Here is a 72,089-nt window from a genome sequence, read left to right as displayed (position 1 = left end):
CAACATATGAACGTTACCTCTGACATTACAGCGGTTTTATTAGAGACACGGCTAACGTTTTGCATTTTGCATAATTTTAAAAAGTTTCAATTTATTCAGTATTGAACGGCAGAAATTAGGTTTTCTTTTCGGAAGTATGTAAAATGAAAAAAAAAAAAAAAAAAAACAGCCGCCGACTGCGCTGTAAACAACAGTAGACTTGTGCATAACAAGCAAGCGAATATTACAGAAAACAGATTTTTAGATGGGAAACTGTTCTTGAAGTACAGAGAGAGAGAAAGAGAGAGAGAGGCCTGTGCATGACGTGCGATTTTATCGTGGTGGAAGCAAAACAGTGAGGGAATTCATGATGATGTTTATGTGAAGCGCAGTTTGGATCTTCTTTTGCTGCTGGTTCAGTCAATATTGTTTGGAGAGAGATAAAACTAACAGCTTTAGAATCGGCGCAAAAACGGCGTGAAAACAAAGCGCAGACCTGCCGACAGATCAGAGTCAGCGAGCTGTCGGCTTTCAGCCCCGACCGTGTCCGTGCTGTCGGGTGAGAAAGGCGACATCTCACTGATTCTGATCCGCGGGTCCGCGCTGTGTGTTTACGTCTTTGTGCAGAAGCCGTGTACCTGCTCTCATTTACTGTCTTAGCTGTTTGGTGGTTGTTGAAATTTTGTGAGGTTTCACCAGAGATTCTGGCATTTCGGGTAAAATAAATGTATATTAAAAAATCGATTCAGGATTTTGATGAATCGATTTCACGTTGTCCAAGCCAGAATCGATTTTAATCAATAAATCGATTATAAAAACCCACCCCTAACTAACAGGTTGCTGAGTAGACATCTGTGTAGTGGTTTGTTTGAAATCTAACACTTTTTCCTTCAGTTTCCTTGTCAAGAATTAACTTCCTGTTCAACTGAAATGCCTTCCTGTTTAACTGAAATGCCTTCCTGTTCAACTGAAACGCCTTCCTGTTCAACTGAAACACCTTCCTGTTTAACTGAAATGCCTTCCTGTTCAACTGAAATGCCTTCCTGTTCAACTGAAACGCCTTCCTGTTCAACTGAAACACCTTCCTGTTCAACTGAAATGCCTTCCTGTTCAACTGAAATGACTTGGTTTTTCAGTAGTGTGTGTGAGAGCGTTTCAGTTGTGTGTGTGAGAGCGTTTCAGTTGTGTGTGTGAGAGCTAAAATTTCAGTAGTGTGTGTGAGAGCGTTTCAGTAGTGTGTGTGAGAGCGTTTCAGTAGTGTGTGTGAGAGCTAAAATTTCAGTAGTGTGTGTGAGAGCGTTTCAGTAGTGTGTGTGAGAGCGTTTCAGTAGTGTGTGTGAGAGCTAAAATTTCAGTAGTGTGTGTGAGAGCGTTTCAGTAGTGTGTGTGAGAGCGTTTCAGTTGTGTGTGTGAGAGCGTTTCAGTTGTGTGTGTGAGAGCTAAAATTTCAGTAGTGTGTGTGAGAGCGTTTCAGTAGTGTGTGTGAGAGCGTTTCAGTTGTGTGTGTGAGAGCGTTTCAGTAGTGTGTGTGAGAGCGTTTCAGTAGTGTGTGTGAGAGCGTTTCAGTTGTGTGTGTGAGAGCGTTTCAGTTGTGTGTGTGAGAGCGTTTCAGTAGTGTGTGTGAGAGCTAAAATTTCAGTAGTGTGTGTGAGAGCGTTTCAGTTGTGTGTGTGAGAGCGTTTCAGTAGTGTGTGTGAGAGCGTTTCAGTTGTGTGTGTGAGAGCGTTTCAGTTGTGTGTGTGAGAGCTAAAATTTCAGTAGTGTGTGTGAGAGCGTTTCAGTAGTGTGTGTGAGAGCGTTTCAGTAGTGTGTGTGAGAGCTAAAATTTCAGTAGTGTGTGTGAGAGCGTTTCAGTAGTGTGTGTGAGAGCGTTTCAGTAGTGTGTGTGAGTGTTTCAGTAGTGTGTGTGAGAGCGTTTCAGTAGTGTGTGTGAGAGCGTTTCAGTTGTGTGTGTGAGAGCTAAAATTTCAGTAGTGTGTGTGAGAGCGTTTCAGTAGTGTGTGTGAGAGCGTTTCAGTTGTGTGTGTGAGAGCTAAAATTTCAGTAGTGTGTGTGAGAGCGTTTCAGTAATAATGTCCCTTACGGCACCTCATAAGATCAAGCCGGATCCCCGCAAGATTCAGGTTATTGCTGAGTGGCCGACCCCTGCGTCGCACAAGGATTTGCAAAAGTTCCTTGGCTTTGCTAATTTTTATCGGCGGTTCATCAAGAACTACAGTCGTGTCGTGCTCCCTCTCACTAGCCTTACCTCCGTGGTGCGGGCTTTTGTGTGGTCGCTCGTGGCTGAACGTTCGTTTTCTGCATTGAAGGAACTGTTCTGCTCCGCGCCTGTCCTCGTTCACCCTGATGTCTACCGACAGTTTGTCGTGGAGGTTGACGGGGGCGGTGTTGTCTCAGCGCTCGCCCGAAGATGGGCGACTTCATCCATGCACATTTTTTCGCGTAAGTGTAGCCCTGCGGAGCGAAATTATGATGTTGGTAATTGTGAGTTGTTGGCGATTAAGTTGTCTCTGGAGGAGTGGCGCCACTGGTTGGAGGGGGCTGAACATCTGTTTTTGGTTTTGACAGACTATAAGAACCTCTCCTATATTCGATGCGCTAAGCGACTTAATCCCAGGCAGGCCAGGTGGCAGTTTTCCTCTGGCTCTGTTGCCACTGATGCTACCAACATTTTGCCTGGTTCCTGCGTGTTGGGGGCTGTCAGGTGGGAGATTGAGTCCCAGATTCGTCGTGCCCAACGTTGTGACCCTGACCCGGGTTTGGGCCCGCCCGGCAGGTTGTATGTTCCATCCTCTGTGCGTGTGCACGTCTTGCACTGGCTCCACACAGCCCGTTTTGCCTGTCACCCTGGCATTCAGCATATGGTTTCTCTTTTGCGGCGCTCCTTTTGGTGGCCCTCTCTACAGACTGATGCCCGTGATTATGTGCTCGCTTGTGAGACCTGTGCGCGCAATAAGAGCGCCTCTCCAGGCCTCTCCCAGGCGGTTGCATCCCCTGCCCGTCCCGGGGCGGCCCTGGTCGCACATTGCCGTGGATTTTGTTACCGGTCTGCCGTGCTCCGCCTCTCACTCGGTTGTTTTGACCATTGTGGATAGGTTCTCCAAGGCTGCACATTTTGTGCCCTTGCCTAAGCTCCCCTCAGCCCTGGAGACCGCCCGTTTGCTTGTTGATCATGTTTTTCGGTTGCACGGGATCCCCCAGGACATTGTATTGGATCGGGGGCCCCAGTTTGTTTCCTGTGTGTGGAAGGCGTTTTGTTCTGCTCTGGGGGTGGGGGCAAGCCTTTCTTCTGGCTATCATCCTCAATCTAATGGTCAGACTGAAAGGGCTAACCAACAGCTGGAAGCTTCCCTTCGCTGTGCCATTTCGTCTGATCCTGCTTCTTGGAGTTCCCACCTCTCCTGGATTGAATACGCCTACAACTCGCTCACCTCGGCAGCCACTGGATTTTCGCCTTTTGAGATTTGCCTTGAATATCAACCGCCGCTGTTTCCCTCTCAAGAGGGGGAGATTGCCATTCCTGCGGTGCGGGATCACTTGCAGCGCAGTAGGAGGATTTGGCGTGAGGCCAGGGCGGCGCTTCTCCAAACCACAACACGGACTTGCTGCACCGCGGATCGGAGGAGGAAACTGGCACCCCAATATGGCGTAGGACAGCGGGTGTGGTTATCCTCTGCAAACATTCCGCTCAAGTCCATGTCCAGGAAATTGGCCCCTTGCTTTTTGGGTCCCTTCGCCGTTCAGCGCATCATCAATCCTGTGTCAGTGCGGCTGCAGCTGCCTGCGTCGATGAAGGTTCATCCCACGTTTCACATCTCCCAGCTTAAACCGGTGTCCAGTAGCCCGCTGTGCCCACCTGCCGGACCCTCTCCGTCCGCCAGGGTGGTGAATAAGCATGATGCTCCTGCTTATTCGGTTCGCCAACTGTTGGACGTGCGTCGTCGGGGTTGCGGCTACCAGTTCTTGGTTGACTGGGAGGGGTACGGCCCGGAGGAACGGGCCTGGATCCCTGGCTCTCTTGTTTTGGACCCTGGTCTTATAGCAGACTTTTATAGGAGGCATCCTGACAAGCCTGGAAGGCCGCCGGGAGGCGTCCCTTGGGGGGGGGGGGGGGGGGGGGGGGGGGGTACTGTTAGGAGTTGGGTTCTGGTTATGTGGTGTTTTTGTCTGTATGTGTTTTTTGGTGCCTCCCTTTTTGTATAAGTAGGCGGGGCAGTGAGTCACTGAACCTGGCACACCTGTTACTCATCAGATGCTTTCTTCAGAAGTGTTCTTTAGGAGCTACCTGACAGAAGACTTGTGTCAGAGTATTGGCGTTTTTGGAGAGTCTGAAATTCTGCTCCTGCCTGCTAGAGCCCTTGGATTATTTCTGGTGACTGTAAGGACTTTTGTTTCCTCCCTAGGATTTTGCCTCGACTGGTTTGTTTTCCGTCTGGAGGTTTTGGCATTAAACAGTACCAAGTAAGCTCTCCTACTCTCTGTAAAGTTTACTTTAAGCTTTTCTTGGTTATCGGGCAAGACCCTCCTAATTCTCGTCCCTCTCCTTTTTTTAGATTGAGTGCACTACCTGTGTGTGTTTCCATCACTTGCACGTCCTTGCTCCGCATCCCCATTCATACACTGTTGTATATACTTTGTCCTTGTAAATACCTCCCCCTCACTGTAAATAAACTGTCTTCACCGCAACTCTGCCTCCATGCGTTCTGCTCCCTGGGTCCATCTGCATTTGCCATAACACTGTGATTTACTGGTCCATTTCCAGCTGGTGCACTGATGTTTGTCTCTGTACCATTAAACTGGAGAACAAAGCTGACATTGTTGTTGACTTTATTCCACTGCAGAGTGATGCTGGTTTCATTTTGTCCTGATGATATGAGGTCAAGATATCAAACTTTCCAAAACGGACTTTGCATTTTGCAAAATGAGATTTACCCACAACTTCTCCCCATATTTCAACCTCATGGAATAATAGGGTAATAACACTTAATCAAAAATCAATTTTCAAGAGCGGCTGGTTTAAACAAAAAGATTATATTCATAACAGATTTGTTGGATGATAACGATGTTATTCTAAGTTACACAGACATTTCAGAAAAATATTGTCTAAACTGTTCTCAAAGAGAATATAACAGATTTTGTAAACTGGTCCCACTGCCTCTGCTTCATTTGATTAAAAACTTTATGATATACAATAATTTCTCATCAGTGCTCCCAATTTTATTGCTAGGGCAATCTCAGCTGTTTGATAAAAATGCAATAATACATTTATTAGTAGTTTCTTCAAAGACAAAGTATTTCATAGTTACAACAGAATGGTTACATTGCATGGTTCCAATTTAGTTATTTCATATACACTGGATAAAGCATACTAAAAATTTATGAAATAGCCTATTCTACCTAAAGTAAAAAAAAAAAACCACACTTTAAAGTAATAAACAAAATTAATACTGTGGCAGAATTTCTAAAAAAGATATTTGGCTTTGAGGTGGATCAGTGTTCTTTTTGTACTGATGAAAATGAAACCCTTTTTTTCCCTATGCCCTATCACATAATGCATTTGGTGTGACTTAAAAAATTGGATTGGATTCAGTATATGAGAGTAGAAATTGGATCTATTACTTGTAGTAAAACAGATGGATGGAAAGTTGTTAGAGCACAATTCATCCGACCATCGTCCTGAGTCACTGAAATCTGCAGCAACACACTGCTCATTTCCAGAGTCTGGTTGCCCAGTGGACCAGTATTGAAACAGAGAGTCACTCCCATCAGACCACACCTTTTGCCAATACAGACCGATCCACACAAAAACTCCATTTGCTGTGACTGTGATCTTTTGATTTTCTGTCTGATTTTTTTGTCCGTGGCCCAGTGGTTGAGGACTGCTGCTCAAGAATACATTTACGACTGATGGATACAGCTTTTTTTTTTCAAGCTGACCACTCTGTTGCAGTTACATGTTATCTAGAAACACATGTATGTAGGTAGGATTAAAGGAAGACTTTTGACCTGTAATGATTTTTTAAATAGAAAAACAAGCACCAACCTGTGAACACCAGGATGATCAGTCTATAATCCATAAGTCCAAACTATGAAAAAAGTCATAATGTTAAACTGTTTAATGTAAAATAAATATATCTTTGCTACTATAAATATAACATATGTGTGGATGTGCAGATGTGGAAACAGATCCTTAGAAAACATTCCAGTTAAATATGTTAGATATATAAATTGTTCTTACCAATTCTTAGAAAAAAAATACTCCAAGTGCCCCTTAGGATTCATTGAGCATGACAATGTCAGAGTTTATTAGTGCTTAACTTCTGCTGTGACTGTTTAAAGATCATCCTTGTGGGTGTAGCTAAGACTAAAGGAAGTAAAACAGATTCTTCTGTGACAAATCATTTGACAAAACTATCAGGAAGTAAAATCTAAACTTAACTTGGATCTGATAGCAGCAACATGTCTCAACAAAGTTTACATGTGAGCAACAAAAGGCTGAAAATTTAGGTGATACCAAAAAAAAAGCAGAAGGAACATTTTGCAACGAAGCAGGATAATTGGCAACAGGTCAGAAACATGACTGGGTATAAAAAGAGCATATTAGAAATGTAGCGAAGGAAAGATGGACAGTCACTAATAGTTCACCATGCCATCCACAAATGCAGGTTAAAGCTTTATCATTCTGGGGGGAAAAAAGCCATATGTGAACATGATGCACAAACGCTGCTATCTTCTTTGAGCCTTATTTAAAATTGAGGCAAAGTGGAAAACTGCTCTGTGGTCAGACAAATAAAAATTTAAAAACATAGACTCCACATTCTCTGGACTAAAGAGGAGAGAGTCCATTCAGCTGTTTCAGCTTTTTATCTGTGCTCAGTTCAAAAGCTGAAACAGCTGATTATATGGCAGATTCAGGGCAGATTAGCTGCTTGTTGACATTCTCAGTAAACCTTGTTAACTGAGCTACTGTGGCTGTATATCAAAGACTATATTATAAGACAGCTCTATAAGAAAAAATATTCAGGACAAGTACAACAACCTGGTTGTACAGCAGAAACTACAGAATATAGAAGAGATTAGGAAAAGTCTGATGCCACAGCAGGCTATATTCACAAAAGCAACATAAAAAAGCTGGAGTGAAAGAAAGTTTTTTTGCTTGGCCCTAAAAAACTTAGGAACATGGTGTTTAACCAGATGCTTACTCTAAATTGCATTACCTTGGCCTCCAGTAACACTGTGAGGAATGTTGGGGTCAATTCAGTGTGCATATTAAACAAATACGTAGGACTGCATCTTTGTATTTGCACAATATCTCAAAAAATTAGAAACGTGTTGTATCATTCTGGTACTGAAAAATGAATTCATTAGTTATTTATTAGTTCTAGACTGGACTAACTACCCATTATTATCCAGTTGTTCTCAAAACTCCCTGAAATATCTTTGGGTGACCGCAAAATGCTGCAGTGAGTACTGTCAAGTCATGTCTCTGTGATTTTTCATGGGCATTCTGGCAATATTTTTCTTCAGGATAAATATTTTTTTAATATACAACGTGCAGAATGGTGACGTGCAGTAACTTCAGTGGAAGGAACTGCAAGGAACTGCTTAAAAAGGATTACAGCTTATGTGGGAAAAAAGCTTATTCTCTTAGTATTGCATTGACCATTTTTTAAACCGAGGGCAGTTTTATAGTCAATCCTGATTACCTAAACTCAAGATCTTGGCTCAAAAATAATCTGTAATCTATAATTGATTGGTAATAATTAAATGTCAACCTGCCAACATTTCACCTCGTCACCTGCTCCTTTTAATGTTTTGAGTGCTGTTCTTTAAGGAAATAAAGCATTTGCTGGGGTTTTCCCCAGTTGCATAACTCCTCACTCCTCATAACATTTCTTTTACTTTGCCAGCTAGACATATTTACTAATTAAAACAACACAATTTGCTCAGTCACAATATTCATATCGGTTTGACGTACGTATTTTTGTATTTATAGTTTGTGTGAGTGTTTCAGTAGTGTGTGTGAGAGCGTTTCAGTAGTGTGTGTGAGAGCGTTTCAGTTGTGTGTGTGAGAGCGTTTCAGTTGTGTGTGTGAGAGCTAAAATTTCAGTAGTGTGTGTGAGAGCGTTTCAGTTGTATGTGTGAGAGCTAGTTACAACAGAATGGTTACATTGCATGGTTCCAATTTAGTTATTTCATATACACTGGATAAAGCATACTAAAAATTTATGAAATAGCCTATTCTACCTAAAGTAAAAAAAAAAAACCACACTTTAAAGTAATAAACAAAATTAATACTGTGGCAGAATTTCTAAAAAAGATATTTGGCTTTGAGGTGGATCAGTGTTCTTTTTGTACTGATGAAAATGAAACCCTTTTTTTCCCTATGCCCTATCACATAATGCATTTGGTGTGACTTAAAAAATTGGATTGGATTCAGTATATGAGAGTAGAAATTGGATCTATTACTTGTAGTAAAACAGATGGATGGAAAGTTGTTAGAGCACAATTCATCCGACCATCGTCCTGAGTCACTGAAATCTGCAGCAACACACTGCTCATTTCCAGAGTCTGGTTGCCCAGTGGACCAGTATTGAAACAGAGAGTCACTCCCATCAGACCACACCTTTTGCCAATACAGACCGATCCACACAAAAACTCCATTTGCTGTGACTGTGATCTTTTGATTTTCTGTCTGATTTTTTTGTCCGTGGCCCAGTGGTTGAGGACTGCTGCTCAAGAATACATTTACGACTGATGGATACAGCTTTTTTTTTTCAAGCTGACCACTCTGTTGCAGTTACATGTTATCTAGAAACACATGTATGTAGGTAGGATTAAAGGAAGACTTTTGACCTGTAATGATTTTTTAAATAGAAAAAAAAGCACCAACCTGTGAACACCAGGATGATCAGTCTATAATCCATAAGTCCAAACTATGAAAAAAGTCATAATGTTAAACTGTTTAATGTAAAATAAATATATCTTTGCTACTATAAATATAACATATGTGTGGATGTGCAGATGTGGAAACAGATCCTTAGAAAACATTCCAGTTAAATATGTTAGATATATAAATTGTTCTTACCAATTCTTAGAAAAAAAATACTCCAAGTGCCCCTTAGGATTCATTGAGCATGACAATGTCAGAGTTTATTAGTGCTTAACTTCTGCTGTGACTGTTTAAAGATCATCCTTGTGGGTGTAAGCTAAGACTAAAGGAAGTAAAACAGATTCTTCTGTGACAAATCATTTGACAAAACTATCAGGAAGTAAAATCTAAACTTAACTTGGATCTGATAGCAGCAACATGTCTCAACAAAGTTTACATGTGAGCAACTAAAAGCTGAAAATTTAGGTGATACAAAAAAAAAAGCAGAAGGAACATTTTGCAACGAAGCAGGATAATTGGCAACAGGTCAGAAACATGACTGGGTATAAAAAGAGCATATTAGAAATGTAGAGAAGCAAAGATGGACAGTCACTAATAGTTCACCATGCCATCCACAAATGCAGGTTAAAGCTTTATCATTCTGGGGGAAAAAAAGCCATATGTGAACATGATGCACAAACGCTGCTATCTTCTTTGAGCCTTATTTAAAATTGAGGCAAAGTGGAAAACTGCTCTGTGGTCAGACAAATAAAAATTTAAAAACATAGACTCCACATTCTCTGGACTAAAGAGGAGAGAGTCCATTCAGCTGTTTCAGCTTTTTATCTGTGCTCAGTTCAAAAGCTGAAACAGCTGATTATATGGCAGATTCAGGGCAGATTAGCTGCTTGTTGACATTCTCAGTAAACCTTGTTAACTGAGCTACTGTGGCTGTATATCAAAGACTATATTATAAGACAGCTCTATAAGAAAAAATATTCAGGACAAGTACAACAACCTGGTTGTACAGCAGAAACTACAGAATATAGAAGAGATTAGGAAAAGTCTGATGCCACAGCAGGCTATATTCACAAAAGCAACATAAAAAAGCTGGAGTGAAAGAAAGTTTTTTTGCTTGGCCCTAAAAAACTTAGGAACATGGTGTTTAACCAGATGCTTACTCTAAATTGCATTACCTTGGCCTCCAGTAACACTGTGAGGAATGTTGGGGTCATTTTTGACCAAGATACGTAGGACTGCATCTTTGTATTTGCACAATATCTCAAAAAATTAGAAACGTGTTGTATCATTCTGGTACTGAAAAATGAATTCATTAGTTATTTATTAGTTCTAGACTGGACTAACCCATTATTATCCAGTTGTTCTCAAAACTCCCTGAAATATCTTTGGGTGACCGCAAAATGCTGCAGTGAGTACTGTCAAGTCATGTCTCTGTGATTTTTCATGGGCATTCTGGCAATATTTTTCTTCAGGATAAATATTTTTTTTAATATACAACGTGCAGAATGGTGACGTGCAGTAACTTCAGTGGAAGGAACTGCAAGGAACTGCTTAAAAAAGGATTACAGCTTATATGGGAAAAAAGCTTATTCTCTTAGTATTGCATTGACCATTTTTTAAACCGAGGGCAGTTTTATAGTCAATCCTGATTACCTAAACTCAAGATCTTGGCTCAAAAATAATCTGTAATCTATAATTGATTGGTAATAATTAAATGTCAACCTGCCAACATTTCACCTCGTCACCTGCTCCTTTTAATGTTTTGAGTGCTGTTCTTTAAGGAAATAAAGCATTTGCTGGGGTTTTCCCCAGTTGCATAACTCCTCACTCCTCATAACATTTCTTTTACTTTGCCAGCTAGACATATTTACTAATTAAAACAACACAATTTGCTCAGTCACAATATTCATATCGGTTTGACGTACATATTTTTGTATTTATAGTTTATAAACTGATGCGACGCGATAAACGTGTCTAACGTTGTGTGTTACTAGGAACAAACCCTCATGTTATATATTTTCTCTTTTGGACACCATATTGATCAAAGCAACTGCATAAATAAAAGAAATTATGTATTTTATATGGAAAATTACAAACACATAATATATACTGAAATATCTTAAATAAACCGACTTACCGACTGGCATGTTTGTACTTGTTTTGTTAACACAGCTGCAGCTTAAGTGAACATACCTGGCAACTATCTGGGCAAACAACATTCTTTAGCATAAAAAGTAGCTGTCCTGACAAATTATGGTTATCTTAGTGTATTCATACCTTGACAGTTTTTTTTTTTAATCAGATGTTAACATTATGCTTACTGGTACAGTGCAGGGTTTGAAGATGAGCCAGGAGGCATTCAGGCCAAACAGGGAATTCATTTCCTTATGATGCATGCAAAATTAACCTGGTAAAGGGGCATATGCTTCATCTATTTAGCAGCAAAGAATGCAATGAAGATGTTCAAACTGCCAAGTAGTAAGTACACGTGCACCTGCCATAAAAATAAGGAATAATAATAATAACACTGAGAAAAAGTCATTAACTTTGCATATACAGTAACTCCATAGTACTTCTCTATTCTTACTCCTACTATGGGAGCAGCACTGGTGTAATTAAATGTATTTCCAGCAAGAGGTGCTCTAAGTCAAATGTATATATTAGCCCATTTATTCACAGTATAAGCATCATACAAAACAATTTAGAAACATACTGCAGTACCAATATCACGATAGTTTTCACAGCAATTTCCACACTTTTCAAGTATCTGTAGAGCAGTTAAACATCGAATATGCCACCACACCCACAAGCTTAGTAAGTCAGTAATCCAGGAAGTATTGTGCATGAGAAAAATACCACATGCGACGATGACTGTGGATGACTATTAGGTTGGTCATTAAGTTATCCACAAACACACACACACACACACACACACACACACACCTCATTCCCCTTTCTTATCAAGGGGCCATTGCGCCTGTGCGCCCGGAGACTGGAAGAGACGGCTGGGAGATGCTGCCTTCAGTGTTTCGGGAAATTTGTACACCTATTTATCCAGAGGGAGCAGAAGTACAGAAATTCTGAACTTAAGTAGAAGTACAGGTACTTGTGTTAAAAAAATACTCAGGTTCCGAAATGAACTCAAAGTAAGAAAGTAAAGGTAGCTCCTTTAAGAAAATTCCTGCCATCTTTTTTATGCAAAGTTAACTGAACCTTCTGATACATTAATGTAATAATAAAATAATAGATTGAAAATACTAACTTTATCTTAGTCTGAATTTTAATTCCAATGAATGCACTCAGCTTGAACTGGGTAGTAGAACAGAAAAGGAAGAATGATTAAAAATATATCTCTATTTTACGTTGCCTACATTGTAAATGGTGACCTTTGCCTCTAAACATAATCATGTCTCACAATTATTTCTATTGAGTGCTCCAGTAGATTTTCTTAGTGTACAGGCTGTGAGCAGATGACCTGTGATACTACTGCTGCTGAGGTTCACAGTTCTTTGTGGATTTACACACCTACATTTAACAGATATTTAATGACTTGTCCTGGCTGATTTCCATCATCTTCATTCTCTTGTATTGTCAGTAAAATATCGTGGTTTTTTTTGTTTTTTGTTTTTTAACCTATACCCACCTCTTTAACGGGATCATTTAAATTGTTAGTGGGTTGTATGTTGTGTTAACATTTTTCTGAAATTACTCGGCACTTTGCTGGTAAAAAAAAAGTACGAGGTTCGCTTGAGCACCTGAACGCAGCACGGGAGCATCAGCGCTGTGTAGAAAAGGAAAAGAGGAGGAGGTGGAAGCAGATCGAGAAGAGGCATGAAGACTATCCCCGGGATCTAAGCTGACAGGATAGGCAGAGCATCTTGTCTGCCCTCGCTCCTTAGGGGCCGACTGGAAGCGGAGGGAGGCCAGAATGGAGGAGAAGAAGCAGTTCCTTTGTGGGGTGGTGGAAGGTAAGAGCGCTCGACTTCCAGATCGACCTGTCAGATCATGTGATTTTTTTTTCCTCGGGGGGCTGCTTTTAAACAGACCACCATTTGACCTATATCCACAACCGAACATTTTTCTTTACCTACTCGAGACGTGTGTGAGGGGCGTGTGTGTGAAAACGGGCCTTGGTGGGATGAAAAGGGTTTTTAAAAAGATCTAGTGGTAATCAGTCAGGCTTGAAGTGGGGATGAAAAAGCAAGCAATGAAAAACGTTCAATACAGTCTTCATTGTGTTTCCTTAGGTTGGAGCCTAAGGAAACACAATGAAAAAGAAGAAGAAGAAGAAGATGATGATGATATATATATATGTATATATATGTATATATATATATATAATGATGGTAGTGTTGACAGGACAATGAAAGAAATCACCAAAGAAGAGAAGAACTGGAATGACACAAGCTACGAGGATACTGCAAAAGGACATATTGGGAATGGTGACACACCTCGTACTTTTTTTTACCAGCAAAGTCCCATCATTATATTCCATAACCACCACACTCACACAGAGCCAGCAAATTATGACATGGTATGAAATGAGTAGAACCAGAGCCAGAAAGAAGAACAGCTGTGAAAGGTGAAGTCCACAGTGGTTCCAGTCACATTAAGGATAAGAGTGCAGTCCTCACAAACGGCAAAGTGACTGCCCAGAAGAAACTCCCAGTCTGTTGGTAGACAAGCAGACGTTCAACATTATAGGGTCATTGGTACATGACAACAAATATTTCAAAAACCTAGTTAGCAGCTTGCTTTGAAGATACTACTTGACTACATGCATTATCTGCACGGTAATGCTCCTCTAGTACATGTGCAGACAACGCAGATACCATTTCTAAATGATACCAAGTATCATTTCTACAGCATTGTGTGAAGAGGAAACGTTCGTGTTCAACATAGAAGCCAATGACAAACAATGTGTACTGACAGACATTTATGTGATTATTTTTAATCATCAGGGTGTAATTACTGAAAAGAAATGGACAACCTATAATAAAAAGTTGTCTCAAGTGTTTCTTTTTAATTATTCCCTGCAAAACGGCATTAATTTATTTTGTTTTTTCTGTGTCACTTTTCATGCAGTAGCTTTGATATCACGCTTCAACAGTTTATTTTGTCTTTTATAGTATCACCACTCACCAGTCACTTTATTAGCTACGTCTTGCTAGTACTGGGTTGAACTGAATTAATTGTTCATGGCATGGATTCAACAAAGTGCTGGAAACAATCCCCAGAGATTTTGGTCCATATTGACATGACAGAATCGTACGGTGGCTGTGGATTTGTTGGCAGATTGAGATCTGATGGCTGTGGAGGCTGTTTGAGTACAATGAACTCATTGTTGTTTCCAAGAAGCCAGTTAGAGATGATTTGAGCTTTTTGACATGGCGTGTTATCCTGCTGGAAGCAGTCATCAGCAGATGGGTACACTGTGGTCATAAAGGGATGGACATGGTCATCAACAACTCTCAGACAATCTGTGATATTTAAATGATGCTCAATTGGTAAGAGGTGGCCCAAAATGTGCCAGAAAAATATCCTCCACTCCATTACACCCCACAAGTAGCTTGAACTGTGGATCCATGTGCTCATGTTTTCTATACCAAATTCTGACTCTACCAGATGAATATAACAGACTCATCAGACCAGGAAACATTTTTCCAATTTTCTTTGGAATTTGGTGACCCTGTGGAAACTGTAGACTCAGTTTCCTGTTTCAGTTGTCAGGTGTAGCACCTGGTGTGGTCTTCTGCTGCTGTAGCATATCTGCTTGAATGTTTGCTGTGTGTTCAGAGATGCGCTTCTGCACACCTTGGCTGTAATGAGTGATTTGAGTTAACTCCAAAAATATACAGTTCACAGGAATATAAAACAGGGAGCTGAACTGCTTTCATGTTTTTGCTTAGGGAATTTTTTTAAATGGTCACTGATTAAAATTTAAAATTGTTGCAGATTCATTTTATGTGAGTTGATTCATTGTTTGTGTACTTTTTGGTCTGTCCACCGTCTCAGCTTTATAACTCTATGAATTTCTACCAAAGTGGTGCTGCACACACATTACTTATTCCTGTACATGCTCATCCCTGTGGTGGCATCCAGCAGAGGTAGTAATTGGGTTTGGCTTGGTGGGCAGCTTTACACAGGACACATATGCAGACATGCCATACCCATGCACACCAATATAAAACCAATTCCCCAAAGGTATTTAGCAGGAGAAAGCAGTCAAAATTGTAAGTGTATCTGATTTAATTTTTACTCTGACCCATTTACTGTACACAGACACTCGCACATACACACACATTGCAGACTTATTCAAAACACAAAGGAGGAAGAGGGACACTGGAGATGCTCCCATTTCTAAGAATAGAAGCTGTGATGGAGAGTGTAGTTGGAAATGAATTATGGCTGTGCCAAACGCAGCAGGCATGTGACCACATAAGCATGGGAAGAAACATTTTGTGTAGCTGTACTTTACAGAAATGCAGCTGCTAACAGTGTCCAGTAATTCTCTGATTTGTGAATAAACGCTGCATTAATTAGGAGTTAAATGCCATACATATATGTGTATCAAACAATATTGTTAACCAACAAGCACATTGTTTTAAATTGCAATTGCATGCGCTGAAAGGTTATAGTCAAAGACCTTTTCCTTTTGTGTATAAATGTGAGACTGCAGTGTAAATTTCATGTTTACTGTTGAATCATGTGATAGCAAGTGAGGAAGTCATTGACGATCTCATTTGAGTGTGCATTAACACAATCATCTTTTCATCCAAGTGATTCAGTTATCTGCGTGCACTCAGTTCTGTATTTTTCCTCATCAGGTTTTTATGGGAGGCCTTGGTCTATGGATCAGAGGAAAGTACTCTTCCAGTGGTAAGTCTCCCAACACTTCATCAAGATATTCGTGCTTTTTCTGCATCCCTGCTTTCCCTCTTTTGTATGCACAGTCTGTGAGCACAGGTGAGCATGCATATGTCTTCTAACCCTGGTCAGACGGGATGTTTCTGTGTCGCTGATCTTCTTTTCCCCAAAACAGTGTGGGCTCAGGAGCTGCTGACTTGATGCCTTTAGGCTGAAACCAGATCCAAACCTCTATTTCAGTGCCAAGCACAGCTTCAGAGAGAAATTGCTGAGGCAGAATGATTCCATAGCAAAGGACAGCTTCATCCTCAGTGCTCAGCTATGGGTGACAGGAGGGGAAAGGAGAGGCAGACACTACATCTTGTTATAGTGAAAGGATTAAGAAAGAGGTTCAAAACATCTTCTTTTACCATCTTTGATGTTAAAACTTATTTTGCGAAGTTTTTACTCTGGTGCAATGCATTTCCAACGCTGCAGTGGGAAATTTATCAAAGGTCAAGTTATTAAAATGATAATATCATATAATTAAAGTGCCCCATTATTCAAGGGATACCTTTTATGCTCCTCTTTATTTCCTGTCATACACATCAGTGTATGTCTAGTAATCCACAGAAGCACAGAAGCCCCACCTACCTTTTATTCAAACCTTTTCTTTGAAAGAGGCAGCCAATCAGAAGAAGGTTTGCTGAGAGAGGGGACGGATATTATTACAAGATGAGCTAAATGGAAAATGGATGAGCTGATGGGTTGCACCAAGGCCCAGCATAAGTTAAATAAAGGTTAAATTTAGTCTAAGAATTAGAAATTCAAGCTTGAAATGAGCAGGTTAGCTCCCCTTTAAGTGTCTGCACATAAACTATTATCTGCTGAGCATGAAGCTCTGCAATGAAGAAGCTTTCAAGGACCATCACACTCTTCAGGTGGTTGGAGTGATACAGTGCAGTCCCAGCATGACAACAACTTAAAAACGGAAGACAAATGCTGTTTAAGCCAGATAAAATCAACGTTCTGGGTAATCAAATGTTCTTAAGAGTAAGGCTGCTATCAGAGGCAGGAATCTAATTTAAAGGCAACACTGTTGGGGTTCAAATCTTGACTAAACGAAGGCAAAAATAGCTCCTTATTGAGTGGGCCACAGCACTTTTCATTAACAGTTTGATCAGCTCACAAAGAGAGACAAGCTCTTTCAGCATGAATCACCTCCCAGTGATTTTCATGACAGCAGAGGCAGAATACTAATAGACTATTTTTCAGCACACATTCAAAGCGGCATTTTCTTGTCCATTCAGGAAGTAGCCATCAGGAACACAACAATAAAGCAACAACAGCGAGTTAAATACAAACGACTGCACTAATTAACAATGAGGCAATCCCTTTTTATGTATGTTCACATTTGCCCACCTCATAAGACTGATTAAATCTTGATGTTAAGTACAAGCGGAGCAGCATAAATCCCTGTTGGGAGCTGTGACACAGTTGTGTTGCTCAGCAGCCAATAGTCACAGCCGTCTGCATCCCCAGAGAGGGTAGGTCCCCCTGCTTCTCTTCTTTCCACTGCCATTGAATGATATATGCGCATGATATATTTCCAGTTTTTTTAAGGCTCGTTGTTTGTGCTTGTTATTGTGATTTAGAAGGTTTTGGATTGTGAAAAAGAAAGAAAAGACATGATCAGCAGTTTTGTAAGTTGCTCAAATCTATCTATAAACTTGCACTGCATTGGGAGGATGCAGAAAACTGGGTAACGAGGCAGTGGATGCTTTATAAAGAGAATTAATTTATTTTCCAAAACTTCTGCGTAGCTGCAGCTGAGTGTGTGGGCTCCAGGTTTATTTATAGACAAGCTTTTTTAGACTCCAGTGTGGGGTGCAGGCAAAAATCATACGCTGAATGTTGCGTAAGATTGGCCGTGGATGCGTGTACAGTATGTAATTGTGTGTGTGTGACTGTGTGTTTGAGGGAGGTAGGATGCAGCTTTGTGGAGGCGACTTACCATCTGTGCAGGAAGTGAAGCAGAGAGAGAGAGAGATCGAGAGCACAGCAAACCTACAAAATGACAAGAAAGACAAGAGCCGGTCCATGTACAGAGACAAAGCAGTGTTCATGTTTGTATATTTGTGCGTGTATGAATGATGTTGGTATTGTTTCCCTCTTAGTACTATGCTCTATTTATAATTCAGGAGGTCATTTCCTGTAACTGAGACAGCCTTGGAGACTCTCGATCGATATTGTGGATCTATTTTCTTGCAGCCAGATCCACTTTTTTTGTTTGTTTTTTTCCCCTCCTGTCTTCGCTCTTAGCGCCAATTCTGTCTCTATCACTCTGTCTCGCTCCATGGGTTGGATGTTGAATGATATGTACGCTTACACAGAGCAAGTCCAGCACGATATGTTGAAGTGAAGAAATAATGCAGAAATACACCAAAGCAGCTGATTTTGCAGAGTGTGATTTCCTAATGACGTCATCCATTCTTTTCTGCTGGCAGACACACCTGCCTACGGTAATCTGCACAATTTGTGAAGATAGCTACAAATTCCACATTGGTCTGTTCTTGCCTCATTGTTTTGTCATTGTCCCCCTGCTTCCTTTTCTTTTTTCTACACGATACCGTCACTTCTTTCTTTGTCCTCTAGCATGTCTTTGCTGGGGCCTTGATTCAGATTATTTCACTATTATTAGTTTGGGCCATTGATATATTCTGAACCATTTATCCGGTAACTTGTCATAAACTTTAGGATGTTTTTGTTTGAGGTTGTCTTTTCTGTGCCCAGTGCAAACATTCAAGTCACAAATTACTAGATTGCTGCTACTTTTCTTGAATTGTTTAAATTGTATGCAATACCTAAAATCATGCACAGAAACCCAAGTCCTGCCTCACCCCTGAAACTTCTGCCTGAGCTCAACCTCTAGCTTCAAAATATATAAGATGAGTCAAGTGACTAACAGTTAAATATACAAAATATTTATGGTGGTTTAATCCATATTCAGCCATTTAGAAGTATGGATTCATGAACTGCACCAGAAAGCAGTGACTCTAATTCATACCTAAGTGTGAGCTACTCCCAAATACAAATGTGGTATATGGGAGAGTAACTGTAACTTAACTCTAAGGAGTATTATTATTAAAAAAACAACCAAAAAAACCAACCAAAAATTCAACTACTGCAGCCCACCAGGCTGCATGATGCTGCACTGGTTAGAATTGGCAACTCACAGCAAGAAGGTTCCTGATATGAGTCCCAATTCTGGCCTTTTTGGAATTTACTCTACTTGTCACTCGAGCCATCTTTTAATTTGTTAAGCTTTTTTTCACTCCATGGCTTCCTGAAACTAAAAGCTATTCAACCAATTGAATAACTACACTGAAAAAAATATGTTGTTGGATTTACTTAATTCAATGGTGGACATTTGTTGCACACAGATGTTTTGCTTTGGCAGCAACTTAAACAATTGAATTAAATTAACACAATTTATTCATGTTCAATAAACTTGTGCAATTTGTGTTGATAAAATGTGACTTAAACATGTTTTGATGAAGTAATTTGAGCTCTTGGAATATTTTAATCCTTCACAATTTTCTCATGTTATCCCAACACGATTCAATAACTTTTACCCAATACTACTTGGTCACTTAAATACTACATGTTATCTTCAAATTACATTTTGCTATTATATTCTAGTATCAAATACACAATTTTCAAATGGAGGCCTTATAACAGATTGTATTGTTCTCTTCCAAGATGGTTGCTGGCATCCACCAGTAACCTTTCAAAACAACATGTCTAATTTCACTGCAGTAGGTAAAGAATTAAACTGACATTACTCCTCTACTGAATCTATATAAATCAACAGTTAAATAATGTCAGTTCTTCCGTGTTCTCTGGAATCAATCACAGCAAAGAAATTGGACTGTTTCTTTTGAAAAATGTTGGGAAAGAACAATACAAAACATTCTATTTAAGGCCTCTAACGTCAAGATTCAGTTAAACAACAATTATGACTAAACAATTTGAGGTAATGTTAGTTTCCATTAACATTAAATTAGGTTACTGAATTGGCAAACACCTTCCTATTAACACTACCCATTTTACCCCAATAACTAAAGAAATTAGCACTTGCAGGTCAAAACCTTTATTCAAGAGACGCAAAAATAACATTGATACAGTGACTGTCAAAAATTACAGCACTGATCATACTGTGACATCTTGGTTCAAAACAGCACACTTAGAAATATTCAACGTTCTTTACTTCAACTGAATGAAACTGAAAATACCATTTCACACGACCCATATGGGATATTTAGACTGTATAACTGTTCACGCTACATCTCTTCACTAGTAAAAGAAAGAAAAAATACAAAGAGAAATTTAAAAATGCTGCCAAACAGACAAACAGAACTTGTACAGAGCAAAAGGAAAAACAAACAACAACAAAAAACGGCTCGTCCTCATGGCAGTTGCAGAGTATATAAAAATGAACCCTGCGATCCGTTCCTGGAATTGAGCTTCAAAAATGCAGCAGAACAAGTGTGAGATTTAAATGTCCTCTCACCTAGAGCTGGTCACCTCACATGCATAACAGTGAGCTTCGTTGCAGGAGCAGTTTTGTCTTAGTTGTGAGCTTTTCTTGAGAGCTGAGTTGCATCCAACTCCATTACCACCCATTGAATCACCTCAAAAGTGTAGCAGAGTTGTGATGGGTAACTCATGTTGAAGGAATAAAAAAGGTCCAAACAGCATGGCTACTGCAAAGGTCACGTTATCCAGATCTTGAAGAACAACATCAGAAAAGTCATTGCCTGCCGCATCCTCTGGAGACAGATGTTCATTGTGGTTTTCTCAATCTGTGCAGTGGCCTCAGTCAAGTCCTGGTTAAACACAAAACATTTCTTTAAGATTCCTTTTTAAACTCATCTCTTTTTAATCTACCAGTTCTAATGTTAGAGTAATTTAAACCAATGCAAGCAACATAGTAAATAGCTATAGCCAAAGAGTGGCCTGCCATGCTGCCATTCATGGTCTAACAGAGTTTCTAAGAGAGGGTGAAAAACATAATAATTTCAAATGCTTTACATTAGTTTTTGTTAGAAAGACACCGGCCCATCAGAAATCCAGGCTATGTCACTCAGAAGATGTTAGAATTTAGACTTTCAGCCCCACAATTTGGTTAGCTGTTGGTCAGTTGGTCACTTTTTCAAACAAAAGCTAATATAAATATTGGTGGGATTTTCCTTTGTTCATTAGAATGACAAATTTAAAGTTTTTTCACACTGATGTGACCCCTAATACAGGGGTGGGGATGGGGCCTCAAGGGCCGGCGGCCGAGTTCACTACCAGGCCTCATGTGAACTTCAAATTATTAAAGAGGACTACTGGTCCTAACCAGTCCAATGAGGATCAAGTGGATAACTAAATGCATTTTTAAATGTTGCAAAGCCACAATCTACTCATAAAACACTCACCATGAACTCCTGCACCAAGATGTTGCAATTGTCTTTCACACAGATGCGGAGCACTTTGATGAGGGACTCCGAGCATTAATGTCATCCTTGACTATTATAACAAAGAAAACAGAGATTTGTGAACTTTTCAGTAGCACAGAAGAAAATGATCCCAGACAAAAACTCTTGACTTTTTAAACCAGTCAACATGCAACACCAGCATCTACAAAGCAATATCAAAAGTTCCTGTTTGACATCAACTTTATGGATATATAGTTTCCAGAACATTTATTTTTAAAAAAAGATAATTTTTTCTCAGTGGGCCAGTAAATGCATGACGAAAATTATGGCATCCTTTTAGTGGAATCATTACTCACAGGTAATAGTTGACTGTTTCAATGGATGTAGCATAAAAATCTTTTACTGACCTAATGCAATACATATACACTTTGTAGTTAAAGAATTTTAAAGTTCTTACTGTCATTATGGCAGCTACATCCTTTAGCTTTGTGCCCTGTTCCCCTGATCACTTTGCAAACACTTTCAGCAGACTGTCAGAGAAAAACTCAGCTCCGTCAGAAACCTTGACTGTAAAGGCATGGTTGGGATGCACTGGAATGCTGCATTTTATCTGAAATGACATAAAATTATTTTGAAATAACAGCAGGCACTGTGCTTGGTTAATCAGTAATGTTTTGTTGAATAAAAACTGTGTTTCCAGATCTTATGGGATTAAAAAAAATCCAAAGATGTTTGTTTCTGATTTGCAACCCAACAACCCACAAGTTACAACCTCATTTCAGTTCAAGTGTGCATTAATGCGAGTCCAGTAATCACCTTTCTGGCAATACATACAGGTATAAGTTAAACCTATGGCAGATTTTGGATCTCTCAGTTGTATTAATAGGGTGAGTATGCATGCACCTAATAATTATAAAAAACCTATTATAATTAAGTTACAGAAACGAAAATAGAATATACTTTCTTACCATAACACCTTGAACCCACAATCCATCAGCTGACTCCTGGTGAAATGCAGAATAGAGGTCATCTCTCAATGTGCAGCAAAAAAAACAAAAACAAAAGGACAGCAGGTGAGGGCAGGAAGGGTAGGGATGTAAGCTAGCATAATGCCGCTGATGATATTAGCTAAAGCTGTTCAATGTCCAAAATCTCACTAACACCACGGTGCAGTAAATACACAATGTAACTGAAGAGTCAGTTGACAAATCTATTCACACAGAAAACCAAATTATGTTATGAGTGCCTCGTAATTAGGTTTAATGTGATATTACGGCTCTTGTGCCAAAGACAAATTCAAATGAAAAAGCGCCAATTCTTTGACAACAGATAAAACAGCAAATAAGCTAACGGCTCTTTTTTAGCATGTTACATGGCGACACTCTAGACGTTTAACTACATTTGGCTGAAATATGGTAAAAATGAATTCAAAAAATCAAGACATACCAAAAACGTAGAGTTGGCTGCTCGACTTGACTGAGATGGATGCCTTTTTTAAACCACGATCCAAAGCCCGCGAGATGAAATCACGCGTGGTTTCACGAGATTTAACGTTGCTGTCTTATTGACTTACTTCACCTGAACATGATATGAACAATTTAATACACCCTTTCTGCATATCATGTAGTTTTTACACTATATAGTTACATTTAACTTTAAAACATGAGGCAATTGTGTTAAATGCATGCAAGATGCTTACATAAATCCAAGAGATGGCCAGTCCCTTTTTTTCAGTGTATGCAGGTTTCCTTTGAGTATTCCAGTTTCCTCCTGTAGTCCAGACACATGCATGTTAGATTAACTGATTATTCTACACTGACCATAAAGTGCTTTGAGTCTATATAAGTGTGTGGTTAAAAATGTGACTTGAGTGGGAAAACACTACATAAATGCAAGTACATTACATTACCATCCTGTGGTGAGTCACAGCAGCTGTGATTTTTCAGCAGCTTTTTTGTTTCCTGGCTCTGAACTTGGTAAAAAGAGCTTTTGTCCATTTAGCACCCTTGGCCTGGAACAAACTGCAGAAGGAATAGAAAATGACTGAATTCATTTCATTAAGTGCTTTTAAATCTAAACTACGAATCCTTGAGGCCAAGTCCATAACATGCAACTGTTTCAATTAGATTGATTGTCATTTTAACTGACTTTTTTATTTTTATTTGAATTTTATTTTTTATTTTATTTGTATTCTTTCACTTATTGTTGCATGTGTGTTGTTGCTGCCTGTGTTTGAGTAATTTCTGTAACTGTGAGACATCTGCTGCTGCCTATCTTGGCCAGGTCTCCCTTGAAAAAGAGGTTTTTAATCTCAATGGGATCTTCCTGGTTAAATAAAGGTTAATAAATAAAAACTCTGAGTGTGAGCATTGTGACAACATGTGACCCATCTGGTCATGTCTTTCTCCATCAGGATGCAGCACTGGGGGTTGAACACCTACCTGTACGGTCCGAAAGATGACCTGAAACATAGACTGTTGTGGAGAGAAGTCTATTCTCCTGAAGAGGAGGGTAAGGACCTCTAACCATAGCAAATTTTCACTCATGTGGGCATCCATGGTTTCCTGAAAGCTGTAAAACCAATTTAATCTATTTAAAGGGGAACCACAAGCGCACAATCAGACTATTGATTCATTGTACACTAGTATAGCAGAACGTCTCTGACACATTCTGAAATTTCCCTTTTGGCATTAAATGTATGTTTCATTGTGATCATAAAGCGTCTACAGTTTTTATGATGTCCATTATATTTTTTATTGCACCTTTTACTGCGAGAGTCAAGCTGATTTCCACAAAGATACATAAAAAGAGGGGAAGGGAAATGTCAGTACACATTATAACGCAGCTCAGGATTTAGTATGTAATCTTGTCATATAAAAAAAGTGAAAACAAAATATTCAGACATCTTCAATCAGTGTTTAAAAACATTTTTGGCCTGTTTTAAAATTCATGTTTAGTATTTTTCCACTTTTCTCATCCTCTCAGGTCAGCTGCGTACTCTCATTGTAGAGGCCCAGTCAAGAGGCCTCAGGTTTGTTTATGCGCTGTCTCCTGGTCAGGACATAGTCTTCTCTTCTTCCTGTGACTTGACTCTACTTAAACGCAAGCTAAGACAGGTAGGCTACACAAGGTCATCTACTACAGAAGTTTCATTGATTTCTGTATTCTTTAAACTCAACCTCATCACTCTGTCCAGGTATCAGACCTGGGTTGCCAGGCATTTGCCATTCTGTTCGATGACATTGATCACTCCATGTGTCAAGCCGACAGCGAGGCCTTCACTTCATTTGCCCACGCTCAGGTCACAGTAACTAATGAGATTTATCGGTTCCTGGGGGAACCGCCTGTCTTCCTGTTCTGCCCTACAGGTAGGCTTGTAGATTGAGGACTTGTTACAGGACTGAAAATTATACAAAAAAATGTAACATGAGCACTTTTTATATTTGCCTCTTCATTAAATATCACTGCTTTTCTCCCTCTCTGTGTAGAGTACTGTGGTTCTCTCTGTTCTCCCAGTGTATCCAAGTCTCCCTACCTGCAAACTGTGGGAGAGGACCTGCTGCCTAACATAACAGTAATATGGACAGGTAAGATGTATATTTGTTATATATTTTTTTATTGTGACCCTGTGAACTACAATTTTAGTGCTGATTTCATATTATTTTATATTTATAGTACTTGAAGCACTGTCTGTGTTCAGCCATGACAAGTTTTACTCAATCTGTGCCACTTGCATATTGCAGATATAATCTTCATTGCTCAGAACAGTGACTTTTGTTTCACTAGTGAGACCTGCAGCAGGTCTATAGGCCTTAGGTCGTGTTGGCAATGGCACTTGTCCAATTTAAAAGAATAGAATTCGCTGGTTAGCTAACTTATATGGTGCTCTGACATTGTTTTATATGGACAGTATATGCATGTGGTGTACCTGTTTTTTTTCTGTGCGTTTCCTTAATTGCTTATCTGTTATTGGACTTGATTCTGCTGAAAACTGTCACAATTTACTACTACAAAATCCTTCTAAACAGGCGGTGCTGAAAATATGGGGCAGGAAGTCCGTACTGTAGTTCAAAAATGAAAATCAAAAGACCAAATAGGGCACAAAGAAACCAAACTCAGATGAAAGGCTCAAAACATAAGTGATTAGAAACACAAGGGAGTTGCAGCAAGAGCCTGATAGATTGACACTAGAGAGGGAAGGCCTGTAACCTGCAGGTGAAGTCAAGCATTTAGGAAGGTGGGAGAAGAAAAACGGGAAAGAAAAAAATGCAAAAGCTCACATGAGAAACTAACCTTCAAAGTGAAGGAGGGAGTAAATCGAAAGAGAGACAGAATGAACTCAGACCTCACCAAAAAAGAGGGGCTGAAGCAGAAGGAACAGAAGGAACACAGAGAAAAACCTTCAAAAACACAAAAGCACCGAAAAGTTTAAGATTCATAATAGAATCTGTAGCTCATTACAAAGCCCATAACGTTAACTGGAACAGACACAAGTTTGTATTCCAATGGTTTAATGTGATTTGGAGCAGAGCCAGCAGCCCTTCTAGTTTGAATGAGAAACAACCAGTCCCTCCAGGAGGACCAGAACAGGGACATTGCTCTGCATGCCAAATATGCATCAAAGCTTGTAGAAATATTTTAGGTGCGTGTCATTAAAACGTACTGTAAGCACCTTGTAACTCCAGGATTTCACAGTAACATTGTTATCTGACTGTAGGTTTATTTATTTAGCTGTCCTAATGTAAACCTCTTAAGTGGAAAATGGTTAACAGATTTTTGAGCACTGGGCTTTCTCTTTCCACAGGCAGTAAGGTCATTTCCAGGAAACTCTCACTGGAATCCCTGGCTGAAGTGGAGTCAGTCCTCCAACGCCCCCCACTTATCTGGGACAATCTGCACGCAAATGACTATGACTCCAGACGCCTGTTTTTGGGGCCCTTTAAGGGTCGAGAGCCTCAGCTTAAGAACCATCTCAGGGGCCTGCTGCTTAACCCCAACTGTGAGTTTGAAGCCAACTACATCCCGCTCCACACGCTGGGAAGCTGGCACAGAGCTGGGAAAGAGGATACGAAAGGTGAGGGATCCAACTGAGGGAAGGCAGATGGAGTGAGGGAGTATGATGAGACAGGAGATGTCCTGAGTTAATAAACTAATATTGTCTCTGCCAGACCACATCCATGTACAGTTAGTCCCATCGCTTCAGGAGAAATGTTTAATAAGCCCGTGTTGCTTGGCAACTAGCATCATTTTGACCACCAGACAGCCATTGTGTCTGATATTACCTACCAAATAAGCAAAGTTAAAGCTCCATCTGTTGTTCTAAAGTCACTTGTTAAGCTTTCAGCCTACACAGTTTCACCAGCCTCAATCTGCCTTTATTGTAAAAGCTGTTAAAACATTGTGACTTTAAGTCATTTCATTAGTCTTTCTCACACGGTGTATAATAAGTTATGTGTTCGAAGTGTAATGTAAGAATTCCTGTCACGCATCTGCAAAAGTGGGGCTCAGCATCACATGAATTTGATATGTTGTTCATATTCATTGCATCTCATTTACCATGAGAGTAAAATGCAGAGAAACAGAGAAGCAGTGTAGCGTGTGATGTTCTGAAGACTGGGTGGGGGAGAGGTGATGATTGAGGAATAATTGCACGGTGTGATGGAGGAGGAAATGAGGAGAGAGCCCGGTCCCTCTGCGGAGGAAAAACTGAGCGGTAGGCTGGAGGACAAAAGAGGCTTTCAGAAGAAGAGATGAGAAAAATTTTAATTGTTACGGCAGGTTTTGTTGTGCATACCTGTAATAATTTCCTTATAGTGTCGTGTAAGCTAATAACCATTATGAAGGAAATTGCCTTCCCGGGTTTCCTCCGTGGCGTGAGCGATAAGCAGAGTTCTGTCCTTTCCTTCTAAGATTCCTAATTATTTAAAGTAACACTCAGGTATGCCATTCAGCTGGGTTAGTTACGACGTCGGGAGCAGCTTGGGAGAACAAGGAAACACAGACTGCTTCAGGTTGTCTTCCCAAATCGACTCAAAGGTTTATTTGATACACAGCAGTTTATATAGATGAAAAAAGGTTCGTGTGTCAGCTTTCCCAGTTCAAACCGGTACAGACCAAATAAGGAAACGTCTTCCTGCCTTGTGAGCCAAGAAGTATCCTGTGTGTAGTTTATCAGTTCAGCTATAATTTATGATCATCCCAGCAAAATACACTCCTAGACATAAAATACAGAGTTCTTTCATTAGTGAATTCTGAAACAAACCACCTAGCCTTTAACGAGCCTTTTCCAGGAGATAAAGAAAAAGGGAGGATGGGAGTAAGGAAGTTGTCTCATCTCTGTGGTGTTTTCGACCTTGGGGTACCAGCTTGTGAGTCCTACACATTAATTCTTGGGTCACAGAGAAAGAGAAAAACAACTAGTAGTTGGGCCTTATTGAGTAACAGTTTTCCTGTATAAAACAATATCCTGTAAATGCTACTATGGTATCAAAATACCTAACACATTACAGAACGAGTATGCAAGGTGTGGCTGTTTTTGGTTGTCAATGCATTGCTGTGTGTCTGCCAGATGAGGAGTGTGAGTACTGTCCTGATAGAGCTCTGTCTGCTGCACTGAAAGACTGGATGGAAGAACTCAACCAACCTTTACAAGCTGGTAAAATCTATCTATCTATCTATCTATCTATCTATCTATCTATCTATCTATCTATCTATCTATCTATCTATCTATCTATCTATCTATCTATCTATCTATCTATCTATCTATCTATCTATCTATCTATCTATCTATCTATCTATCTATCTATCTATCTATGTTTAAACACTGATGAATTATTGCAGTTTATATTCAGTGTAGTGTTGTTACTCAAACACACAACCTGTGTGTGTTTTTTATTTTCATGATAATTGTAGGCCGGCAGAACACAAGGACAGACCAGCGTGCCTCTGTCCCAACATCTCACTGTAAAACTCCTGACAGATCTGACTGTCCTTCCACCTTCAGAGGAACCTCTACTGTGGCCAAACTCCCAGTCTTCCCCCTGAATTCCAGCTCCCCTCCGTCCTCACCCACTAAAGTCAATGGGGAGAGGGAAGGACGAGAGTGGGAAAAAAGGAAATCATACCAGTCTTGCCAACCGATCCAGCAACCTCCAGGAACTAAGCCTGGAGCACCTGCGGCTGGAGGTCGGGGACAGAAAGCCCAGGTTCATGGGCTCTGCGGTGGGAAAGGTCTGCTAAGTGAGTCGCAGGTGCGGCTGCTGGTTGGCCTTCATTATCTCCCTCACGAGCACGGCCCATCAGCCCAGAAGCTACTGCAGGATCTGACCTGGCTGAAAACAAACTGCCAGCTGGTCAGTACTAACAGCAAGAAGGCAGCACCTCAAAAGGTCGGTGAGGATTATGAGGGGAGTTTTTGTTGAGGTACTTGGATTGGTCGTGTACGTTACACGTGAGAAAGAACAACATAATGTTTTTTTTTACTATGTCCTCAGGTTGATGAATGGCGTGGGCGGGCCTCCAGGTTTCTTTCTCTGTGTGAAGACATAGCGCAGCTCCACTGCAGTGTCGTGGGTGGGAACAACAGGGCTGTGCTCTATGACCTTTACCCTTATGTGTGGGACTTGAGGAACACAGCTCTGGTGGCAAAGGCATTTATATGCTGGCTTGGTAAGGACAGAAGCAATATACTGCTATACTATCACTGGACTCTGCACTGGTTTGATCTTCCCTGCTGTACGAGAATGTGCCATGAGAATGAGGCCATTTAAGTACATTGAACTCATATTATCACATTCAAGAAACACCAAAACGGTGCGTTGTCCTGCTGGAAGCAGCTGTCAGAAGACGTATCACTGTGGCCATAAATGGATGGACATGGTTAGTAACAATACTCAGGCAGGCTGTGCCATTTAAATAGGAAAAACTTCCCCACACTCTTACACTAAGGCTACCAGATAATGCAGGATCCTTCCTTTCATTTTGTTTACACCAAATTCTGACTGTAACATTGGAATATTGTAGGAGAAATCAACTCATCAGACCAGGCAATAGCTTAACAATCTTTTATTTGTCCAAGTTTGAACTGTAGCTGCACTTTCCTGTTCTAAGCAGACAGGAGTGCTTCAAGGTATGGCACGTAAATCACTTAAAATCACTTAAACTTAAATTTGTGAGCTGATCAGATATTTCTGTTAATGAACTGAGACAAGCTTAGCTGAAGGAAGTGGACAGGGAGTTATCTATATATAGACAGATAAATAGATAACTATAGATAGATATACATGTAGAACGGCAGAATGTTCACTCCTGTTTCTTGCTTTAAGGTATTAAAGGAGGAAGTTATTTGTCGCTCACATTCAAACAAGTTTCCACTGAAATTCTGTGCTGTTACAGCTATCCCACAGCAATTGTGCCACATGTGAGGTACAGTTGTTACACAATGTGTTTCACTTGAACTTGAGAAAGTACAGACGTGCCCACTTAACTGCTTGCAAAGTGCTTTGTCTGGATGTGATAATTAGGTTAAGTTAATTAAAGAATACTAGATAAATAAATATTACAGTGCTACCCTACAGTAGCAGAACAGAGCATAACAGCATAGTAGAAGTATACCACTTGGTCCTAGTATACTAGAAGCACGCTGCAGTATATAGTTTACCATGCTATTGAACTGATGTTATATTGAGAAACTGTGTAGTATTATAGTGCTATAGTGTAAGAGCTCAACATAATATTCTGCTGTAGAATACAATAATAGTATACTATAGTATTGTATAATATTGCATGTAACAGATTACTATTGTTTTGTGTATCCAATAATAATTTATCTACTGTCCGGTTGTATGATTACTATTTTAGTCGTATGCCCTATAGTCTCTGCTCTATTATTTATAGCATTATATAATGTAGCACATACTATATACTGTACTGTATTCAGTACTTATGTTAAGAGAGGACACTGGTGGAATCAGCGGTTTTGTAGATTATTGCCAGTCATTGTCTGTGGCTCATTTTTCTCTTACGCTCTAACGTGCCCATTTACTCACTCAGATGGACGAGTGTTGAGTGACAGCTCTGCCCTCGGCTCCTGGAGGAACTGCTTCCAATGTGAGTAAGCCTGATCTCTGATGGTCTTTAAACTTTTTGTATCTGCGCCTGAAATAAATTACTACAAAACTCAGTCATTACTTCTCAGCTCGAGCTCAGTGGAGCCCAGCTGATAGGGAGGACTGAATTTTTTATGACAAGTTTATTTCAGCGAGCGTCTCTTGTGGTGCTGTAATGCTGTAAAGCTCTACAGTTTTTTGCTCGACATAAAATTTTCAAGCTGCGCGATCATTCTCCATGTGCACTGGTAACTTTTCTGGTATTTCACTGGCCCTGAACATGTGATGTAGCCTGTCACATATGATTGTTTTTTTCTGTGTTAGGGTGTGGGAAGACCACGGGAGCGGACCAATTGGGAGTAGAGTCTGAGCCATGGGCGTTCAAAGGGGGCGTGTCAGGGGAGGTGCAGGTAGTGTGTTATATTTCAGATGCCATTCGTGATGTATCTCTTCTTAAATTCTTGACAATATTTTACTCTGCTCTATCAAGTCAAGCCCCCTAAAACTGCCTAATGTGTGTGCATGTTTTTTTCCCCATGTTGTGTGCAGATGCTTCTCCCAGTAGGGAGCAGCAGTGAACTTTTTACTCATCCTCCTCCTCTCTTCCCTACCACTCGCCTCTACAACATCAGGCCCTACCACAGCAAAGACAAGGTAGTCTCACCCACACACAGAAACTCTTGACATAGCACAACTGGCAAAGAGGTTAAACAAAAGGGGAATTGGAAAGTCATGTGTTAGCTTTTACAGTTGCATTAAACAATCAGGGAGCAAACCAGTAGATCATGTAGGTGGAACTTTCAGGTGGAAATTTAAATTGTTAAAAGTCGTAGATTTTTAGTTCAACATTTAAACATTGGTGTGGGAAGACACATGGTTTAATGGTTGTGTACTTAGGTGGAGCTGTATCGAATGGTCCGCCAACTTCACCTGAGGACACAGGGTGGGCCAGAGTCTAGTGCTGCTCATCCAGATGTCATAGGAGACAGGTGTGTCTGCGTGTGAGAGAGAAAAGAAACTCAATCAGGAAATGTGCAACGATTTGTCAAATACTGTATCAAATCAATAACACTTGATTTCACTCTCTTAGATGTCTTGGACCATGCCTAGCTTTGTGCCCCGAGTACAGCTTCATCTTGGAGGATGAGCTGGGCATTTGCGGCTGTGTGTTAGGCATCTTGGATGTTCGCTCCTTTGCCAAGCGGTGCCAGGCCAGCTGGATACCCGCCATGAGGGACAAATACCCACCAAAAATGAACGGCACACATCCAAACACCCAGGTGAATACGTGGGTTTTACCCTCTCACAAGAAGTCAGTTAAACCTCTCTTTTTGGCTGACACCCTATGCTGAAACATAAATGCTCACAGAGTACACAAAGCTATAAACATACCCGACAGACCAGTTTTACATTACGCACATTAACTTAAGACTTATGAGTACCTGCTGTCACACCATCTGGATTCCTCTGTGCAGGGCAATAAGTCGCTGGGAGTTAGGTGGAACACATAGGTAGACAAAGACAATAACACACACACACACACACACACACACACACACACACACACACACACAGACCGGATTTAATGATTTAATTTAGTATGTGTCTAAGGGCCACCTGCAGTATTCCTTCTGTCTTTAGTGGGCCTGTTTTCTGTATCAGCGGGTTAGTGTGTAAACTTGCGAACGGTGCATTCAGATTTACCAGCTGCTGTCATGTGAATGTGACTAATTGTTAATAAAAAGAGAAATGCAGAAATATGGCAAATATGGGGAAGGTAAGGATTTAAGTGCTTTAAAATACAGAATGGTTATTGAGAACTGAAGTACAGTAGCGCACACGGCTGATGTTGTTTTTGCCCATCATCACTATTCAGTGATCTCTGGCAAAGAGCCAAGCATAAATGGTGGTGAACAGCAGACAGAGTCAAACTCTGACATGTGTGGAGGATTCATTTAGCCGCTCTGTGCATCACAGAGCAAACTGACAGCTATGCTGTGGATCATTCACACGTCAGCAGGCAGCCACAGGTGCAGACAAATTTAAAGTTTACCAGCTGAAAGCTTTCGTCACATGCAAACTGGCTAGGGAACAAGAATGTTCGATCTAGGAATCCATCGGTTAGTCCGCTCAGTTGGGAGGGCTGGCACCTTAAGAGGCTTCCAGTGTAGCCAGTAGATATCCACGCCAGCGCCTCCAGTTCCATCTACTGGTCAGTGTTTACAAATGCAGCAAAATGAAAACAAAGAAAAAACGATTGTCAAAATCTTGGATTGAGCTTGCATTTTTCTCTCCACAGGGACTGTTTACTAACATTCAGCCATAGTATGCTCAAATTTGATTGGTCAGGAATACAAGTGGGTTACAAATGGGTTAAAGAATCTACCAAAAATGGCCTCCCTCATCGACCGATGCTACATATTCATAAGCATTTATCTGTTTATAGAGAACATTTAATTATTTTCCCCCTGTTTTGTGTCACATAGTTACATATTACTGGTATGTTATACAAATAGCTGCTTATTACATTACCTCACTTGAAATCTAGTTGCTGTTAGCTAACTCAGTTCCAAGAAAAATGCTTATCAGCTTCTGAGACAGGAAGTACATTAGACTCATCCCAGAAGTCTTTGCATATAAATATAAAAGCTGCTGATCAAGGAGTGTCTGCTGGGGCCACCAGGCAGTACTTGTACACTTAAAATCTAGTGTCAGCAAATCCTAATTTGTAATGATAATTAGTGTTTTACTGTGTGTTTGTCTTCATTTTAAGGTTTTAAGGTTGCTGGGTAACTGGAAACGAGTCTGGTACCAAACGTGCCTAATTGGTAACATCTAGTGGCAGCTGGAGGAAGAACAATCTTCTGCAACATGTGAAAGTGCATCTGTGCCTCTGCTCTCCTTTGTGCAGGACCTGATTCAGCTGATGGAGGAGGATCAGGGCGAGTACCCAGACTCGCTGCTCTACCACTTTCCCTCGCAGTTGCGACTGGACGCCCTGCCCGAGCTGGTGGACATCAGCATCAGCCGCACCCTGCTCACCGCCCTCCTCACTGCGCTAAAGGCCAATGGTAAGCTCCACGTGTGTGTTTGCGAGTGTGTCTTTTGTTAAATAAAATTCTGCTGCATATATTAGCATGAATCCGTATGCGCTTATACCCTCAAGGATAAGTAAAAGGATTAGAGGATGAGAAAAGAGCAGAAAAGACATGTGGAGGGTGGAAGAATACTCCAATAATGCAAGAAGGGTTTAAGGGAAAAGCTACCTGTAGTTGTTTTCACACCATTAAATATGAGTTATTAGTTGTAATTGCTGATTATGTTGCTTCTTTAGACTGTGTAAAGGGATTTTGTTATGTAAGTCTGTTATTTATATGTTGCTTGTATATTTGTATGATTTATTCTTGGAGAAAAACTGATCTGTCAATGACTGCCTCTTTGCTTTGCCATTTTTGCACGGTGTGTGTGTGTCTAGGTTCTCAGGGTGTGTTCTGTGAGGTGCAGCCAACAGACCGTCAGAGGCTGGAGTTCTTGACTAAACTGGGCTTCCTGGAGATCCTCAGGGGAGAAGCCAGAAGCAGGGAGGGGGTGGTGCTGGGACGGCTGCTGTGAACATAGAACACACAAAACACTCACATGATCTCACACACACAGGCACACAAACACACCACGACAAACAACAAAGACATTTGCACTGATGTGGTAGATACACAAAGGCACTTATGCACAGAGAGGTGTTAGAAATGCAGTGTGCACGGCACAGACATAAACAACTGTGCTTTGCCAAGAAGTGAGGTCCATATTTTTCTCCATCAAGAGAAGAAACCTTATTTTGAGTGACAATTCTGGATTCCTTTGAGTCTGTGTGGCAGTAATGGGGATCAACCCAGAGCTTTTGGAGGGATTTACAAAATATAAAATAAGCTTAGAGTTTAAACCTTCAGCAGGGCTGTGCTAATCTCTCTCAGATTCCGTCCACGACTGAGGATTAGAAGATTTCTCAAAGAAAGTGAGCAACAGAAGAGTTTGAGATTGTAGCGGAGTGCTCGATCCAAGCAGCTCTGTGGGCCGTAGGTCTTTTCATCATACATGTATGCATCTTTTTTTAAAGCTGGAATAATCAGTGTTATTGAGTTTTTTAGTACTTTTTCTTATTTGCTTATTTTTGCGGAGTTTTAAGCTGACAACACTACTAGTTTGATTTATTTGCACCGCTTTCATCAGGTTAATTTTCTGAAATTGCAGCCATGCATTGTTGACAAAAAAAGAAACCTCTTTGTACTCTACCTGCTCTCTGTCCAAAGACTAACGCGTCCAATTATTTCTTAAATATAGCCATAGTAATGTTTTGGGAGTCTTGGGCTTAGGAGTGCTGATTTCATTGCCAGACTCTTCTACACATGTAATTAGCTACAGAGGATCCTATTTAAGCTTCTATAGCTTGCCCAGAGTTGCTGTGCATACAAAACACTTTGCACACTACCTCCACCCTAGCTCCTCCTTTCAGCTTGTGTCTGGCATAATTAGTACCATATCTGTGGTCTTGGTGATGCTTTTCCTGCCTTAAATTTTCCATGCGTACACCCGAAAAAGGCAAGAAAGTCCCAGAAACAAGCCATGCTGCCCAACAGAAGTTACTGCAGATGGAAATAACTGTGTTCTTTTGTACAAAGTGGTCCCGACTGAGGTGATATTTAATGTAATGACCGAGCTTGGTGCTGGTAGGCAGATTTTGTCAGCTTTGGACTGAGCTAGACGTGCCTGTCTCCCTGCTTCCAGCGTGCTAAACTAGCCGTAGCTTCATATTAACCACTCACGGAGCGTGTTGTCAATCTTCAAACTACTTCTAAGTCAAGATGAAATAATCCTTTACAAAACTTGCCCAGGGAAAAGCTTCTGTGGCTAACCTAGCGTCCTCCTCTCTTCGCTTTGTTTATAAATGGTCGTTTTCTTTTTCCTGTTTAAATTTAGGATGTTTTCCAGTGCCTGTCCTGCTGGTTTAAAAAGTATGCTAACATCAAATCAGAACTAGGCTGGCATCACTGTTTACACTCGCTTAGATTAGATGAATGTTTACGTGCATGAAGAACAAAAAACTGTGTGGCTGTTCAGAGAATAGGGACACAAACAAATACCATTGTACTGGCATGCTTGAACATACATGATTTTTTGTGGACAGCCATTGTAGCTGTTATGACGTAGGAACAAAACAAGAAAATGCAAACGCATGCGTGCTAAAATTCATGAGAAACACAGTAACACACACTCAGACACATACACAATCTAAAGTTTACACATATTTGAGTTAGATATAACTGATACCGCTCCCTCATTTGACAAAATTTATACAGCTGTCAGATCTTACAGACATTGTCAGTGTGTAAAAACCGCTACACACTGGCCTAGGTGGTGGTACGCGTGTGTATTTTGTATGAGATGTATGCATGTGTGAGTGAGTGCCAAAAAAAATACAAACCAAGACAACTTTGTGGTTCTGCCTCTATTCTAAACAGCAGTGAACACAGGTCTGTCTCATCATTACATAGATGTTGTTTCTACAACTTTCCATGACTATTAGTAAATAAAATACAATTATTGCTTTTCCCGGACTGTTACTGCAACTGGCCAATCATGTTGTTGTGATGTCATAGCTTAAAGACGTATGAAAAGGCAGTTAGGAAGTCAGACAAAAGCGCAGAGAGCCAGAAAAAGGAGAAAGATAAAGGGCACGTTATGGTGCTTCACTGTGTTAACCACAGGACTTTCACCCAGGACTCTGGGGTTTATGTTGCACATGAAACCAAAAGCCATTGATAAATCATCATCGTTTGACTAAGCGGCCCACCCTCTTCATTTTTTAAAGTTAAGTTAGAATTATGCAATTAAACAGTTTGAGAAAATGTTGGAGTTTTCAAAACATTAACCAGATGTTGGAAAGCCTTTCAAGAAGCCCTGAAGGTGTCACTTCATGACACCACAAGATTGTGATTGGTCAGCAGTGGTGGGCCTGAAGCATCGTCATGTATAATGTTCCAAGTACAGTTGGTGATTTCCAGCTTTGCGATTAACACACACACACACACACACACTTGCGCCCGTGTGCACATACAAACACAAACACACACACTCATTCTAAACAAGCACAATGACACTCACAATCAAATCTTCAACTTAAAGTATGTAGAACTATGAATGTTCTTTTTTTGTAATGCAGCTTAAGAAGACGCAACTACTGTTTGTGCAGGTATTTATATTTCTACTTTTTTTAACTATTATGCTCGATCAATCACAGACTGAAAGGCACTTTTGTAAGTTTCTTCTTCTTACCAGCTTCATCAGCATTGTCTGTTAAGTACTTCATGTAGCCCCAGATCTGATAATTGTGTAGAAGAGTAAAAAAAAGGCAGCAAAATATGCATGATGTAGAGGAAATCTTTAGAGAAGATGTCACATTGTTTGTTGCAGAACGCTGTTGTTTCACCTTTATGGAAATTCAGTGTTATTATTATTTTTTTCTAATTTAAAAGTGCGTGTGTGAATGTAGGCGTGCGTGTTTAGGGTGATGATGGGAAATATATGTACGTGAACAATCTACACAGGCAACATGGAGCACTGTGACAAAAGAAAGCGTAGTGAACTACAATGTTTTTGATTTGGGAGAATTTTTAACAAGTGTCATAAGAATAATAGTAATAATAATAATGATAAAAGTAATAATAATAAAAGCAGTTGCCTTTAAATTCCAGGCCTACGCAGCTGACCACAGTTAAATTCAGCGTCTCATTATCCAGTTTCCTGCCTGCATTGAGCAACATGTATGGTCTGTGTTTACAGTGAGTTCCAGTGGAGTGCTGTTGTATGTCTATGCAGGGTAATGAACGAGTTGGAAAAAAAAAACCTACCAAAAAAAACAAAAAACAAACTAGAATTCAGTCTGTGTTTTTATTGACAATAACAGTAAAACTGTCATTTAAAAAAAAAACCCAAAAAAACATGATTTTATTGACTTGTTGATTTTCATGCTTATTAAAAGAGGTTTTCTTTCCCTTTAAAGTGCCTGTTTCTGTCGGCTTTGTGTGTCATTTGAGGAAAATAATACAGGGGGCTAATCAGAGTGGAATATTTGACATATTTAATAGAAATGGTCAGGTTTGAACACATACATTTATGTAAAGACAACTGATCAATTCACTACTGTGCCTTAATTGCCACACTGTGGGCAAAATATAGAATGAACTCCTCCTTAAAGTGTTCAGTAAAGTGTTCACCATCTTTAACAAGCCTATGCTGACATGAGAATGTTTACCTAAAACTTTTATGGTCTACTCCATCCAGCTAACAACATGACAGTCCAGATACAGTGCTGCGTACACAGGTGCATGTCTATCCTCACGCTACACATCTGCGCTCTCCCTTTCTTCGGTGTTTCCAGCTTCCCATTGGCTTCGCAACTGCAGGTTGCGTTCAGGAGCTCTCACTTGACCAGTCGGGATGCGGTACGCTGCTAAACTGCCGGTCAACAGCAACATCAGTGTGGCCACCAGAGTAGCTGCCCAGCTGCATGCTGGCAGACCAACCTTGGCAGAAAAAAAGAGAGAGGATCTTTAATAATGAATAAGACTGAAGTGAGACAAAATTTCATGTCCACTGCTTTTGGAAATTCTCCTTCTATATATATGCAAGCTTTTAGGACACTGAATCCATAATGTTTTTAGATTGTAACTACTTATTTGAAAGTTATAGTTATTTTAGTTACATTTGGTGGCTCCTGTAAACACATTTAAGGCTAAAGAAAGTGATTTAAATTTCACAATCGAGTTCCAATCAATTTGAAAGTTATATCCTACTTTGGAAGAATTGGAAGTTCTACAGAGTATAACACATAAGAAGCCAAGCTTGCAAGCGTGGGATCAAAAATGTGAAAAGGGTTGTGAAAGGCCTCTGTGTGTACTCACAGTTCCCATCAAATTGCTCAAAGCAATGTCAGCATATGCAGAGAAGAAGGCTGCGGACGGGAGAAAAATAAAAGATTAGGTCAAATATATCCTCCACATGTTCACTCCCTATCACTCTCCAGGTTTCTGTCTCACATACTGCTCTGTGGTATTTAGTCGCACTTTCTCCTGACAGTAGACACAGTACCAGCTCCACGTAAGGCCAATTTACCTAATGTGAGCAGATTAGGTCCCTTTTCAGAGGGGTCAGTACCGCTTTTTGCCTGAGCTGCAATTTTATTCTGTATTTATGTGTTAAAGGTTTGAAAAGGAAACACATTCTGAATAGAAAGATAATCTGTCTATTCAGAGTGCCTTTCCAGCTTATAACTGACACAATTAGAAATAATTGTTCAGTGTAATTACAGCTATTCAGCATGAAGGAGAGGAAAAAAGGAGAGGAGCAGTAATAAGTAGAGGGATAATGTAGAAAAGGGGGAAATAAACTGAATTAATGACAGGAAAGTGGAAGTAGTGTATGTACATAAATGGAGTGACTGCGGGTTAAATAAGCTGTTTATTTCATACGTATGTGGTCATTAATGGAGACATGCCATATTCTTCTTAAGGAGGGATGATTCAACATCAGAATGATCAACAAAAGAATTCATTTAGTGATGATTCACTGAGAAGAGCTGTGATGGAGTAAGTGACATTTTGATGAGTCAAAGGATATCAGCACATTGAGCAAATTACATAAATGCACAAAAAAGAGGCCTTTCATTCAAACGGGTGACTATCTCTTGTTTGTTTGACCTCAATTTCCTCTCAAAGTAAGTTGGTTGCTGTGAGTATTTCTTTATTACTATCAGGTTTTCGACACATGAAAACTTTTTACCCACATTATCAAGATTAATTTAAAAAAAATAAATACATTTGACTGCTTTAACCCAGGGGTGGGCAACTCCATGCCTCAAGGGCCGGTGTCCTGCAGGTTTTAGATATCACCCTGGGTGAACACACCTGAATCAAATGATTATTTCATTACCAGGCCTCTGGAGAACATCAAGACATGTTGAGGAGGTCATTTAGCCATTTAAATCAGCTGTGTTGGGTCAAGGATACATCTAAAACCTACAGGACACCGGCCCTTGAGGCCTGGAGTTGTCCACATCTGGTTTAAAGGGTTAAAGCTAAGTGACAGCCTGCTTTAATGCTTCAGCACCATGGACAGAGGCAATGGGAATCTTACATTTGGACCAGTAATAAAACCTTTGATGCCCTCCAGTGGCATATTTAAGTACTGAGACTCACAATTACACAAGCAAAAATATTGTTTTGCTGTTTTATTAATTCTGTAAGACAAATACAAGGAAGGCCACTTCATTTCAAGAACATATTATTTTAAAAATGGGAAACAATATTGTTGTATTGCTGTTGAAAGCCATTTTAAGCTGTTCTCTTATCTAAAAGGCGTCACCACAGCAGGTAACTCCACATATTCCATTTGTCAGATTTCCCACCACATTCCTGATACCCAAGGTACTTGTTTGGTAGGGCGCTTTTTCTAAGGCGAAAGCTATTGTGCATATTAGAGTATACACAATGGCAAGAGAAGAGCATCCCCCAGAATAAATTTGTACTTAAATGCCATCTTACATCATTTGTTATGTAACTACAGCGTCATTTAACTGCCATTAGATACTTGAGACAACAGATAATAACTGTGCCTGTGTGTGTCTGTGTGTCTGTGTTACCACTGGCGATAGCAAAGAGGTGTGTCCACAAGCTGAAGATGAAGAATCCTCCAACAGCCATGCAGCCCAGAGCTCCATTAAACCCTGACAGACCTGAGTACAGAGATTCATGACGCACTGCCATGGACAAACCTGCCACACACAAGAGCCAATGAATGAGTCACACTTGTTCACAAATATGGTAATAACACAAGTGGAAATACACAAATAACAATTAATTACTGTATCCATCACTGACAAGCTGAAGTACTAAATAACTGTCCATGTGGTGGTGCTACATGCACACTATTGTGTGGCTGCTCTCAGTGCAACGTGTAATTTGCGTGTAACCTAATAAGGACATTTTAATGTTTCCTGGCTGCTACTTCAAATCAACACACAGGAAGAGACAAAAACTGGTCCAGAGTAGAATAGAATAGAATCGGCCTTTATTGTCATTGTACATGTATAATGAAATTGTGGGTGCTCCACAGCAATAAAATATAAATAGTGGATAGCAAGAATAAATAGCAAACAGGAGAATATATATACAATCAAGATACAAAAATAAGAGAAAAGCACAGATTAGAGAACAAATGTCACTAAATATCAACATTTCACTGAAGCTCCTAGAAGAGCAGTTAGTATTTTAAAGTCTTGTGTAACTGGGTTTACAGAATATGATGCATCACTAAGGTAACCGCTGCCAGTTTGCCTGCTTTGTCTATTGTATTCCAGAATATTGCAGGTTGAATTGAGCCACTGTATGTCGAATGGGGCCACACCAAAGGGAATCTGCCTATTACATTTTCTTAACACTTAACATATCAGTGACATGCAGTTTTAGATTTGAAACAGAGAATAACATTCAAATCTTCATCACAAGAGATTAATTCATTCTGAGTTTGATGTCAAGAAGGCAGGTGGATTAAGACAAGGTCAATGCCTTGCCTCTGACTCACGTGCACACGAGATATCCACAACAGTGTGACGCTGAAACTAAAAGCAAACTGCACAGGGGGCATGCTGGCCCAGATAAATCTCTGCAGGGCCAAAAGCACTGACATTTTTTCTCCCTGGCCTCCGGCACCAGCTGCACAATGTCTCCTAACCTTCTTGAGGGAAAATAACAATTTCAATACAATGAAGTAAGAACACGTAGAGCCACTGAGTTCGTCTGCAAAGGCCAACAAGTTTTTTTTTCCAGAATCAGTGAGCATGACAGTTAACATTTCTCTGAAATATTTAACCTTTGTTGAAATGTAAAAAAAAAGAAAAAAGTATTGCAACACAGTGTTGTGGCGCACAATCCACTGACTGGTTGAGGCTTTTCTATGTGGAGTTTGATTGTTTCCTCTCTGTCTATGTGGGTTCTCTTCGTGTACCCCGGAATATGAGTGTGAACAGTTGTCTGTTTGGGTTAGTTCTGCAATAGCTTGGTCACCTGTACACGGTGTACCCCACCTCTCGACCCAGAATAACCTCAGCCCACCTGTAACCCTGAATCAGATAAGAGGAAGGCAACAGATGGAGCTGGATGGATGCATCTTCAACCTTACATTTGGAGCAGATCTGACCTTTTGGAAAAGTTTTTGTGTTAGATTGTTTCCTGATTGATTATTTAAACTTTGCTCCATTGTCATATACCTAATTTGCAATGGCTGCATGTTCACTTCCCTCATGTAGGTAAACACCTTTTAATGTAATGCATCCCAATCCATCAGCAGAATGCCAGCAATTGCTAATTAGTATGTCAGGAGATAATCTAATTACAGTATTGGACATATTCAAATGTTGACCTGTTGTAGATTGCAGATTAATAGTTAGGACACAATCGAAATAATTAATATTCATTTCAAGGACATACCAATATCAGCTTTCATGGCAATCTATCGTGTACTCGTTAACAACAAGCTTAACCTGTAAGTCATTAGGACACATTATGCCCAAATTCTGTTCATCAATGTGAAAAATAGCGTGATAATCCACCAGCTTCTGAAATATTTCCATTCCAAGAGCCACACCAATATTGTGTCTAATCCCCAGTGCCTTCCCTCAGATCTAATGCAAGTGACTATATAAACTGGATAAAAAGAGTGCATATTGCACGAGCCCTGTAGTAGGAGTGATGGATTTTTAACTGTCTGGATATGTCGAATATTATAAAATAAATAACTGAACACGGTCTGGTTGTGAGGAGTGACCCTTTAATCCTCCATTTGCTCTTCTTATAAATCATTTACACACATGTGCACTAAGTTGGATGAGCTCCACTTTGCTAAGTACATTTTTATTTTTTATCTTTCAGCCATTTTCATTTTAATGCCTGAAAATGAAAGATAATACACAGTCTAAATGCATGGCGACTGTGCGTGGTCGCTTTGATGCTGGTTTTACAGACTGTATTTTATAAGGAACTATCAATTTTGGTGGCTCGTCTGTAGATTAATGACCCTCAGGCAGTGCTGTGATTGATTTCCTTATTACAAGGCATTGGCAGCAACATTTTGGCAGTCTGGACCTGAAGCAGACTGACCACACCCCTGTGGTGCTTCCTTACTCTGTGTCTGCTAGACTATTGGCTTCCACTCCCGTTTGCTTTTTCTGTTTTTACGGCCACCTCCTTCAGCAGCTGCTCGTTAAACGCTTCACTCCCCTCTTGTCTCTGCTTCCTTTCACACTCTCCATCTTTTATTCCAACCATTTTCTTTTGTTTCTCACACGCAGTACTTTTCTTGTTCCCTTCATTGTTTGATCACTCCTCCTTTTCCCACTTGGTCTCTTTCTACACCATTAAAGACTAATAGCTTTGATGGAGAAAGTCCCTGGAGGATACTAAATTTTTTTTTTTTTTACTGTTTTTACGTCTTTATTCTTGTGTGTTTCTGGATGTGAAACTCTCTTTCTGATGTCATCTGTGCTATCAGAATGAGTCAGAATGAGTATTCATATCATATTAAATCCAGTATGTCCCCTCTCCTTTTTTCTCCTCTCCTCCCATTTCTTTTTCACATTCCTCCATTAACAGTGACTTGCAAAAAGACTAAATGGTGGAGAAATTTATCGCAATGAACTCATACGAACTTTGCATAATGTCTAACTTGGTATTTTGGTATTTGCCTCCTAAATTTCCTTTCCCACCCAGTGGGCCCTCCTGACAAGACCGTCCTATGTTGGTAATAATTCTGCGCTATCCTAGGTACCGTAGGGTGAGAGGCAGGAACAGCATAATAAAGCTGGAAATTCTGTTTCAGGTGTGCCACCCCAATATTTTTAGTGGCTATACCCATGAAAGTAATTCTGGAGGCGCTGATCCTCTGGGCTTCATGCAACTAGTGACGCATCCTTTGATGTTTTTAAGGGGGAAAATTGTGGACTCAAATGTTAATACTCTCTAGGGTTCAACAGTCTAAGCATCAGATGGAATTATTTATCTTAGCTTTAGTAGTACTTTATATTACAGCTTGGTAATAACATGGTAATAATGGAATAAAAATGTGAAAACAATATTACTATGAAATATAGTAGAAATGGGCAGTTTTTCTTTTTGCTGGCCTGATTCATGATTATTGCAGTTATTTGCTGGAAATCATCATACCTTTGGAAATTTCCATTATTCCATTATTACTATGAAATTTAATAGAAACATGCTTTGACTTTATAAACAGAAATTTCCGACTGTTCAGCTCAGCCATTCACAGAAAATACTTCATGTATGTCGTTAAGCTTCTTATGTAATACCCGAAGGTCTGACTCAAGACCACTGGTGTACAGTTTGACCATAATTCTGCCAAGAGCCTAAATAAAATCACAAAAGCAGGTGTTGCCGTTTACTTTACACTCTAATTTGATATATTTTAAACATCCCTATGCATTACAACATTATACTTCATGTCACAAATAAACATCCTTCTTCCTCCTTTCTTTTGTTCTCCTGATGCTACGCTATGCAAAATCACAAATGCAGATGTGAGATTTGATGAAAAATCTTTTGATGAAAGAACCCAGAGTTAAGAGTGAACCGTAGTTGACTTCTCTGATGCCTCACTTTTTCTTTCCTCCTGTACCTGATACACAATATGAATGCAGCAGAAGGTAGACAGGCTATGGCCTACATACAGCCCCTGATCTCCTCCTCCTGAAATCCCTCATGGGACTAGTTTACAGCACAATCCTTTGAATGACAGCTCTAAAAATGTCCTCACACTCTCTCCTCTCCAAGTCTGACCCATGCTTCTGTATCTTTCTGCCTCCTTCTGAAGACATTAAAAGGTGATGAAGCTGTTAAGCTGAGACAGCCTCAATGATTTCATCGGCCTGTCAATAAATTACACATTTCTGAACATCTGCCACCTGCCTGCCATTTGATCTTTACACATTTAGCACTACAGTCATTTTTTTTGTTTTTATTTATGTTTTTGTCACTGATTTCATACTTTGTAAGTACAAAACAAAACCTAAACAAACAAACAAACAAAGAAATAAAATGGTGACATTTAGTCCATAGATGAATTATACAGGTTTTTTTGTATATCACAAAAGATTATCGGTTTACTTATCTTGTCCAAATAATGATACAAGGTCTTTTGTTGTTTCTCTCCCTGTCACTTTTTTATTTCATTTACTCAGGTCACGCCTTATCCTTACTTTCCCTTCAAAACTTATTATACCCTTTCTCAATTCTCCATCTCCATGTTTTGTCTCCTGACACTGATCCTTCTATTCTTGTTCTAATTCTCTGCTGAACAGGATTCAGTTGTAAGTTTAACCTTGTAGCACTTATTCACACTCTCAACTGTCTCAATTGTTGCCGCTGTGGCTTCTTTTCTTTCGGTGTGTGGGTGTCCATTTTACATTTATTCAGAGCTTCTGGTTCACCAAACAATACCAAGAGGTTAAATGATGCTTATAATTACACAGTAAATGTTATGAACTTTTCTCATGACTGTATATACAGTATAGTTTAGTAGTTAAGAACAACTGTGGAGATCTGTGATGCAGAGGAATCTGATACATCAGACTTTTGTAGACAAAAAGTACAAAAATAATAAATTAAGTTTAGTTTTATTCTTTTTTGAGAGATTTGTCACCTGGCAGATGTATAGTAAGCCAATTGCAGTAACAACAGCATTTAAAATTAGGAACAGGATTGTTTGCTGGATAAGAGCATATTTTAGGCTAGCGGCTAAATTTTGGGTTTTGCAGCAGCTAAAATCTTTCTGATGGAGCCCGAAATTACAGGTGTCTAAATGACAGAGACAAAAGTGAGTGACTTTCATGTTAATAAAATACTTCAAATAGCTTAATATGGCTAAAATATGACTAAAATTCTAAAATCACTAAGAGCAAAAGCCACATTACAAAGAAATGAAGGAAAGAAGAATGGATCACAGAAAAAAGAGAGAATGCACAAATAGCAGTGAGAGAGACTTTGGCATTTTGTCTGTCTGCATTTAGCTGCTACGCTACATCAGGCTGCTTCCTCTTGGCTCTGTCTCCTACACAATCTCATTATAGTCACATCCCTTTGATTACTTTCCCATCACACCGTTGTTTTTATTGCAGCAGTCTGTGTGGTTGTTTGTGTTTGTGTGTTTCTGCACTCCTGTGTGTATGTCCCTGCCACTGTTAGCATGTGTCCACAGGTGTGTGTGAGTGTGTAGCTGTACCAGCTCACTCCCACTCTTCTTTTTTTTATTCTGTATGACTCATAGCTACAAACACACATGATGTACACACACACACACACACACACACACACACACACACACACACACACACACACACACACACACACACACACACACACACACACACACACACAGTATTTTAGGACACTTTACTAAAGTTACATAGATGTGGCTGGAATCAGTGCTGAACGTCCAGCGTTTCTCATTCTTTTGTGTAAACAGAGTCAGAGTGAAGCAGATATCAGAAGAACACTGTGCCACAGCCCCGTGGGTGTGTATATAAGCCAGCAGTATTAGTGCTCTGCATGGCTAATTGCTTTGTGTTTTATTTAGCTTCGTGCGCACAAGCTGCTGCTGCTAACAGTTTCTTATTTATATATCTGCTGCTGACATGTCTTAATTTCAGAGAGATGCATGAACATAACCTGAAACTGAACTCATTACAACACACTTTCATTTGACACTTCGCATGCAGACATTTACGTCTTCAGGTCCTGGCAGAGGTATTGCATTTTGCTTTTGGGCACAGGTGTGACTACATGCGTAACACCAACTTTGACACACTGTTTCACAAACCAGTAAAGCACGATAAAGCATAGCTTTTAGGCCAAATCTGTTAATATTGTTAATATAAACAGAGTTTTCCAGTATATTATGTGTAAATGTTAATGACTCAGTTGGGATTATCATCATGCTTCCACCTGGGTATCAATCTCAAGGCATGTAAATTACTGTAGGATAATTGTGTGAATAAGAATATGAATAATCTGTGTCTTCCAGCCTTGTAATTGATTTGCAACCTGTCCAATGTGTGCATTTTTCCTAAAGTAAACTAAAGCAGGTTCATATGGATAAACAATGGATTCACAATTTGTAAAATCACAGACGTCAGAGCATGAAACAGACCTAGAGCAGCTCTGTAGGGAACCATGAGCTACTCCAATTTTCAGTCTGACTGAGGCTGTATTTCTCTTTGTGTTTTGTGTCTTATATTTACAATGTTTTCAAGAAAGGCCTAATAGGCTCAAAAAAGGCAGACTTTAAGTCCTTTGTGAAGGTAAATTGGATCCTTCTACCCCCCCATAACACAAACAAAACTACCTTGTGATGTTTACTTCTCCCCTCAGTAAGCATAAATAGTTTGTACTGCTGGCTTTCTATCATAAATATTGTCTCATGCTTGGAAATGGTACCCCAGAGCCACTGAGGACATTGTTACACAACTATTTTCACACAGTAATACTCACCTCCTCACATTTTACTGTGAAGCTTAGGAGTTCCCTGTAAGTGGTGAGCTCTAAGGTGATGTATCATAAAATGAAATGCTGACAAGTTGATCCCAGTATCACTGAAGACTGTGTTAAATTGGGATTTATTGTGAGTGGTGCATTTGTATGATGCACAAACAAATGCAATAACACTTTTCTCTCTCCCACTCCTCCCACGCAGCCACATGAGCACACAGATTGAAACCAACCGGTCAGCGTTCCTACTGCGGATCCCAGCAGAGCATGGACAGCGAGCAAGGGGGAGTAGAGGAAAACTGCTCCCAAGATGAGAAGGGACGGTCCCAGGTCCCCACAGGCAAAGATCTGACCCACTCCAAGAGGGATGCCACGTATTACCTGGACAAAGAGAGGACTTAGGGGATTATTTGCTTTGCTTTTATTACCTAGCATACTGAAGAGCATTACACAGAATTTATATAAGTTGCAAGAGCAGAAACACTCTCACAAAAACATAATAACACAATGGTTGAAATAACCTCAGTGACTTTCTTGCAGCTTAAATCAGCATTTTTTTTTTTACCAACATTCACACACACCCGTGCTGCATCCAAACCAGTTAAATGAAGAGTTTCCATGGTGATGTGCTGGTGCACCTGCCTGTCGCGGATATTTGGAAGTCATAAACGGTCTTTCATTATATTGCTGTAACTCTTGCATGCGTGCCTGTGTATGCGTGTGTGTTTGTGCAAGATTAAATACACTGTCAGTGAAGTGCAGCCAGAGCACCATCCTCAGCAGACTGACTGAAGCCGAAGACATCAAATATAAATAGGATCGACGTCATCACCATCTCTGGAGAGAACCAGAGGAAACATGAGTGAAAGAAAGAATGGAGGAGGAAGACTGATGGAAGAAAAGTAAAACAGAGAGCAACAGAAAATAAATACTGGATAAAAATGGGGAAATTAGGAAGAGGAAAGAAGAAGTAGCAAGGAATATGAGGATGGGACAGGATCACAGTGACCTTGTTCGTTGTAAACTAAAGGGAAGGAGAGAGATAAAGAAGGAAGAAAGGAGGAAGGAGATTTGCACAGCAGAGCAGGGAAACAGACTGGAAGGAAGAGAGGCACAGAGATGAAAAGAACGGTTTAGAGGGTGTAAATCTCATAAGTAACAAACAAAAAGGGAATCTATTAAGTTAAAGGAACAGCTTTTTATGCGATGAAAGACAGACAGATGGAGTGAATCAGAAAGGAAACAATGAAATATGTCTGAAGGAGGGAAAGATGGAGAAACTTTGATATGTGGGGAAAAAAACTGAAAAAAAGAATCTGAGGTGATGGAGCTGAAAGTTGTGGAAAGTAATTATTTAGTGTGAGGGACAAACTGTGCCACGGGGTGTGATGCTTGTTAATGGAATCGTGTGTAAATCTTGACTCCATATTCAGGACACCTTACAGGGCTGACGGCTGGCAGCATGGCTAATCTAGTTTATACAACTTTGCAGTTACTTTGCATATCGTCGTGTACAGAAATGCACTTTAGGCAATGTGCTACAAAAAAGAAGAAACAACTTCAGTCTGTAGTCTCTGTCAGATAGCTTCATACCAGGAAGCCTGCTTACAGGTCTTCTAAGGTCATGTCCCTGCCATCAGTGTTTTGTTATTTTCTTAAAGAAATAATGAAGCAAAGTCATGCACAAAAACTGAAAGAATGTCTCTCGGCTCCAGTGGATGAAAGCTGAAGTCAAAGCACAGGAGCCAAAGACTGAAGTTCCCTAAATGGACACTTGATTCTTGGCTGATTCCACAGGCTATTCAATTCCAGCTGACTCCCATGTTAAAATGCTCAAATTTGCATATGCGTTAAGCTGGTGTATCCACGGCAGACCCGACCACACGTTCATGCTTTCCAGCATACTTTATTCACGGTTGCTGTTTTAACAATACTCGGGTGCAGTTTTCCAGATCACCGCCAAATACTTCACCAACCACAACACACACTCAGGACCCAGTGCTATTTAAGCAGGACGGCGTGGTGAGCCGATGCAGCTCCGGTGCGTTGGCTTCTCCTGCAGCTGTGCCTCACCTGACTACTGCCTAATGCATTTGGTATCTATATGTCATTTTCTCTTTTGTGGCAACAACACATGGGATAAAATCAATCCCTTTTCTTCTGATTATCTGGGTCATGAGTGGCCTATCCCATTTGCCATAAGGCGAGAGACAGACAACTATTTGCATTCACATATTCACCTATGGATAATTTACAGTCACCAATTAACCTAACTACATGTCTCAGGCCTGTGGGGGGAAGCCAGAGTACCCAAAGAGAACCCATGCAGACACGGGGAGAAGATGCAAACTCCACACAGAAAGACCCTCGGCCTGATGGTGGATTCATTTCCCGAAATTTCTCGCTGCGAGGCAAGAGTGCCATCACACCAGCATGTTGCCCAACATGGGATAAAATATTTACATAAACCGAATTAAGGCTTGAGGTCATGCATGGGTTATTGGGCTTGTTAATGCATAACTCCTTTTTGTCCTCTTTGTTTGACAAGTGGGTTCAAACTATGCTCTCGGTTATCTTCTAGACATAACCTTGGCTAATTGGAGTCACTAACCTGCACCTTTTGACCGTGTTTGTGGTGCTGGTTATCTGACAAACAGCATGAATTGCTGTGAGGTTAATTGTACTAACAGCCCAGGAGAGAATCTGGAGCTCCAGTTTCGTTGAGAAAGCAGTCTGTGCTGACTACGAGTGTGCTTTGGTAAGATGAGAAATAAAAATGAAAAATAATGCAAGTTAGCTGATAATTTGGCCCTCAACCTTGATGACTGTAAATTACTTCCTTTGATATAAAACCCCCCTTCCACCAGTCAAGGACACTCTTGAGAAAGCAGTCACATCACTGTCAGAATCCACAATCATGAGATGTCCTCATGAATGGCTGCAAGTGGAAATGATGTGTTTGCTGATGATGACAGAAATAACTGGATGAGTTCTCAAGTGTGCAGGGCTTTACTTTCTGCTCAGTTTCAGCCAAATGCTGCAAAATTAATCTGACAGAGTTTCACAGTACAATGGTAATGACACAAAGCATACTGCAATGACAACACAGGAGTTTCTCAACACAAAGAAACTGGATATTCTTCCATGATCAAGTCAGTGACCTGATGTCATGCCAGCGTATTTGGTGTTTCTCTGTGTGAGTCTATACAAAATATTTTTGTATAGACTGTATATTTTTAAACTGCCAAATTGTCATTAGAGCATAAACCTAGCTGTTAAGACATTATAATATCCACATGACCACAAAGCTTTTCTGATTTGGGTCACCTAATTGGGTCTGCCAAAGATCGAATTTAAATTCAGTCGCTGTGTAAGTGCTGAGATGCCAGCTGGCTGACTGAGATCAAAAGCCGAACACAGCAGCTGGTGAGAGTCTGGATTCCTGTCTTGTGAGAAGCAGCTCAAGGTAAGTGCCTTTCATTTGAATTCAAGAGATGAAAGGAAATAAATTCCTTACAAAGGTACACTGTTCAGCAACTTGTAGACAGTCTACTATACTTTCAGCTTCAAATTCAGGAGTAAGTTCTCACTTTGTTTTGTCTTTTTGTCCCTGACTGCTGAGCCCCAAGTTCCCAAATCCCCATGAACCCCCACCTCAGCCCACCCACCTACTCCCAAACTTACTGGGAACCTGATATTTAAACCATTCATCACAAGTCCAAGCCCTTTCTCTCCATAGAAACGGAAAAGAATACAATTAAAACCGTAACCTTTATAAAGAGCTTAACCTGTGCAATCACATTCTCCCAGCAAAAATCATCCGTTGAAACAGTTTTGACTCATTATAATTTCCAAACAGGAGCGCCACCACTGACTGTTGCTAAGTAACTGGTGAGTCATAGCTGGCTGCTCTTATGCACATAGTGCTCCCAGTTACTTGTTCACTCTGGAGACCAGGCTGCAACATGATGCGCACTCTTAGGATAACCCTGGCCTTAGTTAAGCTTGGTTTCTGTCTCTTTTTTTTCTTCATTATATATCCTACCAACTTCTAATATTTCCGTTTGTGACTGCAAATGAGCAGCATCTCTAGTGGAAGTCCTCATGATGTCAGCTCATCAGTAACAGAAATCCATTTAACCATCACGTAGTTTGATACTTCTCAGGCAGAATTTCATAAAACCAATCAAGTGGCTAATGTGCTGGTGGGACTTAAAGTGGAGTGATTAGGCACTCCCTGTCTCCTTTGTTAGGTACACCTGTTCTGCTGCTTAGTAAAATAAATATCTAATTAGCCAATCTCATTAAAAGCTCTCAGTATATTTAGACATGAGAGAGAAGAAAGAAGAAATATCAGAGAGAGGAAAGCTGATTTAAGTGACTTTTAATGTTCCATCATTGTTTGCACCAGATGCACTGGTCTTAGGATCTCAGAAAATGCTGATCTGCTGGGATTTTCCTGGAAAACCACCTTTAGGGTTTACAGAGAATGGTCCAAGAAAGCGACTTTACCTATTAGATCACTGAAGGGAAAATGTTTTGTTAACGCCAGATGTCAGCGGAGAATGGCCACAAAGCTGCAAACCGATAGGAAGGAAACAGTAACAGCGTCCACTCTTTACAGCCAAGGTAACTCTGAAAACCTTGAACAATGTAGAGAGGCAAGAGAAAAGTGGAAAAACATTGCCTGTTTTGATGAGCCTTGATTAATGCTGCAACATTTGGATGGTAAGATCAACATTTGGTGGGAAAAAAAAAAATGAAGGCATGGCTCCATCCTGCATTCATGTTGTTTCCAAGTGTGGGTTAAAATTGTACAAACTGTACAACCTTGTCCAGTAATTGCACTTATAATTTTTTCATATATATGCATTTGTCTATCTAGAAGAAAATGGGATCATACTAAAATTAATTAAAACTTTTCCCATGGTGCACTTCGAATGCATTCACTGCTGGACTCCAAATCTTTAAAAATCGTCTTTGCCAGCATATTTTCACTATTTAATATTTACCCCTCTGGCACATCCTGGATAAGAATATTAGTTTCCTCTCTACTAGTCTCACAGCACCATTAACTCTCAGCAGAGAGACACATTTTAAGAAAGTGTGACTTGCTTTTATATGTGTGGGATACTAATAAACTCCTAATGGCATCAATGAGATATAGTGCTGTAATAAAGTTCTCCTAATGCATTGAGCACAGCCCACCTGTGTTCTGGATCATTAAATGATCCTCGTCTCAAAGTAATGTTACTGTAAATCTGACTCTCCTGTGTGATAATTATCACTGAAGTTAACAGTATCACTAGTGCCAGTGAAATTAGGCTCGCACGAAAGACAGTTATTTGGTTATGCAAGATGTTAGAGATTTAGATTTTTTTTTTATGTACTGTTTATAGCTTATATGACACTTAACACATTTATTTCATAATCCGTTTTAATAGTTTCAATAGTTCTAATTATATCAGTGAGGACAGCCAGAAAACAGAAATGTCTCTTTTTGTAATGAAATAGCAATAAACAGTACTTCATACTCTAGGAAATGGCACCTGAGTGAATAGACAGGATATAATGGGTGATTGTGCCAGTAGGACTGAGCCAACACAGTCAGACTGAAAACCAAGATGTCAACTCTAACATAAACTTGAATATGCAGAAATCAGTCTCAATAATTTTCACAGTTTCACAGAAAACATTTGGACAACTTCAGGGAGCTAAGGCCTGAGGCAAATAATGCACCTGGACATGGCTAGATGATATGAGACAAATGAACAATTCATTTTCATTGTGTTAGACTTTCTGTCCCAGTATGAAAGTAAATCAAAAATCAAAAGAGTGACAGGTATAAAAATCTGTCACAATTAGGGACGGGTATCGAAAACCGGTTCTTGTTGAGAACCGGTTCCCACTGTTTCAATTCCTTGGAATTGTTTGCCATTTTTGCAATCGATTCCCTTATCGATTCCAGTCGCCCCGAATGACGTCACCACGTTGCGGAGCGTCATTTACCTGGCAGGAAACATGGCGGCTCAAACGCTCAAAAGTTTGGTTATACTTTACGAGAACGGATGACAACAGGGCAACTTGCAATACTTGCAAAGTAGATATTTCATTTAAGGGAGGAAACACTACGACTATGCAAAAGCATTTGCTCACAAAACACACGATGACCTTAAATGAAGTTTTTAATTCCGCTCCGGACTCGTGAATCTCAACCCAGCAGCAGCGGTAACGTTTGCACGTCCTTCTCCTGTTAATGCGGCAGGTAAATAATCAACTAACAGTGCATATTATGTTAGCGCGATCTGCCTTATTACAAAACCTGCCATTGCTGTGCATTTAGGCGACCATGATGAGAGAGACAGACAGAGTCTGGCTCAGATGCTGGCAGTTCTCGCTGCAGTCTACCGGTAGCGTCTCCTTTCAGGCCAGGATAGTCACTGCTCGGTGACATTCGTCTAAGTTTGTGGTCAAAGGCTTGCACCCATTTGCCACAGGAGATACCCCCGATTTTCGGTAAGTGAACGTGTTTAATTGTAGGCAGGGACATTACTGGATATTCTTGTGTAATTGCTACTGAATACTTTATGTTATACTTTGTTATTGCTACAGAAGAATATTTATTTTATAATTTTTCATTTACTATTTTTTTTCCTGGGGACCCTGTGACACCCCATTGAAAAGCCGTCGGCTGTGGATCTCTTAAGATCTCACTGCTGGGTTTGTAAGGCCATGTTACTCCTAAATTTCTATCTTGTTCAAAGAGATATAAAACAAAGTTGTAAGCTAATCGACCTTAGTGTTCTCTTTATTTAAAAAAAAAAATCGATAAAGAATCGATTCGTTAAACAGAATCGAAAATGGAATCGGAATTGTGAAAATCTTATCAATACCCATCCCTAGTTACAATGTAGCCTTCAGTATTTTGGTCATTCTTATTCCATATCTCAAGGTTTTAGTTGTCGATTCCAGATTATAGTTGCCTCTCTGTACCTTCACGTAATTACTTCTACAGTATTTATCAGACAGAATCCCAGTTCAGAGGTTTTACATATTCTTTACCTGTAATGCTATGAGCTCTGTAGCATTGGGCTCCAGGGCCCCTGGTGGTTTTATTGAGTGGTGTGGAAAATAGGGGTGTTCTGGGCCAGTACACAGGAGGTAGAGGATGATAATAATGTTGAAGGGAAACACGGCAGCAGGCAAGTCCCAGCGGTCTAAAAACGATGAGAGTCCACTAAACAGAAAGACACTGAAAAAATGAAAAGAGTAAGGAAGAAGTAATTAGAAATATTACTATTTTGTCTATTTCATTTAGAAATGAAATAGACAAAAGGAAAACCCAGAAAGTGTATACAGTGGGGCAAAAAAGTATTTAGTCAGCCACCGATTGTGCAAGTTCCCCCACTTAAAATGATGACAGAGGTCAGTAATTTGCACCAGAGGTACACTTCAACTGTGAGAGACAGAATGTGAAAAAAAAATCCATGAATTCACATGGTAGGATTTGTAAAGAATTTATTCATAAATCAGGGTGGAAAATAAGTATTTGGTCACCTCAAACAAGGAAAGTCTCTGGCTCTCACAGACCTGTAACGTCTTCTGTAAGAAGCGTATCTGTCCCCCACTCGTTACCTGTATGAATGGCACCTGTTTGAACTCATCATCTGTATAAAAGACACCTGTCCACAGCCTCAAACAGTCAGACTCCAAACTCCGCCATGGCCAAGACCAAAGAGCTTTCGAAGGACACCAGGAAAAGTATTGTAGACCTGCACCAGACTGGGAAGAGTGAATCTACAATAGGCAGGCAGCTTGGTGTGAAAAAATCAACTGTGGGAGCAATCATCAGAAAATGGAAGACATACAAGACCACTGATAATCTCCCTCGATCTGGGGCTCCACGCAAGATCTCATCCCGTGGGGTCAAAATGATCATGAGAACGGTGAGCAAAGATCCCAGAACCACACGGGGGGACCTGGTGAATGACCTGCAGAGAGCTGGGACCAAAGTAACAAAGGTCACCATCAGTAACACACTACAACAGCAGGGAATCAAATCCCGCAGTGCCAGACGTGTTCCGCTGCTGAAGCCAGTGCATGTCCAGGCCCGTCTGAAGTTTGCCAGAGAGCACATGGATGATACAGCAGAGGATTGGGAGAATGTCATGTGGTCAGATGAAACCAAAGTAGAACTTTTTGGTATAAACTCAACTCGTCGTGTTTGGAGGAAGAAGAATACTGAGTTGCATCCCAAGAACACCATACCTACTGTGAAGCATGGGGGTGGAAACATCATGCTATGGGGCTGTTTTTCTGCCAAGGGGACAGGACGACTGATCCGTGTTAAGGACAGAATGAATGGGGCCATGTATCGTGAGATTTTGAGCCAAAACCTCCTTCCATCAGTGAGAACTTTGAAGATGAAACGAGGCTGGGTCTTCCAACATGACAATGATCCAAAACACACCGCCCGGGCAACAAAGGAGTGGCTCCGTAAGAAGCATTTGAAAGTCCTGGAGTGGCCTAGCCAGTCTCCAGACCTCAACCCCATAGAAAATCTGTGGCGGGAGTTGAAAGTCCGTGTTGCTCGGCGACAGCCCCAAAACATCACTGCTCTCGAGAAGATCTGCATGGAGGAATGGGCCAAAATACCAGCTACTGTGTGTGCAAACCTGGTAAAGACCTATAGTAAACGTTTGACCTCTGTTATTGCCAACAAAGGTTATGTTACAAAGTATTGAGTTGTATTTTTGTTATTGACCAAATACTTATTTTCAACCCTGATTTACGAATAAATTCTTTACAAATCCTACCATGTGGATTCATGGATTTTTTTTCACATTCTGTCTCTCACAGTTGAAGTGTACCTCTGGTGCAAATTACTGACCTCTGTCATCATTTTAGGTGGGGGAACTTGCACAATCGGTGGCTGACTAAATACTTTTTTGCCCCACTGTAATGTTTATCTGGACTTTTCAGTGGGAGGCACGTTTTGTCACTGAGGCAGTCACTTCTTTTTCTTGAATATCCTGTTGACTGACTACTGTAGATCTCAGCAGAGACAACTCATGATGGGGAAGCTTTATTCCAATGTGCTTTGTTTAAAATATACATTACTGCACTGAGAAATTTAACAAATTCATCTTTGTTCATTTTTGATAAGAAAATAATGATAATGATAATGATGAACTACTTTTTTTTCTGAATGACACCAACCTTAACATTTGTTAAAGTCTGGAAAACGCCTGAGGTGGTGGGTACTTGAAAATTACTCCCTAAAAAGAATCAAGTAGCTAATGTATCAATAAATAACAAGATGTATTTTAAAGAATATATAATCTCTGTAGATCAGCTGATCTAAGTGCCAGCCTGCATCACTGCTGGCTCAGCTGATACACTTTCTATGCATTCAACCGGCACCTCACATTTACAGCATGCTATTTAGGCAACATGCCATAGCTTGCCTCTGGTTGCTTTGCATGTCCAAGCTGCTTTGCAACCCATCTCCACGTCAGCTCCTCCTTTCATGCTATATTTGGATTAATCAGTGTCATATTTGTTGACCGCGATTTTCACATGTACAGTACATATAGAAAGATGGGGAAGTTTGCAAACAGAGTCAGATATTAAAGATATGAACGACTGCAGACAGAAGGAAAAATCTTCTTTTGAATTTGGAGAATCTGACTGAAAGGACAACATGAATGACAGCCATTCCCTTACCTGAACCATTAACCTTGAGAAACCTTGAGAGTTGAGAAAGCACTCTGAGGAAATACTACTACTATACTATAATAAAATGGACACACAAGAAGGGAATATAAAATACATGCGTCCGTGTATGTGTTTCTTACCATGTTGCCGACCCCAGGAAGACAGGCAGCAGGAGCCACCAGTACCAGTCTCCAGCTGAGCTATACACTCCCATAAGCAGAGACACCAACATGCCATTAAAACCATGATGACCTCCCGCCACCTCAACACTATACACGCAGACACAGAACAGGAATATTTACATATGACGATTACATTTTGCAAATAAATACATAAATAAAAAAAACCCCTGAAAGGTAATAAATCTGTACTGTTTTTTCTGTAATGCAACACAAAGCTTTAAATAGATTTTAATGGGTTCTCAAGAAAAATAAAATGTTCAGTTGAGTTAATGAGCTGAGGCCCATGGGTGACATTAAATTTTCTCTGCAAGTCAAAGTTAAAAATTTGAGGATCTCCTGTTCAGCTGGAATTGTTTTATAAACCTTAAAAACACATTTCACTTTGTATGGTATAAATACAGGGAGAAGGCTTCAAAAATAAATGCAGGGTGGTGTGTATGCAGGGCTTATAGTTGTGAATTTTAAGTAGAAGCCCCGATCAATAGCGAACCTGAGTAGATTACAAGGTCAAAGGTTAAAGAGGATATGTTTTATTTATGTGCTTTTAGAATGACCAAAGCATTAAATATGGACACATAAATGTTCACTGCTTTCAGCCTCTGTAGTGTTGCCTGTGTTTGTGCATTTCTATATCATCCCACCTGTCTTGTCCTGTGATGACAGCTGTTAGCGTGGAGGCCAACACTCCCAGAGTTCCCAGCAGGCCCTGCCAGGGGGAAGCCCAGTACAGGGCAGCCAGGATGAGACCACCACTCAGCGGGTTGTTGGCCAGAATTACCCTGGTCACCCCTCTCAGGCCACAGACTGCCAGCTGTAGCACAAATGACTTGTCTGAGGACACATGAGGAAAAAAAAGGGTCCCTATAAATAAACAGCACTTCACAGCAAGATGCTTGCAGATGTAAAAGTGGACTGAAAGAGGCGAGTGCAACTTTTACAAAATTTCAGCCGCAGTTGGATTTCTTGTTGCTAAGTCAGGGTTTTATAGCAGAATCAAAATTGGATTTTAATGATAATTTCGTTCCAAGTTGGAGAGAAAGTGCGACAGTATTCTCTGTGGGAGTCGCATCTGAGTGTTTTAATGGTGATGTAAGCTTTTTTGAATCATTTATTTATAATTATGGTAATTTAGCACTTCCTCTAGTGGCAAAGTTTTGCAATTAATTACATTAACCCTTTAAGACCTACCATAGAACCAAGTCTGCCAGAGCTTACTTTATGTTTTTACATGCTGTAGTGTCATTTTTGGGAGCATTTTAAGGTGCTATATATCAATACAACTGTTATAGCCCATATTTTAATAATATGTATGCATTAAGTCCATAGTATCTACATTAATTGCAAAAAAGTGCAATAAACTACAAAAAAATTTAAAATCTTTTTTTTTTTTTTTTTTTTTTTTTTTAACATATATTTCTACTTGGAGAAATTTAAGAGGTTTATCCCTCAAAACTTTAAATACAAAAAAGTTGCAAAAAATTGTTTACAACAACAGGAAATTTATTTTGAGTGTCTTTATAGTTTTATTTTTGAGATACAGCAATTTTTATATACACTGCAGGAAAAACGAAAAACAATCCTATGATGCAAATTTGCAAAGAAAACAGCAGGTGCATCAAAATAAACTATTTAAAGCAGTGCAATTCGAGTTCTAAGCATCTGAGAAACTATTCAGAAAAGCATAAAGTCAAACATGACTTTTAAAAACACCAATATAGGCTTTTAAGGCCTACAAGTAAAAACTACATTTTCCGCGGAAATGACGTCACTTCCGGTTTCAGGCAGGAAATGGCGGACATGCGATCGTTCGTGCTGACATCTGTTTCAATGTGGGAAGTGTTACGAACAGCTGATTGGATCGGCAAATATTGTGCTTTTGTTCCTGCAAGCGCTTTTTATGCAATTTTTGCAAAGCTATATGTGGAAGGAAACCGTGACCGAGGACAAGCTGATGGCATCAGATGTAAGTACAACTCCTCCGGTTTCATATGCAAAAAACTTATTGCGCTAGCTTACGAGGTTCTGGTTCTACAGGGATTTAAAAATAATTACGCAAAACGGAGCGTGGCTGCTCTGACCGGCTTTAAAGGGTTAAGATTAGTATTGTAAGAAAAGGCTTCTGGATGACATGTATTGTGAGTTTTTTCCTACCCTTCATGTACTTATCCAAGTGCTCCATGTCTCCACTGCACAATAGCAGGCCATTCAACACACGCCGACTGAAGCTGGCACGCGTCCTGCTGGCCTCCTCCATCTCTGTTTTGGTTTCTATCCACATCCCTGCAGCTGCTGGGCCACACCAATACAAAACGTGGCAAATGGATAATAATTATGCTGCAACTCTTCAAGGTTCTTCTTATTTGCGACTCTTTTTGTTCTGTTCTCGTCTGTGTTTGTTCCTCTGTTGGTTCTTTCCTTCTGCTCCCTCTGGTTCATCTCCACTCTCCTTCGCCTCCCTTTCGCTCCCCCTTCCCTTTCCAGTGCGGTTTAAGGGGGTAACTTATAAACCAGGGGGGTAACGTATTCACACAGCTTTCGAGCACAGTGCCAGAGACGAACAAAGTCCAACAAAATCAGAGGAAGAAGACCTTGTCCTCTCTTTCTCCTCTCTTCAGCCAGCCCCACTCTGACATCTCATTACCTATTGTTTGTTCATTTAAGCTACTCATCCACTTTTTATTACAGCATGTGTGTGAATGTTTGCCTTTCCTTATTTGTAAAGCCATTTGTGGACCTCATGTTATCTGATGCTTTTCCAAAAGGTGTAACATATAATCCAGATCTCTGTGCTGCTGTGTCCTCTCTGAGAAAGATATAGGAGAGGAAATGTTATTGACACCAAGTTCTGGAAGTTTAAGTGTGTGTATACCTGTAAAACTTCCAGGTTTGTAGTGGCTTACAACTCACAGAATGACCTAAATATTGGAAAAATGCTTTGATTTGACATCTAAGCTTGAGAAACAAAAGAACACGACTCTGTGGTGACTGCATTACAAGTTGTGCGCTTGTGTGTGTGCATGCACGGCAGTTGTTGCACATCCATTAGCAGGCCCAAAGTGGAGCAGGTGAAAGCAATAGCAGAATGGCACATATCATCTCCAAAAGTGAATCTTTTCACTTCAACTGAAGCAGAAAAGCAAGGTGGCAATTGCTGTGCCATTCAAGCACCCCTGACAGCTCATCTCTCTCTCTCTCTCTTTCTTGCTTCCTCTATCTCCCACGCTCTATCCATCTTTTATTTGCTTCAATAAATACATCTACTTCCCTCTGCTTGTCGCTGCTCCTCCTTGGCTCATTTCATCAATCACAGACGATGGAAGAGAGCTACAGATGGACACACAACCGAGTGGACTGTAATAGGAGGAAGGAAAATGCTGGACCTGCAAATGTGGTGGTTTTATAAAGACACACGCAGCCACAGGTCTACAGCACATGAGGACAAGCCACTCATGCACTGATATGCATATTCTTATTCTTCTTGTTAGGTTTTTCTGTTTACTTTACTACAGACTCAATTTAACAGAGGGTGAAGGTCACAGAGAGCATAAACACATCACACTCAGAGGGTGGAGCCTTACAGTGAAGTATAAAGTATGGACTTATCTGCATTAATGTGTTACTTGTAACAGAAAACTGATCAAATGTGGGAGGAATCAACCAAAAGACCTTTGCTCTGAAGAAAAATACAGTTCCACCAGATGGGTTTTGTTAAGTAACTTGTACAGTGACACAGAGAAGTGTGTGAAGTCTGTAGAAAAACACTGTACAACATGTGTGACAGACAGAAAATCTGCGCATAACATCATTGTGTCGGTTTTGTTGTACTCTTTTGTGTTTCTGTGGTTTTATTTTCCCTGCCACCGTACATGTTTTCTTGTGTTAGTTAGTTTTATAGTTTGGTTACTTCAGGTTTGACTTTGACGTTGTTGCCTTACTGTTATATTTACTTCCTGCAGCTGTTTTTATTCCCTGTTTTCTTTAATTGTTTCCACCTAGGTCTTTAACTAACCTTTTTACCAGTTAGCTATTCTCATGTCCTTCTGTCTTCTTTAAGATCATCTGTTCACCCACCTGTTACCTGTTTTATTCTCCTCCTGTGTTCCTGAGGTTCTTTGTGCCCTGTTTACTTCTTTGTATTATTTTTCGACTTGGGTTTGTATTGCCAGTTTTGTGTAGCTATTCTGGCTGTCAGTAAGTACGTATCCTGCCGGACTCTATTTGAGTATACTGAAATGTAACAGTTTAAAAGACAAAATTCTAAAAATGTTCTCATCATAATCCCTAATATTTATCCCAGAGTCTGTGTCCTACATTCTACATGAACGCAGCTGGATTTGTACTACCATTTTTTTATGATTCAAAAAGGAGGGAAAAAAGTGTTAAAAACTGTAGTTCCTTGACTGCAGGAGTATTCAGCCCCCATACACTTCTCTGTTAAAATGCATACTTTTACAGTAGAAATAAAGAATTTTACAGCTTTGGACAAAACAAACAAACAAACAAACAAACAAACAAACAAACAAACAAACAAACAAACAAACAAACAAACAGTTTTGGTCCAGGGCTAATTTATCCTTTCATGGCAACTACCATGACTGACTTTAATAACTTCCTTATTGTTCTAATGTAGCATGGTGTGGAGATAATTGTACTAACAGTAATTGTTACACTAGTTATGATCATTTCTACATAAGAACAAACAAAAAACATCAAAAAGCTGAAACTGAGGCTACCAACCTGTGCCCATCTTTTATATACAGTTAATGAGAGCTATCTCCAGCAGTGTCCTCACTCAGTTAGATTCATAACATATGGGCTAGCCCAATACATCTCAGCAGTTTAATGTCTCCTCAGACTAAAAGTGATCAACTGGATGGTCTCAGGACATTACTAAGAAACATTAATGTCACATCAACATCCACCAAGAACAGAGCAAAACAGAAGTACCAGCAGCTGCTATACATATCGAATGGACACATTATGTTTTGCAAGTATTAGGGTATTAATCTGTGGTTTCAGATAAAGAAAGAACAAGCTACCAATCAGAACTAATGCAAGTGTTCGAATCAGTTTCCAGAAATGCCCTACAGCCGCTTAAGTATCTAATTACTGAAGTGGCTCAAAGAATCCAATCTTCAAAGCAAATGGAGCATGAGGCCCTGATAACATCACAAATGAGGTGCAGAAATAACAGCCCATCTGGACTTCAAGATGCAGTGTTCATAGTGTTCATCATGGTGCTTAGCCTCGAAGTTTTCCCAGACGCGTTCACTGAAGGGCTAATTGTCTTAGAATATTCCAACATTTCCCAGGTTTGTAAACAATAAATTACTAAATGTCCACATAAGACAGTTGGGGTGTGAGGGCAGGACACACAAAAAACACACTGTTAAGTAATTGCGATTGTGTTATCTGGAAGATTAGAGAGGAGAGCAGAGGAAAATGGGCATTTTTTCTCCTTGTTACTATGGTGATTGTCTTTTTCCCTCATCGTTCTTTATCATCTTCTCTTTCGATGTTCTTGGATGCGTGTGAAACACACTGACATACACAGACTTTGTTTTGTCACTTTAGCTTAAACTGATGCTAGATAATTTAATCGGCTTCCCAGAATGCATCAGAGTCAAGGTGAGCTGCTGAAAAACATCCTGACTTGACTGTAAAACACTGAAATGGCAAAGACTGGATTTTAAAACCACCGTCTGAGCCACTGTGGGGATCTACAAACAATTTCACAATTCATTTTAAAAGAAAGGCAGAACATTTAAATTATGGTTGCATAAGAGGAACGTGAACATGCTGACTATTCACTCACCCAGCCTCATTCTCTAAAGACTAAAAAAAGGCAAAGATTCAAGTACAAAGTGAAGATGGCTCTAATACAAGCCCTGCAGAAAGAAGCATGCCATGAATCACGAAGTGAACATTTATGGCTTACATGTGTCCCCTCACTCAATATCAGAGAAACACTCTTCCTGTTTATGAATTCAGCGCTCAAAGACTTACACTACTAAAAATATTATTGCAATATTGCACACTGGAAACTATACTGTACCAAAATTATATTGTAATATAATGTTTCAAACTTTAAATCCAATGTATTCGAAGGTTTTAAATGTGGTTTTTAAAGATTTGATGCATCTTTAAAACCAAAACAAAGGAAACATTTTAGCTTGTTGGTGCAAATTAAAATTTATCTGATCAGATTTTATTGATCTGGGATCCTGTTGTCACCTTATACTTATTTTGAAATCAAATACATATTTTATATTTTAACAGAGTGAAAACCAGGTCAGCTCTTCAAGTGCTTGCACTGTCACACACTATAATCCTGACTTTACACAAAAAAAAAGCAGACCTGAGAATGTACTGATGTTTTTTTTCTTTGCTTATCACCCTAAAGTAGCTAATCAATCGGGTGAAGATTTTTCCTATATAGCTTTATCAGAGTACACATGCACATCAGCATTTTAATTACACTGACTTCTCGGGCTTGAGTATCATTGCAATAGACTCGTCTTCCTTGCATTCTATTAAGAAAAGCACTGAAAAGTAAAACATTAGAGAAGGTTGGTGAATGAATGATAGACCGATCCAGTGGAGAGCCCTCTGGATAATGAGTGGAGCTCCTTTTTACTTTCCCTTTTCTTTCTAAGTGGATCTTAATATTACTTGTGATGAAGCTGATTGGCTAAAGCGTATGCTCTCCACTATGTACTCACATTTTAATCTCGGTGCTGAGCAGCTGCTGCATAGTTGGATTCAGAGATTGGATTCACACAATAATTGTCTGTAATGTCATAACTCTGCTGCCTTTTTTCTCACTTGTATTTTTATCATAGCTGGTTTAACAGAAGTTATTTGTGCAATGTATGAGAACAAAATGTGCTGCATTTTGGAAAGAAGAAATCATTTGCAGCCTGTTTGGACAAACATAATAACATCAGGAAAATGTTCATATGTAATACCTAAGAGCTGGAAGCCAGTAAACTAAGACCTGTGGTTACTGTCTTTGTTTATATGCTTAAAATGCACATACATTTCATTCTCAAAATAAATGCTAACCCTAATTAATGCATAACCCTTTGGCTGGGTGCAGTTGATGTGTGTAAGCGCAGAAACAGGCTGGTAAATGGTCACTGATTGTGCAGCTGCTCTAAATATACTCCAGTTTGGAAGCTATGAGTAGGATTTTAAATATAGCCTTCTCTTTGTGTTCCTATCGTCATGCCTGCTACTTTGCTCGGCTCCCACAGGAATGAGGACAGCTAAAATAAATCCAATCAAATAAATACACAAGCAAAAGAGATCATGCAGGCGAAGAGTGACTGCTGAGTTTTTCTGACTCACTGCCTTAAAACTACGAGCTCCTCAGCAGAATGAAGTACACCAGCTGTGTGTTATCCAAATGACTGCAGGGACTGGCTGGGTGATTTATGTCCACATGAACATATATTTTTTTAAATTTCTCCTTTCCAGTAGTTTTAGCAAGCAGAATCATGATGATGTGACTGCCCTGTGGTGCCAAAACATTTTCTTTCAAGGTTGCTAGTCAATGTATTTACTTTTATTTATTTTCTTTTATTGTTCACAATGCCAGAGGTAAATGGACTGATTCTTATGTAGCACTTTTCTATTCTCCCAGAGCACTCAAAGCACTTTATACAACATGTCTCATTCGCCTATTTACACTTTATTAATGATTGATTAATATTTATTATTGATTCATTTATTAATGATTGATTAATAAATGGCTTGCTCTACCTCCTGAGCTACAAGAGAATGACAAAAACCAAATGAACTATGCAGAGTACACTCCAAGAGACTTGAGCTATCCTCCAAGAGTCCACTGTGAAGGTGCAATAAAACTTGGAGCCCATTTATGATAACATTCTACATCTATGCATACAGCTGGTGACAAGAGTGATCTTGCTATACTAAAGTGAGAAAGTGATATTACTATTACTAATGTGATAGGATTAAAATATGTGATTAATACATCAGAAAAGAAATGTGCCACCACAGTAAACATGAAATACAAACCAACAGCAATAAGGCCTGAAATTGGAGTCTTTATTGAACCTTCTGATAACTGAAAAACCAAACAAAATCTATTTTAATTTGCATATTTTGTGCAATATATTTTGGTTTTTCACACTGATTATGCAGAAGTCTCAAAAACTCCCCAAACCATATGCATCAAATATGATACACTTGATGTTTACAAGGTTAACACTGCAAGGTTTAAGTGCTTTAGTTTCATGAGAGAATCGTGCCAAACACAAAACTACTGTTGTCCTTAAAAGAAATCAAACCTTTTTGGGTTTTACCCAGCAGTAAAATTCAGCGTATACAGAAAAATTATGATCCAGTACACATCATCAGATTAAAATAAAGCAACTAAAACAAACCAGACTCGCCTCAAAAGCTCCAACAATAATTTCAATGAGATAGCCTAAAGTTTGCACTCCAAACTGGCTAACAGTGACATACTGGCATTTAAAGGACAGTAAGTAGTATTTCCTGGTGGTTCTTACTGTGGTCTTTTATTTTGGAATCCCAATGGTGGATTCAGTTTCCATCTCACATAACATGCCCTTGAACACAAAACCAATGAAAGGAACTCTGACCTCCCCTGTGAAAGTCATGAATGTTCAATTCTCTGTAGAACTGACTAGATCATTTCATTTGTTGGTACAGCAGTAGGAGACCATCTGTCTTAGATTACTTATTCAATTCTGCTTCTGCAGGCAGGTCAACTTGGGGATAATTCGATAGTCATACTGCAGATATTTTCTTTCACTTTTATGTCTCATAAAAGTACTAGTTTATGAGATGAATGCAATTTTAATTTAAGTGTTTATTTAAAATGTGTTCTGTGAGCTGTTAGATTTTTGCTCAGTGTAAAGTGGCCATGCTCTGTTAAAATATTAAGCAATTTTAGTTACCCTGTTAAAACCCAAAGCCTTCATATAAAGTCCTTGATCTTAAAATAGTTTGTATTGAGTTTGCGTCAGCTGTTTGATCTCTGGCTGTGAAAACAGCAGCTTTCAGTGAAAGCTTGACAGGGGCTTTTGGGATGCCTTTTCCCAAAGGCCACGTGTTAGATCAGCATTTTATCTTCTTTTCTCAGAGCTACTGCTGCACATAAAGATGAATGGAAATGCATAAATACTTTGAAGCCTGGATGGAGAGTAAACTATCAAGTCTAATTCTGATTTTGACTTCATATATTCCTCATCTTAAACCTCTTTGTTCATCTTGCAAGCATATCAAATCCTGAGGGGTGAACTGAGTTGAATGCTCCTGACTTGAAAACGGCTTCTTTTATTTCTTGCAAAATCCATCTGGGAAATAAACAAAAGCTGGAGATATTTTCATGACTGAAATGTTCTGCCAGTGGAAGAAGGGATGTCAGACCACAATCACTTTTCAACCCGGAGCCAAAGCTGAAAAGCACAAAAACTCTTGCGGCATTAAGATCCAACCCACAACAACTTGTTTCACACAAAACCAAACTCTGTTCTATGGCAAAACTGTGAAATACTGTCTGAAAACACTACTGAACAACTCCAATCTCACTATTTGTGTTGCATCTACAAATATGTTTGCCTCATTGAGTTGCACAGAATCAAACTGAGTTCATTATAGCTCCCTGATGTCAAAGAGCAGGAAAAACCCAACTGGTGCTTGATGATTGGTGAAAACCACAACTCTACCAGGTTGTGATCCCATTTAGCACTTCTCCGAGCATTTAATTTACACATTGGGTTGTTTAATAAGTTGCATCATACAAAAATAGCCATGTCTGTTTCTTACTCTTAAAGGCTAGGCACAATTTAGTCAAAATATTTAATTTATGAGCATCAATAGAATACGCAGAATGGGGGATTTAAATCAGGGATTTAATCATTGATATTAAGAATAATATAGATTTCTAGATTGTACAAGGGTTTACAAGAGGTTAAGAAGTTGAACACTATCTACATTAAACAAAAATGGGAAAGGAAAACAAATATAGCAATTTCAAATGATATCTGGTATCAGCAATGTGCCTTTCAGTGGAAAATTCCTAGTTCTAATATATGGAGATGTTTTGGTTGGAAGAGTCTCTGTAGGTTTTTTATTACACCTGCACAAAGTAAACACTATTCTAATCACTCTGCTGAAGAAACTGTGGGGCCCAAGGAATAAAACACTTCCACTTGTTTTGGTCTTGCCCATTGATCAACACTTTTTGGGTATCGATTCACTCTGAGTTACAGATCATTTTTAGTATGCAACTCCCCTTTAATTGGGATGAACTGTTATCTGGATATTTATATTCAGCGAATGCAGATAAAATGTCCAAGCTGTTATATGGTATTCTGAGTCTGGCTGCCCGAAAGACTATTACTAAGAAATGGCTAAGTGTGAAAATTCCATCACTAAATGACTGGCATGAGACTGTTTATGGGTTGTTTAAAATGGAAAGAATTACCTTCTTTAACAGATTTCAATATGACATATTCATTGAGATTTGGGATAAATGGAAACATTACATTTCGTCAAGGAGACCCGATTTTGTTTGAATCTCTGTAATTCTATGTTTATTTCGGTTTATTTGTGTTCTCATAGGTTGTTTTATCTTACGTTCCTTATTAAATAATAATAATAATAAAAAAGATATTAAGAATAATATAACTGAGTCATACAATAATTAGAAACTGTTTCTCTGCTGCATCAGCTTGCCCCAAATATTAAACCTATTTTCTGTTTATTTGCAAGGGATTTTGTTGATGGCACACATTCTGAAATATTTCACATTTTTTTAGCCAGCTAAAGAAAAATATTTCTGATCTCACCCCACTCTGTCCATTCAAAACTTTAATGTTTTAAAGAAGTTTTTTCATATTGTAGGTCTTTACCCTACAATATGAAGTGGCTACTGTTGTTGTGACTTGGTGCTATATAAGTAAAAGTATATGAATGCATTTGAATTTGAATTTAAAAACAGGAAATTTGCAGCCTGTAGCTGCTGAAATTGGGGAAGAGGTGTGTGTGTTTCACCAGGACAGGTCACCAGTTCATCACAAGACCAACACAGAGAGAAGGATGTTCATGCTTGCATCCATATTTACGGTCAATTTAAAAATCACCATTTAGATGTATGGATGTATGGACTGTGGGTGGGAACCAGAACACCCACAGGAAACCCATCTAGACATAGAGAGAACTTCAAACTATGCACAGAAGTCTTTTTTCTGTCAGGCAACATCAGCAAAAAATATTTCTTTTGAGGCAAAGGTGATACAATGAATATTACATTAAAAAACTAACCAAAAATCAATTTGTCCAAACTTGGATTTTGCAAATATCAATAGAAGCAACATGATGTTAAAATCAACTTGATATTTGATTTCATAGCCTTCTGTTCTTAGTGCTCTTTGATCTTATCAGATGTGTAAATACATGAACACGTGTCAAAAAAGTGTTACTGTAGACATGATAATTTCTTCAGGAGGCCTTGATGAGATGTTTTAATCTCAATGTTTCCACCTTTCGTTTCCTTACATATTTGTAAGACTGAGATGAGTTCCATTATTGTGTCCAACGGTCGATAGCCTCCATGCTCTCCAGGGGAGAGCAATTAAGAAGCAGCTGTAGGTGAAGAAACTAGATAATTAGAGCACATTACAGCTCTTCTCTCTGTGTGTGTATGCATGAATGGGTGTGTGCATGTGTGTGTGTCTGAGTCAATAAACACAGATACAGGAAAACAAAACACAAAATCTTTAGACTTGGCCATTCCTTGGGTCTTATACTTTTCACTCTGCACTCTACAGATACAATAAATCTGATCCAAGGTCCATCCAAAAATGAAATTAAACTAAAGCATTTAAAGTGCTTAACTTTAAATTTCCATACTAGATGGCTGAATGTGCCTTGTAGTAAAAGTTCCCAGTTAGAGATGAACCTGCTACATTCAATATACAGGTTATACAGTGTCCTTTATAGAGGTCTTTTTAGGTTTGGTTAAGACTAGCCCACTAAACATTGGACATCGGATAGATGTGCTGATCGCGTCTATATCTAGTCCATCAGTTCTTGATCAATTCTGGACATCTATACGACATCCAAACCAGGTCCACAATTTGGACGTCCAACATGACCAAACCTGGACGTCAACATGACATTCAACATTGAACTTTGGACTCATTTTTCTTTTTGGTTATGTTTACCTATTGATTTATTCAGTACAAGTGTGTGTGTGTGTGTGTGTGTGTGTGTGGGGGAGGGGGGGGGGGGATTGTTGTTTTTAATTTTAAACTTTTTCTTTAACTGGTTTATTTATTTAAATTAAGCAACTTATCTTTTTGTAACCAGGTTAAAACTTTCATTTAACTATTAAAAACACTGAAATCCTGCTACTTTTACATGTTACAATGTAAAATAATAATGGTTAAAGTATTTAGAAACATTTTGGAATTAATTTTAAAAGGAGCACAATGTTTTTAACAAGTTTAAAAGAGCATTTGCATTATATATGATTCCTTTTTATTTTAGTGAAGCTGGTATCCTGTCTTATTGTGAAGAGCTTTGTAAGAGGAAGTGAGTGTGTTTGTGATCGGTAGCAGGACTAAGATAAGTTGTGATGGAAAATACGAGAAGTTTTTTCAAGTGTGTATGTAGGAACTGGACCATCTGCTCATCAGTCCTTGTCTTTACCTGTAAGAAGCTGGGGACATTTCTGCTCAAAATCCACCAGCTGCTTGCTTTTGTTTTAGTTCAAGACCCCAGCGTCATTTTGGAGATGTCCGCTGATCACTATGCATTCCTTCATGCAAAACTGTTTCTGTACAGAAAACATTCCCTCCATCCTCTGGAAACATGTGACTAAAGAGCCTATACATGTAAAAGCATTATAAAAACAACATCTAAAATGAGTCTAAGTTTGACATTGAAAAGACGTCAACAACTACCACTAAATAGACCGCACACGGAGGTCGAAAAAGTACAAAAAAGTAACCTGACGTTACAAAACAACCCCTTCAGTGGGCCAAAATTGTATGTTTAAAAATGATTTATGAAATACGTCAGTCTGACATCACTTTGCACAGTGTAATGATGTAGAGTTCAACACTTTTGCATGGCAAGTGAAAGGTTGTTTGTTCAATCCCAGATGGAGATACAAGTCCCCTTTGGCATTGCAGAAAAACTCAGCTGCTCTCTTACCATGAGAGGTGACAAGGGAGCAGCTGAATGTAGCTAGGCAACAACAGGACTTTCTTAGGACTATGAAAATATGGCTTGGGTCAAAAACAAAGTTAGCCTTTTGCATATTTCTTAACAAATCTGCTAGATGACCACTAAATCTGTGTTGTGTTCTACTACTGATTACAATGGATGATGACAGCATACTGAGAATGCTAGAAGGCAGAGGACAGCACCTGGGACTAATAACTCAGTTCTCTATCAGACCCTTCAAAATAGACGATAGTGCTTTATCATTTCTGATGCAGCATCAGCACATTCACACATCCTCGGTCTGCTGAACTGTCAGTGTTTTTGTATGACCAGCCGGTCACATTGTCTTTGCTGTCAATGTCATCTGTGTTTCAGACAAACCAGCACTGACCCTCTGCTACGCCCACAGCAGCTGCCTGTCTCTGCTGTCGCTGCAGTTCTTAGCCCACACTTACCCTCTCAAATCCAGGTCGACACTTCTAAATAGAGAGAACAAGAAGCAGAGGAGGATGGATTAGTAGTGTCAGAGTGAGAGTTAATAGAATCTCAAAAGAAGTAAATTGGCTTCAGTTTGCAGGCTTGACGTCTACCCATAGAGGATTTTGTTTTGGAGTAATAGCTAACTGTAAATAGGCTGAACCATCCAGCCACACAAACAATTTGTTAGAAGTGTAATATTTGTTTTACTCTGGCCTCAGCTGTTAGAGATAAAAGTCTAAAAGTGAACAGTTGTGTTCACTTTGAATCTTTGATATGCAAATAAAGCTGTGGCCCAAGCAGCTATGTGCATGCAAACAGCCTCTTCAGTACCAACTGCAATGACTGCATGCTTCAGCTGCTAATCCACTGAGCCTGGCAGCCATGGACTCCAAAGAGCCTTTCATCTCAACACAGGAAAGAAAACTCAACTCTATGACACTGAGGCAAATAATTTCATTAAGTTAAGTTATAGTAATGTGTAAAAATTGAACTTTTAAATCAAGGTAAATTGTTTTTTTATGGAATGTCACTTTAATTCAGATTTACCACTTGGAATGTTCTAGCAGACCAACAAACCCCGAGTTAGTTGTTCAAGATGGTGGAACTGAGCTTAAAGTCTTTTTCTGTATGATTGCTAGTGATGACTGAATGGCTCTACCTGAGAACAAAATAAATCCTGTTTTTCCTGGATTTTTCTGGAACATGCTAACATGTGAGTTCCAAGATATATCGAGCAAAAGTGAGGTTCAAAGACCATCCAAAAAGATATTACGCCTATTATCAGTGGTGTAGCACTGATACAAAATTTTTCTCCATTTAGTCAATTAATGTAATTGCATTTAATAATATGTATATATCTTCAAATGTATTCTATGGATATGGATGCTAAAAACCCTGATCATATTGTAATTTAACAATGGGGTCTATTATGGTGTGGGTTTGTGTCAAGGACTTACTGCATCATTGACTTTTGTATTCTGTTTTATTTTTAAAACAAAAGCGTTCCTCATATCTGTTGTTTACATCCACAGATACGGAAGCAGTTAATCTGAAAAGCGTGACATACGTAAATACGTGGTTTAAAAGGTTTTGTGATTAACTCTCTGATGTAAGAGGGCAGAAGCTTACATCCATTTGATTTGATTAAAAATAGGAACACCAAAACATACAGCCAAGAAGTAATGTGGTTGAATCGTTTGCATAGTATGTCTTTGTAGTTTCTCAGGCAGCCAAGTCACGGTCCCTTTCTCCTTTAAATGCAGTGATACAGGCTAAACAACACAGCAGAGTACAGTGAGGGATGCCCTGAGCTCTACATAGGATGAACTAAGCCGCAGCTCTACAAATGCATAGCACAACATTAGAGGAGAGGAGAAACTTCAAAAATATAAAAAAGTTGCCTTCTTTTCAAGCTCCCAAGACCATTTACATGGTGCAACCTTTATTCTGATTGGCTTGTGAAAAGCTTTATTCCACCCCTCTGAAACCCTACATTTTTGTCCTCTGTGTTCTCACAGAGGTGTTTTTGTGGACTATTTATATTCCACTTGGTGTTTGCAAACCAAATAGAT

The 72,089-nt window shown here is 39.7% G+C and overlaps 2 protein-coding genes and 1 long non-coding RNA gene across 5 annotated transcripts; 1 reads left to right on the top strand and 2 right to left on the bottom strand.

The window, feature by feature from the left end:
* Positions 1–12,376: 12,376 nt before the first annotated feature.
* On the top strand, positions 12,377–37,300 carry LOC146580512 (protein O-GlcNAcase). The gene is made up of 17 exons (XM_085267260.1): positions 12,377–12,840; positions 15,700–15,751; positions 23,615–23,712; positions 24,187–24,317; positions 24,398–24,569; positions 24,690–24,788; positions 26,006–26,275; positions 27,770–27,856; positions 28,114–28,589; positions 28,695–28,869; positions 30,253–30,309; positions 30,633–30,718; positions 30,858–30,962; positions 31,206–31,297; positions 31,399–31,588; positions 33,220–33,379; positions 33,784–37,300. Exons 1-17 carry the CDS (start codon positions 12,801–12,803, stop codon positions 33,918–33,920), a joined length of 2,427 nt encoding a protein of 808 aa, XP_085123386.1. The 5' UTR covers positions 12,377–12,800; the 3' UTR covers positions 33,921–37,300.
* LOC146580513 (uncharacterized) lies at positions 19,334–22,930 on the bottom strand. 3 transcript variants are annotated; one of them, XR_014891279.1, is made up of 5 exons: positions 22,648–22,930; positions 22,170–22,233; positions 21,659–21,811; positions 21,202–21,292; positions 19,334–20,607 (listed from the first exon to the last, which is right to left on the bottom strand). It is a non-coding gene; the product is annotated as an uncharacterized LOC146580513 (long non-coding RNA). The 3 variants fall into 3 exon arrangements; XR_014891278.1 differs by having other exon boundaries at positions 22,170–22,930; XR_014891277.1 differs by having other exon boundaries at positions 21,659–22,930.
* Positions 37,301–37,354: 54 nt separating the features above from the next.
* Positions 37,355–59,272, bottom strand: LOC146580511 (urea transporter 2). The gene is made up of 8 exons (XM_085267261.1): positions 58,963–59,272; positions 57,453–57,642; positions 56,770–56,898; positions 53,975–54,164; positions 47,146–47,293; positions 40,000–40,131; positions 38,264–38,313; positions 37,355–37,885 (listed from the first exon to the last, which is right to left on the bottom strand). Exons 1-8 carry the CDS (start codon positions 59,087–59,089, stop codon positions 37,703–37,705), a joined length of 1,149 nt encoding a protein of 382 aa, XP_085123387.1. The 5' UTR covers positions 59,090–59,272; the 3' UTR covers positions 37,355–37,702.
* Between the last annotated feature and the right edge of the window lie 12,817 nt (positions 59,273–72,089).

Source organism: Mchenga conophoros, linkage group LG3 (genome assembly GCF_057382185.1).
Source record: "Mchenga conophoros isolate Kocher_MC1m ecotype Shallow Benthic linkage group LG3, M_conophoros_male_GT1.1, whole genome shotgun sequence".
In the NCBI taxonomy this organism is placed as follows: Eukaryota; Metazoa; Chordata; class Actinopteri; order Cichliformes; family Cichlidae; genus Mchenga; species Mchenga conophoros.
This window is presented reverse-complemented; position numbering and strand designations above follow the sequence as displayed.

Excerpts from the sequence above, each read along its gene's own strand:
- LOC146580512 (XM_085267260.1), top strand. The coding sequence starts at position 12,801 with ATGGAGGAGAAGAAGCAGTTCCTTTGTGGGGTGGTGGAAG. Across the intron at positions 15,752-23,614 it reads AGGAAAGTACTCTTCCAGTG|GATGCAGCACTGGGGGTTGA; the intron begins GTAAGTCTCCCA and ends TTTCTCCATCAG. Across the intron at positions 23,713-24,186 it reads CTATTCTCCTGAAGAGGAGG|GTCAGCTGCGTACTCTCATT; the intron begins GTAAGGACCTCT and ends TCATCCTCTCAG.
- LOC146580511 (XM_085267261.1), bottom strand. The coding sequence starts at position 59,089 with ATGTGGATAGAAACCAAAACAGAGATGGAGGAGGCCAGCAGGACGCGT. Across the intron at positions 47,294-53,974 it reads CAGAGCTCATAGCATTACAG|GTAATACGTGGCATCCCTCT; the intron begins GTAAAGAATATG and ends CTCTTTGTCCAG. Across the intron at positions 38,314-39,999 it reads CCTCTTTGCTATCGCCAGTG|CCTTCTTCTCTGCATATGCT; the intron begins GTAACACAGACA and ends TCCCGTCCGCAG.